The sequence below is a fragment of the Phocoena phocoena genome, chromosome 1, assembly GCF_963924675.1.
Source record: "Phocoena phocoena chromosome 1, mPhoPho1.1, whole genome shotgun sequence".
Classification (NCBI taxonomy): Eukaryota; Metazoa; Chordata; class Mammalia; order Artiodactyla; family Phocoenidae; genus Phocoena; species Phocoena phocoena.
Genome location: NC_089219.1, coordinates 154,667,109 through 154,739,197, shown reverse-complemented (window position 1 = coordinate 154,739,197; position 72,089 = coordinate 154,667,109). Strand labels below are relative to the sequence as shown.

General features: G+C 35.6%; 2 pseudogenes; both read right to left on the bottom strand.

The window, feature by feature from the left end:
- Window positions 1-755: 755 nt before the first annotated feature.
- On the bottom strand, window positions 756-8,627 carry LOC136118216 (casein kinase II subunit beta pseudogene; annotated as a pseudogene).
- A 3,249-nt stretch (window positions 8,628-11,876) lies between these two features.
- LOC136118210 (T-box transcription factor T pseudogene) lies at window positions 11,877-43,408 on the bottom strand (annotated as a pseudogene).
- Window positions 43,409-72,089: the final 28,681 nt, after the last annotated feature.

The window sequence follows — 72,089 nt, the reverse complement described above, 5'->3', positions numbered from 1 at the left end:
AGGTTTTATAGTACATTATAGTAGTTGCTAGATCAAATACCTAAATTTTAGCTTTTCACATTTATAATCACAAATCTATTAAATTAATTTCAAGAACATTTTGATATATAGGTGGATTGAGATACACATTCTTGTAATGTTTAGATATGTCTGTTGGTACTTATGCTTTCTTTGAATTTTATTAAACATTGAATTGATTTTATCAAGTATAAAATGTATTCTCTCAAGATTTAATTGCTATTTACTAGTGATATTTGAGATTTGCTTTTTTTAAAATAATGCGAGTCAGTCTGTGGTTTGACACAGCAAAGTCCATTTCAACTTATAGCCCAGAACTCTTTAAATAATATGAGAGTTGATTTTAGGTATATGAAATTTTCCTTTCTAAAGACCTGTGATTCTTGTACCTTTCAACATGGTAGTTTTTGTAGATCTCTTAAAAAATTTCTTCATTATTATGGTACTATTCAGTATTCTCATACATTAATCAATGATGCTAATGTATCTTAATATAAATAATCAATTTTATTTAGTAATTAAATAAATTACCATAGAATTATTTTAAAAATACCTTATGATTTTACAACATTTATATTAGGAGCCATCAAGCCCTAAAATATTTTTCCTGAAGAGATCTGGCAAGATTTTATATAAATTTTGAGTAAATTCTTATTTTTGCCTTTTTTCTACTTTATTTCATATTCACACCACAATAATGACTCTTCTAATTTAAAATATAAACCATAGAGGTTTCCTTAAAGGTGGCAGGGGAGGACTGGAACTGTCAAAGACAGAGTGACAGGTGGGGTTGGGAATAAGTGAACGGTCTTGACAGACTCAAAGTTGCTGGTGGCTTGGAACTGCACCTGGTAGGACAGTGGATGGATCTTGCAACTGTACACTTTGAACATAAACTGGTTAGTGGGCTGCTTGGGCCGGCATTCAGCGTGCACCATGAAGAGCAATGTGAGGGAAACTGGTGCCCAAGTAGGGGCCGTCCTTGTGGTGCTGCCTCGATGGTGTCTTAGGTGTGGAATTGTCCATGCACTTGGGGCAGTAGAGCTTCACCAGGGCCTCACCTGGGGTGTCAGAAAGGCTATTGGAAAGCATTGGCTTGTTCTCAGAGTGCACATGGGGCAGTAGAGCTTCACCAGGGCCTCACCTGGGGTGTCAGAAAGGCTATTGGAAAGCATTGGCTTGTTCTCACAGTGCACATGGGGCAGTAGCCGAACTCTCCCTGCTGGTACTTTTCCAACATCTGGGTGGTACCATGGTTTGTGAGGATATAGGTGGTCTGGGTGAACCCATACAGCATCTTGGCTGACTGCTTAATCAGGGTTCTCTGTTTGGGGTTGTCTTCCAGCTCTTTATCAGGCTCCAGGTCCAAGATCATGTCTAGAGTTTGTCTACAGTGAGGCACCTGATCATTGAGTTGACTGAGATTAAATTTGTCCTGGATGGAGTCTTCATCCACTTCACAAAGAATTCATAGTCATGGAGCCCACAGAACCAGTATAAATAACACTTCCTGATGTTTAAATCATTTTTTTTAATTTGTCATTTATTTTTCCTTACTGATTTCCTGATGCTTCTTTGTCTCTGTAATTTTGCTTTCTTGAGTGATCATAAAAGTCTTTGAAAGTTAGGGGTCTTTTTTTTCTTTTGTTTTGCAAAGCATGTCATGATTAAAGTGTGTTTCTACTTATTTTAATGAATTAATAAAAATATCATGGGAATGATATTTTTAATTTCTATGTACTTTTAAGTGTTTATTGAACATAAGTATCAGTAAAGACTAGTAACCACATCAAAAGAGTTCAGCTCAATGGATTGATTTCACATGTCAGAAGATACCTGCTTAGTCAGACTCAGATCAAAAACAGAATACCAATAACCTAGCACATTCTCATCTCAGTAAAAACTGTTCCAGTTAACTGCTCCCATGACTTCTAAAACCAGAGATTCGTCCTGTCTTTTTTTGTACTTAGTATTGATAAATTATGCATTATGCACATTATAGACGATCAATTCCCATTGTGTGAGTATTCCACAATTTTTATGGCTTCTCCTATGAGTGGATATTTATGTGGGTAGCATCCAGTTTGGGCTTACGAATAATGCTATAATGAATATTCTAGTGCATGCCTTTCAGTGAACTTATGAATGCACTCCTGTTGGGTTTAGGTATATATATAGGAGTGGAGCTGATTATCTTTGGAACTGTGTATCTTCAGCTTTTGTAAATACTGCAGTTTTTCGAACTGTCCTTATGCTTGAGGTTTTTTTTTTCTATTGATACCATTTTTTTTTAGTACATCTTTATTGGGGTATAATTGCTTCACAATACCATGTTAGTTTCTGTTGCACAACAAAGCAAATCAGCCGTATGCATACACATATCCCCATATCCCCTCCCTCTTAAGCCTCCCTCCCATCCTCCCTATCCCACCCCTCTAGGTCACCTCAAAGCACCGAGCTGATCTCCCTGTGCTATGCTGCTTCTTCCCACCAGCCAACTATTTTACATTCGGGAGTGTATATACATCAATGCTACTCTCACTTTGCCCCAGCTTCCCCCTCCCACCCCATGTTATCAAGTCCATTTTCTATGTCTACCTCTTTATTCCTGCCCTGCAACTAGGTTCATCAGTACCATTTTTTTTTTAGATTCCATATATATGCATTAACATATGGTGACACACTTCACTCTGTATGACAGACTCTAGATCCACCCACCTCACTACAAATAACTCAATTTAGTTTCTTTTTATGGCTGAGTAATATTCCATTGTATATATGTGCCACATCTTCTTTATCCATTCCTCTGTCGATGGACACTTGGGTTGGTTCCGTGTCCTGGCTATTGTAAATAGTGCTGCAATGAACATTGGGGTGCATGTCTCTTTCTGAATTATGGTTCTCTCAGGGTATATGCCCAGTAGTGGGATTGCTAGGTCATATGGTAGTTCTTTTTTTAGTTCTTTAAGGAACCTCCATACTGTTTTCCATAGTGGTTGGATCAATTTACATTCCCACCAACAGTGCAGGAGGGCTCCCTTTTCACCACACCCTTTCCAGCATTTATTGTTTCTAGATTTTTTGATAATGGCCATTCTGACTGGCATGAGGTGATACCTCATTGTAGTTTTGATTTGCATTTCTCTAATAATTAGTGATGTTGAGCATCTTTTCATGTGCCTTTTGGCCAACTGTATGTCTTCCTTGGTGAAATGTCTATTTAGGTCTTCTGCCCACTTTTTAACTGGATTGTTTGTTTGATATTGAGCTGCGTGAGCTATTTGTATATTTTGGAGATTAATCCTTTGTCTCTTGTTTTATTTGCAAATATTTTCTCCCATTCGGAGGGTTGTCTTTTTGTCTTGTTTATGGTTTCCTTTGCTGTGCAAAAGCTTTTAAGTTTAATTAAGTCCCATTTGTTTATTTTTGTTTTTATTTCTGTTACTCTAGGAGGTGGGTCAAAAAAGTTCTTCCTGTGGTTTATGTCAGAGTGTTTTTCCTATGTTTTCCTCCAAAAGTTTTATAGTGTCTGGTCTTACATTTAAGTCATTAATCCATTTGGAGTTTATTTTTGTGTATGGTGTTAGGTAGTGTTCTAATTTCATTCTTTTACATGTAGTTCTCCAGTTTTCCCAGCACCACTTATTGAAGAGGCTGTCTTTTCTCCATTGTATGTTCTTGCCTCCTTTGTCATAAAACAGGTGTCTATAATGTGCATGGATTTATCTCTGGTCATTCTGTCTTGTACCATTGAGCTATATTTGTTTTTGTGCCAGTACCTTACTGTCTTATTACTGTAGCTTTGTGGTATAGTTTGAAGTCGGGGAGCCTAATTCCTCCAACTCCATTTTTTTTTTTTCCTCAAGATTGCTTTGGCTATTTGGGGTCTTTTGTGTTTCCATATGAATTGTAAGATTTTTTGTTCCAATTCTGTGAAGAATGCCATTGGTAGTTTGATAGGGATTACACTGAATCTGTAGATTGCTTTAGGCTATATAGTCATTTTCACAATGTTGATTCTTCCAATCCAAGAACATGGTATATTTCTCCATCTGTTTTTTTGTCACCTTTGGTTTCTTTCATCAGTGTTTTATAGTTTCCTGAGTACAAGTCTTTTGCCTCCTTATGCAGGTTTATTCCTAGGTATTTTATTCTTTTTGCTGCAATGGTAAATGGGAGTGTTTCCTTAATTTCTTTTTCTGATGTTTTGTTGGTGGTGTGTAGGAATGCCAGAGATTTCTGTGCATTAATTTTGTATCCTGCAAACTTTATCAAACTCATTGATTAGTTCTAGTAGTTTTCTGGTGGTATCTTTAGGATTTTCTATGTATAGCATCATGTCATCAGCAAATAGTGACGGTTTTAATCCTTATTTTTCCAATTTGTATTCCTTTTATTTCTTTTTTTCCTCTGATTGCCATGGCTAGGACTTCCAAAACTATGTTGAATAAGAGTGGCGAGAGTGGACATCCTTCTCTTGTTCTTGATCCTAGTGGAAATGCTTTCAGTTTTTCACCATTGAGTATGATGCTTGCTGTGGGTTTGTCATATATGGACTTTATTATGTTGAGGTAGATTCCCTCTATGCCCACTTTCTGGAGGGTTTTTATAATAAATTGGTGTTGAATTTTGTCAGAAGCTTTTTCTGCATCTAGTGAGATGATCATATTGTTTTTATTCCTTAAATTGTTAATGTGGTGTATCACATTGACTGATTTGCATATATTGAAGAATCCTTGCATCCCTGGGATAAATCCCACTTGATCATGGTGTATGATCCTTTTAATGTGCTGTTGGATTCTGTTTGCTAGTGTTTTGTTCAGGATTTTTACATCTCTGTTCATCAGTGATATTGGCCTGTAGTTTTCATTTTTTGTGATACCTTTTGCTGGTTTTGGTATCAGGGTGCTGGTGGCTTCGTATAATGAATTTAGGAGTGTTCCTCCCTCGGCAATTTTTTGGAAGAGTTTGAGAAGGATTGGTGTTTGCTCTTCTCTAAATGTGCTCTTCTCCAAATGTTTGATAGAATTTGCCTGAGAAGCCATCTGGTCCTGGACATTTTTTTGTTGGAAGATTTTTAATTATGGTTTCAATTTCATTACTTGTGATAGGTCTGTTCATATTTTCTAATTCTTCCTGGTTCAGTCTTGGAAAATTGTACCTTTCAAAGAATTTGTCCATTTCTTCATGGTTGTCCATTTTATTGGCATATGGTTGTTTGTAGTAGTCTCTTATAATCCTTTGTATTTCTGCAGTGTCAGTTGTGATTTCTCCTTTTTCATTTCTAATTTTGTTGATTTGTGTCCTCTCCCTCTTTTTCTTGATGATTCTGGCTAAGGGTTTATCAATTTTGTTTATCTTCTCAAAGAACCAGATTTTAGTTTTATTGATCTTTGCTATTGTTTTCTTCATTTCTATTTGATTTATTTCTGCTCTGATCTTTATGATTTCTTTCCTTCCTCTGACTTTGGGTTTTCTTTGCTCTTCTTTCTTTAGTTGTCTTAAAAGTAACATTAGATTGTTTATGTGAGATTTTTCTTGTTTCTTGAGGTGAGATTGAATTGCTGTAAACTTCCCTCTTAGGACTGCTTTTGCTGTGATGCATAGGTTTTGGGTCATTGTGTTTTCATTGTCATTTGTTTCTATGTATTTTTTATTTCTTCTTTGATTTCTTCAGTGATCTCTTGGTTATTTAGGAGCGCACTGTTTAACTTCCATGTTTTTTTGTGTTTTTTACAGGTTTTTTCCTGTAATTGATTTCCAATCTCATAGTGTTGTGGTCAGAAAAAATGCTTAATAGGTTTCAATTTTCTTAAGTTTACCGAGGCTTGATTTGTGACCCAAGATGTGATCTATCCTGGAGAATGTTCCATGAGCACTTGAGAATAAAGTGTATTCCATCACTTTTGGGTGGAATGTTCTATAAATATCAATTAGATCTATGTGGTCTATTATGTCATTTAAAGTTTGTGTTTCCTTATTAATTTTCTGTCTGGATAATCTGTCCACTGGTGTAAGTGAGGTGTTAAAGTCCCCTACTATTATTTTGTTACTGTCAATTTTTCCTTTCATGGTTGTTAGCATTTGCCTTATGTATTGAAGTGCTCCTATGTTGGGTGCATAAACATTTATAATTGTTATATCTTCTTTTTGGACTGATCCTTTGATTATTATGTAATGTCCCTCCTTCTCTCTTGTAACAGTCTTTATTTTAAAGTCTATTTTATCTGATACAAGTATTGCTACTCCAGCTTTCTTTTGATTTCCATTTGCATGGATTATCTATTTCCATCCCTTCACTTTCAGTCTGTATGTGTCCCTAGGACTGAATTGGATCTCTTGTAGACAGCATATATATGGGTCTTTTTTTGTATCCATTCAGCCAGTCTGTGTCCTTTGGTTGTGGCATTTAGTTTATTTCCTTTCAAGGTTATTATCGATATGTATGTTCCTATTACCATTTTCTTAATTGTTTTCGGTTTGTTTTTGTGGGTCTTTTTCTTCTCTTTGTGTTTCCTGCTTAGGGAAGTTTCTTTAGCATTTGTTGTAAACTATTTTCATGGTGCTGAATTCTCTTAGCTTTGGTTTGTCTGAAAAGCTTTTGACTTCTCCATCAAACCTGAATTAAATCCTTGCTGGGTACAGTAATCTTGGTTGTAGGTTTTTTTCTTTCATCACTTTAAGTATATCCTGCCACTCCCTTCTGGCTTGCAGGGTTTCCACTGAAAAATCAGCTGATAACCTTATGGGGATTCCTTTGTATATTATTTTTTTGTTTTTCTCTTGCTATTTTTAATATTTTTCTTTGCATTTAATTTTTGTTAATTTGATGAATATGTGTACTGGTATATTTTTCCAAGGTTTTATCCTGTATTGGGACTCTCTGTGCTTCCCGGATTTGGGTGACTCTTTCCTTTCCCATGTTAAGGAAGTTTTCCACTATAATCTCTTCAAATATTTTCTCAGACCATTTGTTTTTCTCTTATTCTTCTGGGATGCCTATAATTTGAATGTTGGTGCATTTAGTATTGTCCCAGTGGTCTCTGAGATTGTCTTCAATTCTTTTCATTCTTTTTTTCTTTATTTTTCTCCTCAGCAGTTATTTCCACCATTTTGCCTTCCAGCTCAATTATTCATTCTTCTGCTTCCGCTATTCTTTTACTGATTCCTTCTAGTGTATTTTTCATTTCAGTTATTGTGTTGTTCATCTCTGTTTGTTTGTTCTTTAGTTCTTCTAGGTCTTTGTTAAACACTTCTTGTATTTTCTCAATCCGTGCTTCCATTCTGTTTCTGAGATTCTGAATCATCTTTGCTATCATTACTCTGAATTCTTTTTCAGGTAGATTGCCTATTTCCTTTTCATTTACTTGGTCTTATAGGTTTTTACCTTGCTCCTTCAACTGTGACATGTTCTTTGCTGTCTCATTTTTTTTTTTTAATGAGTAGGTTGTGTTCCTCTTTTACTGGTTGTTTGGCCTGAGGCGTCCAACACTAGAGTTTGTAGGCTATTGAGTAGAGATGGTCTTTGTGCTGAGATGAGGACCTCTGGGAGACCTCACTCTGAAGAATATTCCCTGGAGTCTGAGGTTCTCTGTTAGTCCAGTGGTTCAGACTCGGAGCTCCCATTGCAAGAGCTTCCGCCCGACCCCGAGGTCATGAATCAAGATCCCACAAGCCATGTGGGGCAGCAAAAAGAAGAAGAAAAAAAAAAGAACAGTAACAAAGTAAAAATAAAATCAGACTAGGAAACTAACAGATTTATTAGAAAGAATGTAAAAATAAAAATATATATGAATCAACAACTGGAATGTACATCAGTACCCTATAGTAAAAAAAGAGGAGGAGGGAAAAGGAAAAAAAAAGCTGGGGGAGGGAAGGCCTTGGCTGTGGAGAGCAAGGCCTAAGCAAGGGTGAGGTTTGGGTGGTGTATGGGGCCAATGCTCAGGACCCACGAGGCTGGAAAAGGTCCTGAGGGCTGTGGGGGGTGGGGCTTATACTCAAGGAACAGTAGACTCCCAGGCGTGCCACCCACCCCTGGTCTCAGAGGGTAGGGGACCTCACCTGGGAGCCCAGCAGGGGCAGAGCAAGTGCCCTCCTCTCCTCTCCTGCTCCTCTGGTCTGGGGTCTGGGAGGGCCCCTCCTGCCTGCCTCTCTGATCTCCCAGGCCTCTCTCCTATGTCCCCAGGACCAATACGGTAGGGGGAAAAGGGGGCCTTGGAGGGCAGGGGACCAGCCTGGGAGCTCAGCAGGCTCCCTGTGCCTGAGTGAGTAGAGTAATCACCCTCTGCTCCTCTCCTGATCCTCCTAGATGGCCCCTCCTATCTGCCACTTCTGATCTCCCCAACCTCCCTCCTATGTCCCCAGGACCCATGCGGCCTGGATGGGGCTTTGGGGGGAGGGGGAAATTGGCTTGGGAACTCAGCAAGCTCCCTGGCCCAAGGGATGCCAGTCCTGTCTGGGCTCCACTTCTCCCCCATCGGTCTGCCTACATCCTACTGGTTCACTCTGGGGTTGCTCCTGTCTCCTTGGGGGTCAGAGTACCCTACCAGTGGCTGGCAGGCACCCTAGTTGTGGGGAGAAGCTAACTCTGCGTGTTCCCACACCGCCATCTTGACTCCTCCCCTGTGCTTGAGTTTTGAGGTACATAATTTACTTTGATATTTATAAGAAATCTAAAAACTCAGCTTTTATTTTCCTATTTACACAAACTTTCAGAAATGTGTATTTTAACTTCAGAATATTTTATCACATTTTGTTATAATTACTAGTTTTATAACATTGTGGTAAGAAAATGTGATGTAAACCCTTATAATTTATCTGTTTTCAAGTGTGTTGCAATTTATTTTAAAATGTCCAAAGTATGTTGGAAAAATAGGAGACAGAAAGTGGATAGAGTGAGAACATAGTTACATAGAAAGAACAGCCTACAGTTTAGTAGTTAAATGACCTCAACTTCCTTTTTCTATTATCTTCTTTTTATGTTGAAATTTTTTCCTTTTTCATACTATCATTGATTTCTTATTAACTTCTCTTTTACCTTCTTATCATTTTTTTCTGACACTCAATGGTTTCAGACTAATCATATCCCTGATTTAGACTGGCATATTTGTAAATATCAATTGACATTTCTTTCATTCTTCATCACTTTTTAAATATTTTTTGTATATAATTATTTTTTTTAACATTTTTGTCAAATATTTGGGTAATTTGTTTCTCTCTGTGTACATGTAGTTATCTCATCTTTAAAACTCAGACTTTATACTTTGCTTTTGATTCAGGAATTTAACCAAAAATAGGATTATTGCTGTGACATTTATAATCATATTACTGTTTCTTGTTGTCTTAGGGCCTCTAGTGTGGCTATAATTTTTAGATTTTGTTTTTTACTTTCTTAGCAGTATTTTTTGACTCATTATTCCTTTTTCATTCCAGCCTGTTCTTCCCATCTAATTAGTTATTGCTGTTTTATAGACATTATGTATTTTTATGTGATTATGACAACAAAAGTTTTCCTGAAATTCCTCCTAGGTCATTGAGTGTTTTTTTGACACATATGTACTGGGCTCCTATTTTCCAAAAATGATTCTAGGTCTTGGGGACTGATCAACTAGCAAGAAAAACTTGAGTTCTTGCACTTGAGGAACTTGAATTCTGGCAGGGGCAAGGGAGGCAATCAATAAAAAATTTGGAAAATAAAAGAATAAACATAGTAGATAAAAATTCATGTTATGAAAAAAATCTAACAGACCAAGAGTTTTCATAGTACATTGGGGCAGTTGATGTGGAGTGGTCAGGTGTGGCCTCTGTGAGGAATGAAATTGAAGGAGTAAGCCAGACAATTATGTGGGGAAAGCCATTTCCAGACAAAGAAATATCCTGTGCAAAAGCCTTAAGTCAGGTCTAGTATAAAATACATCTTCTCACCATTGGAAAAATATTACTTTCATGTACATTTGCATCTTTACACTGTCAAAGTATCATTATTTAGTTTAATACAGTCTTTGCTCCAATTATCACAAACAAATGTAGAAATGCATTATCTCTTCTTTGGATGAACTTAATCTGGATACTTTATCAGAATATTTTAAGGTATCTCATGAACTACAATTTGTTAATATAAAACTTAAAGAGCCAGTTAAAAAATATGAAGTTGATTTTTTTATCATTAATTTAGAACAATTTTACATGCTTCCAATTAATTTAGAGATTACCAAAAAAGGGGCATTTAAAAAGCATTTGATCTTCAGAAAACCTTTACTAAGTAATTATAAGTTCTTAAAATCACTTTCCTTTAGGGCTTCCCTGGTGGCACAGTGGTTGAGAGTCCGCCTGCCGGTGTAGGGTACCCGGGTTCGTGCCACAGTCTGGGAAGATCCCACATGCCTCAGAGTGGTTAGGCCCGTGAGCCATGGCCGCTGAGCCTGCATGTCCGGAGCCTGTGCTACACAACGGGAGAAGCCGCAACAGTGAGAGTACTGCCAAAAAAGAAAAAAAAATCACTCTCATTTGAAAAGAAAAGCATGTGTTCTTTTGTGTAATCCATCTTAAACTTTAAAGTTTTTCATTCTGGGCAAAAGAAGTTTGCTCAGTATTTTCCAAAATAAATATTTCTAGATACACAGTAAGTTAGCAAAAGACGAGAATTTGAGCTATGTAAATTTTGAAAATTTTAGTGGATTATGTTTGTCACTAATTTCTAGTACTGAATCCTCTCACTAGATCTTTTTAGAACTGTATTCAGTTTTTTGCTGTTGTTTCTTTCTTTTTTTTTTTTTTGCATTTTGCCTTTATTTTGCAGAAAATGTTTTGCTGATTGTCTTTGGCTATTTTTTTCAGAAGAAAAATATTGCCATTGACAATACAAGAGACAATTACATATGCTGAAAATTAACACATTCTATTGGGCAGAACAGTGAAATTTCCATTTCAGCTAAAGTCTGTTGTCCTCAACTATGAATTTATTATTTTGTCCCTAACAGCTTAACTATAAGTATGATAGCTGTCACAAAAGGGATCTGAAAACTACTCTGAAGCAACAAGGAATGCAATTGAAAGTATGCTTTTTATTTCACTAAATAAGACGAGTTGAGTTTATTAATTCTAGTGTGTCAAATCTTCTATATTCTGTAAGAGACACAAAAAAGTTTCTGGATCTTAGCAAACAAAATTTTATTATGATCAAGTAATGGTGATTTAATAGTCCAACTGAGTTTTGTTTCCATACTTACATTCATCTGTAGCATATAAACACAACATAGGACTACACTTGTGTTGCAGATGATGGGTGGGGTTATTTTTTTGATGAACAACAGAACATATATTCCTTTTCATATTTTAAAGTGAAGTTAATAAGATTTTTTTTCTTTCTTGACCTATGAGACTGTCATTTTGTACCTAGATCAAATCCTGAGTAAAACTGGTAGACATAAAAAATATATAGTGTATATTTTAAGGAAGGGCTTTGGTTTACATGGAAGGTGGTGACAGGGATATCCATGAGGTTATGAGGCCAAGGTGTGATATTGGCTGTCAGGAATATCTGTGGCCATGACATGGTTCTTATAGAGTGAGAATCCTGAGGAGAAGGGACCTGAGATTATTTGGGTAAGATAGTGTTCACTGGGAAGGACTGGACTCCCAGCCCATTAGGTAGCTATGCTGTCTGAGACCCTGGTGTGAAGTTGCTCTGCTAGCTGACCACAGGTTGGGGTACTGACGCAGTCCTGTTGTGCTCAGGAGTAACATGATAGTATGTACACACACGCTGAGGCTGGGCTAAGTTCATGGGACCAGATCATGGACAACTTGCAAATGAATTGTCAGAATAGGTTGGAGAATTTTTCCAATGAGTGTATGGGCTAAGTATGAGCTTGTCCAAGTGGCGGGGTGGTCCTAGGCACAGCTTTGAGGACAGGGACAGGGATGGGTGAACTGTGGTTCCTCAGCATAGAGCATTTTTCACAGCCATGGGTGGAGAAAAGTGAGACAGGACCTCCAAACTGAGGATGGGGGTTGACAGCAGATAGAAGGAACTGAGTCCAGGGTTAAGCTACTTCCATTAGTAATACCCAGGTTGCTGTTTGTCTCTGGGTTCTTCCATCTTATCTTTGTGATCCCTGCTTCTTTTTGCATCACAGCAAGCCCTTGCAAATCAGTTGTATTTAGTTTTAAGAGCTGTAATCTCTTTCCGGTAAGCCTTGATAGATATGCATTGAGAATGCCGTGGCTGGTAGTCATCCCCTGTAGACCCTCAACTCATACTATATGAATTTAGAGTTTTTATTTATGTAAGGAGTTCAATATGCACATATGGCTTGGACTGACCCCCCAGGCACCCACTCTCCGTTCACACACTTCCAGAAGTGGTTGCTCTCCATCACAAAATCCAAGATGAAACAACACATGGTGTTCGGGTCCAGGCCAGACATACTCAACTTCAGCACTGGGAACATCCTCCTGCTGTTATTGGTGACCATCACCTGGTTGGTGAGCTCTCTGAAGTGCAGCCATATCTAACTTTTCTTGGTTGACACTGGGGTCACCCTTCTCCCTGCCAGCCTGTAGCTCTCACTTCAAAGAGCTCAGCTGGTGGTCCACTCTATTGCAGGCTATTCTACAAGTTCTGGACACCAAGGGAGATTGTCCTCTTGCTGACCCTTCTTCATGGCCCTCCAACCCAGACTTACTTTACCCAAGAGCCATATTTAACTCCTTTCAACAGCCACTCTTCCAAGAAAAGGAGCAGCAAAGGTCCGCAGTTCCCAGGCAGAGACCTGTGAGAAGACCTGAAGGTAGGGGAAGGGCAGAGGGGTGAAGATAGAGGATAGTCCCCTTGAACTCCTTCCTGCAAGGCATGACTAAAGTAGCTCTTTGTGGCATTGGATTTGCTTTAAACAATTAAAAATCAGACTATTGACTAGCACACAAATATTTATAAAATATACAAATAAAACTATTGATATCTTTGAAGCCCATTTTTAAACAAAAGGAACATTTTTAAATGTGTCAGGATATAAATTGTGGGAACCTCAGGATTATTGTAACTTTTCTATAACATTTTATTTGATCTTTATGGTGTTTTTAAAAATGTTGGCCACTGATATTTGAAATTTGATAAGTATAAAGTTTCCTCAAAGGATTCTTATGACAGCCAAAATTTTTGACTATTTAGACAGATACTTTTGGCTGGCTACTCAGTAAAGTACCACATGCTGTGATTATTACTTTTTGTGCTTTCCAAGTCAACACCCAGATGCCTGTGAACCTGACCTGCACAGAGTAGTTATTTTGGTTCTTTAAACTCCCTGCCAAACTGTTACAGTAGTTTTTTTATATGGGCAGATGGCCACTTCAGAGCAAATCAAAATATAATATTTGGTCTCTGAACTTACTTTTGAATTCAAATCTTTGAATATGAATGCTAACTCAGATTGAATTTTGAGTTTGACTAATTGTTTTGATGTTCTTAGGCAGTTTTCATGAAACATATTTGATCAAATAACTTAACATGACTTCACTTCTTATTAGTTGTATAATGTCCCTTCTGGTGTGTTAAATGCAATAAAATTTTGAGGATATATACTAATATGTAGCTCCTACCCAGCATTTGATGAACAAAATATGTATTAACAAGAGACATCAATCCATTTCTGAGGTTATGCACGTAGTTTACTGCTGAAATGCGGTAAAACTTTAAAATTTGTAATTTCTGGTCAGAGTTTATGAGAAACATGACTATGAGCAAAATAGGTAAATTTAGTGTTTTCCTTAACAAGGTAGGTATGGCACAGACTTCAAACTATAACACAGATTTCAAGCAAACAAGGGTAATTACATTGATTTAAGCAGTTCTTTCCCATTTATTCATATATTTTTTTGCCTTAATTCAAACCTAGCTATTAAATTCACCCCTCTCTCCCTCCCTCCTTTCCTCCCTCTCTCCCTTCCTTCCTTCCTTCCGTCTTTCCTTCCCTTTCTTCTGTTCTGCCTTTCTTTCCCCTATCTCTTTAATCTGCAGTCCTGAGTAAAACGGATGGTTTCAGATTAACCTAATTAATTACAACTAAATAGCCACTTATGTCATTAACCCAGGATACTTCCCTGGGCTACTCCGATCCGAATGTAGATTTCATATTTTCAATGGAACGTTTGTTAGAAAATATATTTCATATTGTATTATAATCTTTATAATGAGAAAAATGCTAATTAAAACCAAAACCATTAGTCGCCTGTAAGATTTGAAATATATGAAAAGTTTGATAACACTCTGTTGGTGAGGCTAAGGAGGAAAAAGCAGTCTAATATTTTGTTTTTCAAAATGTAAAATGGGACAACATCCATGGAGAAGATTTTATCAATATCTAACAAAATCATAGCTGTATTTGGCCTTTGACCTATCAATCCCTCTTCCAGGAATCTGTTCCAAAGATCCAAAAGTACACTGACATTAGTTTGAAATGACATGTATCAAATGTTCTTCAATGTAACATTATTGGTACTAGTAACAAAATTGAAATCACCCCCAAAAATCCAAAATTCTAACACCAAAATCCAACAGTTATATAAACTGCAATATATCTACACAGTGGATTACTATGTACTTGCGCAAAGCAGTTGGGAAGATCTCTACAAAATGGATTAAATGGATTATACATTGTATATTTTGGAGTACAAATTGTTAAGTGATAAAAGGAAGTTGCAGAAAACTGTATAGTATGTCACCTTTTGTGTAAGAAACCCTCCCTTCCTTCCTTCCTTCTTTCCATCCTTCCTTCCACCCCTTTCTCTCTCTTTCATCTCTGTTTCTTTTCTTTCTTTATTATTTCAGTTTGTGCTTTTTAAAAATATATTTGCAAAAATAAATAAGGGAAGGAGAGAAGAAAAACTCATAAAAATTGTTCCCTATAAGGTAACTGTCTCTCCATTCTTAAAAGTGGGACGTTGAAATCGTCTACTATTATTGCACTTCTGTCTATTTTTCTAGTCAATTCTGTCAGTGTTTGTTTTATATATTTAGGTGCTCTGATGTTGCATGAATATATATTTGTAATTGTTGTATCTTCCTGGTGATTTGACCTTTTATCATTATATAATGTCCTACTTTGTTTTTGTGATAGCTTTTTGTTCAAATTGACAATAAATTTTAAGCATAATTAACTGTCATTAGCACAAATTCATGAACTGTATCTTCGCTTTTCTCATTTTTTGAAAGCTTGTATTTATAATCATAGTTATTCATATTTGATAAATAAAATTATTTATAAAGAATTCAAGTTACAAGTAAATGGAAATGTATCATTCAATTTTGGTTTTCTTGCTAGTGGAGGACATTAAGCAAAACTAAGATTTTAAATTCATAAATATGGTAATAAAATTGGACATGTATTTAAAGTATTGAAATAGTATAACTGAAGAATAAAAGAAACATTATAATAAATGCTTTATTATAATTAATGTTAAATTCTTTTGATTACTGATTTTAATTGAAGATTTAAAAAATACACTATAAAAGATAAAAGTACATTATAAATATATTTGCATTATAAATCTATATTTAAAACTTGTAAATGTTGATAGAATTGTCCCGTTGAATAATGGAACAGAGTTGCTCATCTAATTATTTAATTTTTATGATCCTTGTGAAATAAGTTAACTATTTGAAACGTGCTGTTCATTTTTGTATGTGTTTTACAGAAAGAAATTGTATTCTGTCATAGCTTACATTTCTAAATTCAAAAAGGCAAATATTTCAAGACCTTTATTATCTTGATCATTTTGACACATTTAAAGATCATCCAATTTTAACAAAGATGTCCTTACCAGGAAACGGTAAGTTCTACTGACAAGTTAAAACAAATGATCAATTATTATTTTTAATTATAGTTGTTGCTGGGAAAAAGAAATTGTAGAAATCTAGTCAGAGAAGAAGGATTATATCCTTTAATTTGTAATAAATTTATTTGTAAAGATGGGTGATGTGATGCCTAGCTGTGAAAATAAGTAACATGACAAGTAAATACTAACACCATGGAAGTGATCTAAAAATAACTGGATAATTATTGCAGATTATATAATTGTGGGTTTCTGGGGTAGGATTGGAAGTACCAGCCATTTTCCACTGGAAACAAAGCTTCAGTGACTTATATTCTATTGCCAGAAGAACTGGGGAATTTAAACATAGAAATAGAGTAATTGGATGGTTTATTTCATAAGCATACATTTTTAAACGTTGCTGATGACTTTTCTTGAAAGTAGAGCCAGAAGGATTTTAAGATTCTTAACTGTAAATATTAGAAATGATTATCATAACACTTTCCATGATAAAATTATTTGAAACTTACTCTTGTATATTCCCAATGAAAGGTGATTCTTATTTTTTATTGTGGCTAATTTAATGAAATAAGATTTTATACAAAACACAATTTTCCTAACTTGGAAATTATAATTAATTACATTAAGAACACATTTGAGTTTTGAGTGTTGTCATTTAGACTGTGGGCATTATCAGGGCACAATAATCCACTTGGTGAAAATTTGGTCTAGTTGAAGGCCAATTATTTTACTTCCTTGTAATTCACATGATATGTCCTTGCAAATAGAAGCAGCCTCTAGCCAAGTAACTAGGGAGAAACAAAGAGCCTTGGGTGGGTGATATTTCAAATTCAACAGTATAAAGCAAAGAAGAATAACATTTTAACACATAAAAAATGCTAGAAAAAATGTTTACATGCATGATTCTAGTTTGGTAATTGCTTCTATTCTAAATTTTTTCATATCAATTCAACAATAAGCACCTTCCTATCATATAAATCACTATCACTTATAAGTAAGTAGGGTTGTAGTTTTAAAATATTTCATTTTATCAAGTAATATATGCTCATTAAAAAAGTCACATGTTAAAGAATGTTTTATATTAAATATCAACAGAGTCAGATCACTTCTTCACTTCTAAGTCTACTCTCCAGACAAGTTCTTCACAATTGTTTATATTTTGGTTATTTCCCTTCTCAAACAATATATATTTTCTGAATTTATTAATATCAGATAATATTTATTATTCCCCCAATATAAAATATAAATATTTAACTCACTCAGGTCCTCTTCTCCAAATGTTTTAGTCAATTATGTTATTGTTTTGGTTTTTCTGTCAATTATCTTTAGTATAAACAATGTAATTAAACTCAATCATTTTTCTATAGTCCTTTAATTCAGTTTTCATACTTTATATGACAATTTTAATGCCCTTGCTTCTCTACCCAATTTTCTTCACAATCTGCTTTGTGTAAGTTACATTTTTATCATAGCTCTTAGATTTTCATTCCATCCTTAAACATAGCATCTTCTTTCCGTGGCCTGAAGATTGACTCAAAATTGAAAGTAAATAAACAATATTTTCATCATTATGGTTGCAAACATATTGAGCAATAAAATACCAATTATCTTCCCATCTTTAGGAGTTCAAATCCAAATGCCCCCTGAGGGAGAATGTTAGGCTGAAAGAATTTCCTCAGTTGGTAAAAAATCATTTAAAATTATATTTGGAAAATAATTTCCATCCTCAGTTTCTGTCATTTTTGGAGGTTATATTGGCCATTTAAAATTGCATGTACTGCTTTTATTCTCAACATTTTTCTGTTCTAAATCATGCTTATCATTATGTTCTACTACCTTTATTTCTTAAAAGTACCTATACTGATCTCCACTGGAATTTTATTACCTTCTCTGTTGGAGTTTCTCTTTGTTTTTCTTTTATTATAACTTTCTTTTGCTTAATTTACATATTAGTTTCTTTTCTTCCCTTAAGCTCATAATGAAAGTTCTTCATAAACTATGAAGTTAGCAGATAACATTTCTGAGTCCTAAGCACTATAGTGTTGATTTTATAGCTTAGGAATTTCTTTAATCTCCTAAAAATGAAATATATACATATATATAGACAGTATGTGTTCCCCCAGCTGATTGGTAAATAGGACTGTCTTCTATTTAGGTCTGTACTCAAGTGGGGTATTATAGGATGAGCGGCTACACACAGTAATCTCGTTTTTTCACCTGATCATAGCAGTCTGCCTTGCTGTTGATAGCACGAGCACCAAACTGACAAAGGCTTTACTATGAATCAACATTCAGACTATTGATCTTATTTAGGATTTAAATGTTGTATTTAAATTTTTTTAAAAGTTTCACTTTGAAGTAATTGTAGGTTCATTAGCAGTAATAAGCAGTAATAAGCAGTAATAAGAAATAATGCAGAGGTGTCTCATGTACTCATTTCCCAGTTTCTCTCAATGGAGACATCTTAGATTATAGTACAATATCACAACCAGAATATTAATTTTTATGTAAGATAAAACTTGAGTCAAGGCTCAATTTTTTTTAACCTATCAGATTGCTCTAGTACCATTGGTTTAAAAGGCTATCTTTTCTCCATTGAATTGTTCCTTTCACTTTTGTCAAAAATCATTTGGGCATATTTGTGAGTTTATTTCTGAATTTTCTGTTCTCTTCTATTGGCCTATGTGTCTATTCCTCCACTCACACCACACAGTCTTGATTACTAAAGATAGTATAAGGATGAATTGGGAGATTGGGATTGACATATATATATACTATTGATACTATGTATAAAATAGATAACTGATGAGAACCTACTGTATAGCACAGGGAACTCTACTCAGTGCTCTGTGGTGACCTAAATGGGAAGGAAATCCAAAAAAGAGAGGATATATGTATACGTATAGCTGATTCACTTTACTGTACAGTAGAAACTAACAAAATATTGTAAAGTGACTATACTCCAAAATAAATTAATAAAGCAGTAATAAAAAAAAAGATTAAAAAAAAGGCTTAAAATTGGGTAGACTGGCTTCTTCTACTATATTCTTCATTTTCCAAATTCTTTTTGTTCTTCTAGTTCCTTTGTTCTTTTCCATATATATCTTTAAATAATCTGGTCTATACAAAAATTCTTGCTGATGTCATGATGAGAATTGTTTTAAAATTATATATCAATTTTGGCATAATTGAAATCCTTACTGTTATGAGCAAATTGACTCTGCCCAAAATTTATGTGTAGAAGTCTTAACCCCCCAGACTTAACAATATGAGAATGTGACTATATTTGGGATATTCTTTAAAGAGGTATTTAAATTAGAATGAGGTAATTAGGATGGGCTCTAATCCAACCTGATTTGTAATTAAGACACAGACACACATAGAGGAAGACTCTGAAGGTACAGAGAAGAGATGGCCATTTACGAGCAAAGAAGAGAAGGCTTAGGCAAAATAAAACCCTGCTGACATCTTGATCATGGACTTTAATAAGCCTCCAGGATTGTGAGAAAATATATTTATTTATGCTACCCAGTCTTTGATATTTTGTTATGATGGCCCTTGCAAAACTAACAGTTACCAAGCTGAAGCTTCCAATCTATAAACACTGAATGTCTTCCATTTATTTAGAACCTCTTTGATTTTTTTCATGAGCATTTTATAGTTTTTTGATGACAAGTCTTGTAAATATTTGATTATTTGGATATATTTCTGTATTTCATTTTTGAGTGATTATAAAAATCTCACTGCCCATAGTTAATTCCTAGCAAATAGGTTTACAATTAATATTTTATGTTTGTTTTATATCCTGTATCCTTGCTTAACTTATTAATTCTAAAAGAGTATTTTTTTGAGTATATGTGTATTCCTAGACTTCAGTTTGTATATAATCATATCATCTGCAAATAGAGACAATTTTATTTCTTTCTTACCTACATATCTGTCTTTTAATTATTTTTCTTGCCTTACTGAACTTGCTAGAACACCTCATACTATGTTAAATGAGTGTGGTGAGAGTGAATATCCTTGCCTTGTTCCTGATCTTGAGGAGGGAAATAATTCAGTCTTTCATCATTAAGTATAATGTTAACTTTGGGATTTTTGGTTTTGGTTTTCTTTTTGTTTTCCATAGATGCTGTTTATCAAGTGGAAGAAGTTATTCTCTATTCCTATTTTTCTGAAAGCTTTTTGTTTGTTTGTTGTTTTTACAACATGAATGGTTGTGAAATTTGTCAAACCCTTTTTCTGCATTGAATTATATGACCATGCAATTTTTTTTTTCTTTAGGATTGGGTAAATTACATTGATAATTCTTGAATATTGAACTGGCTTTACATGCTCAGAATGAATATCAATTGGTAATGGTGTATAATTATTTTTATATATTGCTAATTCTATTTATTAATATTCTGCTAAGGATTTCTACATTTATTTTATGATGGAAATTGGTGTGTAGTTTTCTTTTTGTGTATTGTCTTTTTCTTGTTTGGGTATTACTATAATAATACCGTCATAGCAATAGAAATAAAAATCCAGTATTTTACTTCAAAAACTGTGATCCTCATGAACAAGATCTGTGATTTCTGTCATTAAAGATGTGGGGATAGGGAACTAACAAGTCATTATTTTTAAGTTTAACACTTGTAATTTATTCTCTGGAATCATATGATCATTTATCATATGTGATTGCCAATAGGTGAATTTTACAACTACAGTAAGGGGTGGTGGGGAAGTACAAAGAGATTCTTCTAATACCAGACACAAAACTGAATTTCTGTGTAATTTAGAACAAATTGATTTAACCTAATGGAATTGAAATTTTTGTGCTGTAAAATGGGAATTATGATGCCAACTATTAACAGTATTGGGAAAATCAAATGAAATAATATAAGTAACATCTTGTAAGAACATAGATTTTTTAATAAGCTCAGTGAGAAATTAGCTATATCTATATTCTCTATCATCTATAGAAATAGAAAAAAATAGAAAGATGGATGTGGACTGGGGATAAACAGGATTTCCATTTCCAACATCCATCATGTCCTTAAAAGAGAATGTAGACTAGGCTTTGGTGGGTTTGACAGGAAAGTCAGAATCCAAGTTGCTCATAAATATTTCACAGGAAGGACATAGATGCTGCTTAAAGTTCTTTCTGAATGGTGTTAGGTGACTTGATTCTGAAAAAGCTTTGAGCTTAGAAAAAATGAGCTTTGCATATTGACAAGAGTCCTCACGTGGGAACAGAGTCAAAATTAACAGACTCTGCAACCCAAAGGAGGCTGGCTGAATATTCCTGCTACCTTTGCTCTGATCATGTGAACATCTCACGCTTCTGTCACTTTCATTAAATAAAAATTAATCTTAGCATATTTGGGCAGGAGTGAGGGTGGGTTGGCATGGGTGTCTACTCTGTCAATTTAAAAAATATCCTTTAGTTCTCATCACCTAATCAGTTGATTTCAGCTCCATTTTCTCCCTTTTCTTTCTTTATCACTGCCTAACCTTGTCCCCTAGGAGTTTCAGACCTTGTTATTCATAAACGGCATAACTTCGTGTACCCTTTTCCTTTTTACTCAAAAGTTTTCTTTAAAATCAAAGGATTACTTAGCTGATTATAAAATTCTTGTATCACATATTCTTCCTCTTAGTATATTTTAGATACTGATCAAACTGTCTCCTTGCATGAATATTACTGTGAAGATGTCGAATCCATCTTGATATTTCACACTAGTAGGGGGCATGATTTTTTCCCCTCCTACTCCTAGGATTCTTTCTTTGTACCTGAATTTTAACATCCTTACCAGAATATGCTTTGATTTGTAATGGTAGGTATGAATGTTAGGTTTCATTATTTCTTGGAAATCTATGAGCCCCTTCAGTCTACACATTCAACTTGTCTTTATTTCAGAAAAATGTTGAAAAAATTATACTTTAGACTCTTTCTATATTTTCATTTGCTTAGTTCTTCTTAAAAATATCAATAATGCATGTTAGATATACCTTTTTAAAGTCTAGCGTTCCTTCTGTGATCATGTTTACATTCCCCTTTCTCTCTCCCTGCTCCACCTCCCTCCCTCTCTCTCTTTCTTTCTCTCTGAGTCACCCTCATAACTACTTATAAACATCTAACTTTTTCCACCTATAACGGGCATTATTCTCTACACTGGCTTTTCATTTTTTGTCATATTGTGACATTTTGCAACTCAATTCTATATTCTTTGGACATCCTATAAAGTCTTTTTGGAATACTTTTTTCTCATTGTTCAAATTTCACTTATTACTTATAAAGATGATATTATCTATAAATTCTGTGAGAATAATGAGAAGCATTTCTTTCATTTCTTTGTTTTACTGTAACCATCTTTTTATTGGAAATGACTGTTTACTGATTTAAAGAAAAATGTTTTGCGCATAGAGCACATATCATTTTCTTTTTAAGTATGATCCATCTTTGAATTATTTTTGTTGCTTGCCGGAGATGTTGACAACTATGGTAACTGGCACTATCTGGGACGTGGATTCAGAGGTGTTGACTCCAAACTTTTCCTCAACAAATTGCTTGGGTGACAGAAAAATCTTCTTTGGTATTCAGCGTACATTTGGCAGATGTGAAAACCATTCAGTATTTAAGGATGGGGAAATTTATAGCTGATCACGGGTGACTAGAGTGATGGAATGGCTAAAGGCGTTAAGGGAAGAGGAGGGTTGTTCTTCATAAATCAAGAAACTGTCACTGCCTTAGACTACAGCTCATGTGACCATTTTTGCCCCAGAGCTGCTGACAGTATGAGGGGTAAGCTCTCTGTCTGTGTCTGCTACTGTTAGAAATGTATTTTGCTATTAAGCAAAAACTGGGAGCCCACTCTACCATTGCTGCTAAATTACTCTCAAAGTTGCTGACATTCACTGCTGCCTAAAATCACCTTTAAAAAAACAGCTTTATAAAATATAGGTTAAATATTATAAAATTCACCCATTTTGCGAGCATTTAATTCAATAAATTTTTGTATATTGTAGAGCTGGTCTGCCTTTCTTTGCCTCCACCCCTGCATGCTCTTCTTCTAGAATGGAGGTTCCATGCCAAGAAGACCATGAGCAAGATGCCTTCTTTTGTCGTTATGGTCCTGCTACTGTCACAGCCCCTAGGTGCTGAAAGAAACTGAAAATAGCAAATAATATTCTGTTTCTTCTTTCTTCCTTCTAAATTCCATCTAGTGCCTCCAATTGCCAGAAACCAAGAGAAATTCAGAAAGCTAGGTTGTCTGAAATATGTGGCTTGCAGGTTTATCCCTCAAAAGTACAGAAGAAAGTGCAGAAAGGAAAGTGTAATATTGAGAGCCCATCGTATTGAAAGCTAGAGTATCCAGAGCACCCCTCAACTTATAAAATCATGTCTTAGCCCATTCAGGCTGCTATAACAAATTACCATAGACTGGGTGACTTATAAACAACAGAAACATTTCTTACACTTCTGGAGGCTGGGAAATTCAAGATCAGGTGCCAGCAGGTTTGGTGTCATTCATTCATGAGGGATCTGCCCTTATGACCTGATCACCAACCAAAGGCCCCACCTCCAAATGACATCCCACTGTAAATTAAGTTTTAACATATGAATGGGTGCACTAACATTTAGTCTATGGCAATGCTTTTCCTTCTCTATTCAACTCTCAGTGAAGCAACTTTCAGGCTAGGAAAGAAAGTGTACAGATGGTTTTATTTATTTTTATTATTTATTTGTTTTTTATTTGCCAGGTATCTGCTTTTCTGTCGCAAATATCGGTCCCAACAGGATATATTCCACAGTACCCAGAGCCTTCCTATAGCTCTTGATGTCTTAACTGTCATTTTGTAGAGATTATGTAGAATAAGATACTTAAGTTTTTGGAAATGTACAAATATCTTGGAGACTGAGGAAGTTTGTGAAAATAAATATCATGCACTCTTGTTTAGGTTAATATTTCACATTTTTTGGCTAGTGTAATTCTATTTGTATATTGAAGTTTTATTTTTCTATTATATTAAATCTTGAATTTTCTACTACTCTTTTGTTCCTTTAGGCATTTGCCAGGGGTTGAAAAGATGAGATTGAAATAAAATGCTTTTATTCCACTGATTTTTAACAGAAAATTTGCATTCTCTACTTCCAGCCTGTCTGAAACCAGTTTCTAATTGTCTCTCAGGAGAAACAATACTGTTCCTTCAACCCAGTACTTTTTGTTTGTTGTTGTTGTTCCAAAGTTCATATCATGGGTGTGTCACAGAAGCAAAATTATAAATTGCAAGTCATTAAGGTATGGTGAATGCCCATCTGTGTAAGAATATGTCAAAGAAATGTTTACCCAGTTGGAATATCACTGGCCAATCTACTATTTACTACTGTATACAGTATGTGTATTAATATCCTAGTGCTGCTATAGCAAAATACTACAAGTATATGACTTAAAGCAACAGAAATTTATTTTCTCACAGTTCTGGTGGCTAGAAGTCTGGAATTGATGTGTCAGCAGTGCCAGGCTCCCTCTGGAGACTCTTGGGAAGAATCCTTCATTGCCCTTCCCTAACTTCTGATGATCATTGGCAAACACTTGGCGTGCCTTGACTTGAAGTTTCATCCCTCCAACCTCTGTCTCCACCATCATATGGCCCTTTACCCTGCGTGTCTACCTCTCTATGTCTCTTTCTCCTTATAAGGACACTAGTCATTGGACTTAGGGCCCACCTCAATCCAATATGACCTTACCTTAAGTTGGTTAAATCGCAGAGACCCCATTTCCAAATAAGGTCACATTCACAGGTGCCTGGGTTCAGGACTTCAATATATCTTTGGGGGGGACATAATTCAGCTCACAACAGTACTAGATATTATTAGTAGCATGGAGCTGGAAGATCTGGTAGATTTTTAGACCAATGGCAGCCAACATATAGTATATTGATATTTATATCAAACTGACTAAAATTACCTAAAAATTTCCAAAAATGAATAAATCTTCAACTTTGAAACTACTCACCTGCGTATTCCATTTTCTATTCAAAGTGTGTGTGCACGTGCTGTATGTATCTACATGAATTTATGTGTAGGACTTTTCAAAATCCTCGTTTCTAATTTACAACTGTAAAACTGAATTCTGAAGCTTAGACTAGAAAGAAATCAGGGCTTCACGTTGAGGTGGTAAAGTTACACATACATCAATTCTGATAACTAAATTATTCAACCAATTACTTTTTTTTCTTTTTTAATTGAGATACTATTGACATATAACACTGTGTAATTTTAAGGTGTACAATGTGTTGATTTGATGCATTTATATATTGCAATATGATTACCACCATAGTGTTACCTAATACCTTTAATGTGTCATATAATTATCACTTCTTTTTTTGTGATGAGAACAATTAAGATCTAGTCTCTTGGTAAATTTGAAGTTCATAATACAGTATTGGTGACTATAATTACTATGCTCTACATTAGAACTTCAGGATTTATTTATCTACTAGTTGTAAGTTTGTATCCTTAAATAACATCTCCCCAACCCCCCAACCTTCAGCCCCTGGTAATCACTATTCTACTCTCTGTTTTTACAAGTTTATCTTTGTTAGAATCCACAAATAAGTAATATCATACAGTATTTAATCTTCCTCTGTCTGACTTAGCTCATTTAGCATAATAAATCAGGGTCCATCCATGTTGTTGTAAATGGCAGAATTTTTTTTTTTCATGGCTGAATTATATATATATTATAATATTAATTATAATATAATATATATATGCATACATGTATATTTTACATCTTATTTATTCATCCATTGGTGGACACTTCAGTTTTTTCATACCTTGGTTATTCTGAATAAAGTTGCAATAATGACAGAAGTGCTGATACCTCTTTGATACCTTATTTTGCTGGGAAAAGAATACTGTCTTCGACAAATGGTGTCTGGAAAACTGGATAACCACATGAAGAAAAATGAAATTGTACCTCTCTCTTATACTCCTCATAAAAATTAACTCAAAATGGATTAAACACTTCAACATATGGCCTGATACTATAAAACGTCTGGAAGAAAACATGCAGGGAAAGCTCCTTAACATTGATCTTGGCAATGATTTTTTGGATTTGACACCAAAAACACAAGCAAGAAAAGCAGAAATCAACAAGTGGGACTATATCAAACTAAAAAGCTTCTTCACAGCTAAAGAAACAATCAACAAAATAAAAAGGCTAACTACAGAATGGGAGAAAATTTTTGCAAACCATATACGGAGTAAAGGGTTAATGTCCAAAATATATAAGGAACTCATACAACTCAATACAAAATAATCCAACTAAAAAATGGGTAGAAGAACTAAGTAGACATTTTCCTAAGAAGACACCCAAGTGGCCAACGGGTACATGAAAAAATGCTCAACATTCAATATGGAACAATTCTTGAGTGTACAAATCCTTCACCTCCTTGATCAAACTTATTACCAAGTATTTTATTCTTTTTAATGCAATTGTAAATGAGATTGTTTTCTTAATTTCTCTTTCTGATAGGTATTATTAGTGTATAGAAACACAACTGACCTTTGTATATTGATTTTGTATCTTGCAACTTTACTGAAACTGTTTATTAGTTATAACAGTCTTTTGGTGAAGTCTATTATAAATATTATATCATATCATCTGCAAGCAGAGACAATTTAAATTATTATTTTCTGATTTGAATGCTTTTTATTTCTTTTCCTTGACTAATTGCTCTGACTAGGACTGCCAGTACTGTGTTAAATAATAGTGAGAACAGGCATTCTTGTCATGTTCCTGATCTTAGAGCAATAGCTTTCAGCTTTTCATCACTGATTATGATGTTAGCTGTGGGCTTGTTATATAGGGCCTTTATTATGTTGAGATAAATTTCTTCTATATCCACTTTGTTAAGAGTTTTTTATTAGGAAAAGATGTTGAATTTGTCAAATGCTTTTTCTGCATCTATTAAGATAATCACAGGATTTTATCCTTTATTTTGTAATGTGGTGAATCACATTGATTAATTTGCAAGTGTTGACCCATCCTTGCATCCCAGAAGCAAAGCCCACTTGATCATGGTGTATGATCCTTTTAATGTACTGTTGAATTTGATTTACTAATACTTTATTGGGTAATTTTGCATTTATGTTCATCACGTATATTAACCTGTAATTTAATTTTTTTGTATATCCTTGTCTGGCTTTGGAATCAGGTAATGATGGCCTTGTAAGATGAATTTCAACGTGTTCTTTCCTCATCTATGTTTTGGAGAAGTTTGAGAGGGAATGGTATGACTTCTTATAATATTTGGTAGAATTCACCAGTGAAACCATCTGGTCCTATAACCAAAGATAGGAAATCTGAGAGGAATGAAATATTATGATGAAACATCATAGCCTAATTGCAGTTGGGGGACAAAATCTTGGTTGCTGTGACAGTAAATTACTCTTAGTTTGAGTAAGAGCTTCTCACATACCACTATCTTCTATTTAAACATGACTAGGATTTCAGGTGATCCTATGACCAGAGCTACTCATCATCAACTGGGCATAATCATATCATTAAGCCATAAAGTCAAGTGGGCACAGCAGAAGTTGACTATATAATGAAAATGATACATTCAGGATTAGGCCAAACAGTTTGAATTTGACTTCCTATCTTCTAACTGTATTTTTTTTTCTTTTCTGTCATTCTCCAAGATAATCTTCTTTCTCATGAGTAGTCCTAAATGGTTTCTTTACAAATCTATCATGGTAGTTTTGATATTAATTTGGGGGATGGAAATAACAATAATAATAAATGTATGTAGGGCATTCCAGTGACTTCTGGAGAGACATGTTCTCCTGATCTGAAAGGCAACAGGAAAAGGAGAGAGAGGGCACAGCCTCTGAATGTTTTTATGTTTTTGCAGAAATGCAGTTACCATAGAAATTCAATGCAGAGTCACGTTAAGGGGTTAAAATATACAAGCAGCCCATCTTAAACATACTACATAAGGAAAAATCTGAATTTTGTTATATCTAGTGTAACACATTTAAATTAACATTACTATCAAACACTCAGCAATTTGGCATTGTAAATCTCTTAAAAACAGAATTATCATAAACTTCAAACAAATGAGACTTTCACAGCTTAAAAACACAAACAAAAAAAATGGGGCCTCAGGTTAGGATTCAATGTGACTTTTTTCAATTTTGAAAAACTTAGGAGTTTAATAGGAGTTAAGAAGAGGAAGGACAGGGGAGAGATTGCTAAAGGATTTCTTCCTGGGGTGATGCAAATATTCTAAAATGAGATAGTGGTGATGCTTGCAGAACTCTGTGAATACACCAAACAATGAACACTTAACCACTAATGCTAAACATTGCACACTTTAAAGTGGTAAAATGTATGGTAAGTAAACTATAGTTCCATAAAGCTGTTATTTTGAGAAAAACAACTTATGATAGGCAGTCTCTTCCTGGGTGCTGGCGTTGTATATAAAGATCATATATTACCTAGTTCCTGAAATGTGACCACTTTTCTCTCTAATCAAACTCAGGAGTATATTTTTTCTCTTTGAGTAAAATTAAAACAAAATTTTTAAAAGTAAATGATTCAAAACACAATTTAATTTATACCAGAACATGAATTTTATTAATTTGTAATTAATTTTAAAAACTGATTAAGACTGTAACTCTTAAATTTTTACCTAGATTTACTTATTTTGTTTCCTTATCCATAAAATGGGGGTATTTATCATATAATAAAAAAACATGTAAAGCAATTAGAACTTTTCCTAGTGCCTAGAAGGTGCTTTGTAAATATTTATTATTATTAATAAGTAATGCACAGGCCATATTCACTTCTCCAATAGAATATTTTTATACTTTACCAAATAACTTTCTTATTTTCCAGTAAGTATTATTTTTTTCCTCAATTTTTTCACAAGCTGTCCACTCGAGAACACAAGAATTTTAAACACCAATCTTCAGCTCACTTAGTTTATAAAGTAGGTGTGAAGTCACAAAACTTTAAGATATTGTTTATTTTTTTCAGAAGTCACAGGTCTTTTCAGGAATTAGGAGGTTCCCATCACATATGAAAACAAAGTAACATTGTTAAAAGAATACCATTCAACTGACATAAACATTGAAACATTCTTCACTTTTATAATTTAGTGAATTCTAAGCTCCTATTTACCATTTCCACACCTAAAATCTTGATGTTAATCCAATTCCTCATGCTCAGTTCAGTAATGATTATGCATTCTCATTATGAAATTTGGAACTTACCCAGTTGTACCTGTGAGTGGATGGATGCAGCAACCCCAGCCAGACAGAGGGGGTGATTACCAAGGTCTCAGTCCCTTTAGAAATTTAAGTTTGGGCCACAACAGGGCCAGATTCATGGGCATTTGACCTGGGCAGTCCCACAGGTCAAATGAAGGGCCCCATACTTAAAAGAACCTCATGCTTGGTCTATTGCTCTGCTGTCACTGTTTTGAAATTCTTAGTAATTTTTGAACAAGGAGTCCTACATTTCATTTTGCACTGAACACAGAAAATTATATAGCTAATCCTGGGTCATAAAGCCAGGTAAGCTACCAAATCCTGTGGTAATAATTAAGGGTAGGAGGAAATTAGTATAAGTGTTTGAGGAGGGAGAGGATGAGTATTAATGGTACCCTGAACCTACCTGCAGCAATGGTGTCTGTACCTCTTCCCACTAACCTCTCATAAGTTTCTCCTCAGAAACACGGACAAGAACTATGGAGGAGGGACTTCCCTGGTGGCACAGTGGTTAAGAATCCGTGGTTCTTAATCAGTGGTTAAGAATGCTTAGGGAGTCTGATTACCTAGTCAGTTAGCTAGCATCCTCTCTCTCTCTCTCTTTCAAATAATATAATATATTATATATATATATATTTTATATATATATATATAATAATATAATAATCGCTATTGGGATCATGGGTAAATTTTTGTTTCTTTCACCCTGCTTTGCTTATGTGTATATTATTTTTTTTTTCTGCAAATACGTGTGCTACTTCAAGGACTTAAAATATTGTTGGAAATCATCAAGAACAACACATTTTGTGATCTGTTTGGAAGGAATAAATGATTTCACCCACCTACATTTACTGACTACTCATGAAATGCAAAGCTTCACCTTACTTTACCCTATCATCAGAAAAATGATTCCAGTTTTGGTACAAAAGGATACTTCCAAGTATCCTTTCTGCAAGATTGTAGAAAAGCAGTCTCATGTGTATTACATGATAGCTTTTACATGAATTACTGCTGCTGCAAATCAGTGGGCAATGTATGTGGACAAATACTCAATGTTTTAATGTTTTTTAAAGTATAGGTTGCACTTTTGCATTTCATGGTGCCTTTTAGAATTAACTATATCTTCTTTATTTTTTCTTTAATGTCACGAACTATGTTTTGAAATATTCAAACACATTAGAAAAAGGCTTATTGAAGTAAATATTCTGCAATTAGTATTTCTCATGCCACTTATACCATGATTACATGAAATGTAAAATCACTGCTTTTGAGTATTAGGAAAAAAATAGAAGGAATCATAATTATAGGCAACTTTTATTAGGAAATGTTTAGGTTAACTCTGAAATTCAAGTATAAATAAGATTTTTTAAAATCTCAGTTTATAGTTATCACAAGTATGTGTGATAAGTTAAGTTTTGCTAACCAGTAAATTGGAGTGGTCCTTGAATCTTCCTTTGGCAGTTCCTCCCCTTCATTTCAAATCAATCAGAAAGTCTTACAGACTCTATGTCCTAAACCTTTCTTGAAGCCCTCTCCTCCACCCTATTTCTTCTGGCATTGGGCTCATGCTCATTTTTTCTTCATTTGAGTGCTCACATTCTGGCCTCCCTTCTGACTCTCCACATTGTTGCCAGTGTGATGGTTCTGAAATGGAAATATGGTCATTCCTCTGCAATTCACATCTGTCATTGAGTTCCCAGAGCCTAGCTTGAAGTAAAATACTTGTTGGCAATATATTTGAGAACATTTTTGATCTTACTCCTGCTTGCTTCTCAGACTCATCCCTGTCTGCCTACGAAACCTCTCTGCTCTGATTCTGAACTCCCTGTCATCATTCAAAAGTTCCATGAGTTTTCACAGCCCTGCAACTTGCATCTTCCATTGCCACTGCCTGGAATATATTCCCCTCAGCTCAATCCTGAAAAATATAACTCATTTCTCTTTTTTCACCTATATTTTTTCTTAAGTTCATGATTAACATTGCTATTTTAAAAAACCTCAATGCAAAAAATTTAATTTGCACACCATAAAATAATTTAATATTTCTGTATAAAATGTTCTTTTATTTCCCATTTCAGTATAACTAAACCATAATATCACATGACAGTTTTTCTCAGCTGATTTCACTGATTTTCCCCCATCAGATAAACAACTTACCTTGAGTTAAACACTTCCTCCTCTGCCCTTTGCTTCATGCCGAATAAAGCTCTAATAAACATCTTCAGGTATTGCATGTGGCAAACATTCTAACATGTCCAGGAAATTCTTAAAGCCAGAGACTCTCTTTGTTCGTTTCCATTCCCTAAATGTCTTGGATACTTGCTACATGGCAAGTACTCATGTAATATTTGTTTAGAGAATGAAAGATAGCAAATAATTAAGAATAAAGCTTGATTTTTTTAGTGTTATTTTGAAATTTTTTATCAAAATGACAGAACGTAACTATTCAGTTATACATTTATCCTTGGTCATGTTCTTGCTTAAATTGTGTAACTATTAACATACAGTTCACGCCAACAGCATTTTTATGTTCCTACATATTAGGTATTTTGTTGTTTGCTTGGGAAACTCAGATAAATACAACACTGACTCTTTATTCAATGTTTTCTTATTATAAGTGAGTGATGAAATAATAGTTTGTACTATTCACTGTACTCTGTGCCACCTACTATTTAATCACCTAATAAGATACTTCGAGGTGAAATTTAATCATCAGCAGTCTTATTTTGTGTATGTGTGTAAAATAATTTAAATGGATTCAAAATATGCATTGTGTTGTGGCAATATAGGTAAATTTATGTATAAAAATCATTGGATGTAATGGTTATTCAACTAATATTTTAGATTGATTGAATATATCACTAATATGAATGAGTAATTCATACTACTATAATCCTTTCGTTTCAGTTGAGCTCTCTCTATATTTTTCTGTTTTGAAGAGAATGGCACTTCAGTATAATCACAAAAAGAGTGAATAGATGGGATTGCATAGTCTCAATCAACCTACTTTTTACATGCAAAAAATTTAAAAACATAATTGTAAATTTCCTATATTTCACAGTAAACCATATCATTATTGTTCAAATCTTAGAGTTACAACAATATAAAATGTTGGTAAAATCAGTGTTTTGTTGAAATTATAGTAATTCATGTGAGATTTTTTAGAAACTGACACTAGTGAAAACTCTGAAGTAGTGTAGTTTTTTGGCATTTATTTTTCAAACTTCCAACTGGAAACTCAGTCACAAAGGACCATCCACAGAGCCACACACTATATCTACCCTGATTGCGTCTCATGATCCTTACTTCCCTGCCTCCACTGAAACACTGAGTTCTTAGTAGTAATTTTTCAGGGTTTTGATCTCTGATCTGTGCCTTATAATTTGATGAAAGTAATTTTGAAAGGCTAATATGTCAGGACATTTGCAAAATGTATTACTATGATTATTAGTTTCATAATGTTGCCATAACAAATTGCCACAAATTCAGAGACTTAACACAGGCATTATCTCACAGTGTCTTCACAGTCTGAAGTCTAGCTTCTTTGGGTCTCAGAAGGCTAAAATCAAGGTGTCTACATGGCTGTGTTCCTTTCTTGATGCTTTAAGGCAGAATCCACATCCTGGCTTGTGTGAGTGATTGGTAGGATTCACTTCCTTGTGGTTGTAGGGCTAAGGTCCGTGTTTTCTTGCTGGTATTGCCGGTTGGCTAGACATCAGGGATCTTTCTCAGCTTCTAGAGGCTGCTAGCCTTCCTTGGCTCCTGGCCCCATTCCTCCATCTTCAAACCAACAAGAGTGGGTCAAGTCCCTTTCATGCCTCAAGTCACTCAAGCTTCATCTCTTTGACTGATGATTCTGTCTTCCTCTTTAGCTTTTAAGGGCTCATATGATTACATTAGGTCCACTCAGGTAATCCAGGATAACCTTCCTAATATAAAGCAATTGATTAGTAACCTTAATTCCATGTGAAAGACTCTTCTCAGCAGTACCTGTATCAGTGCTTTACTGAACAGTGAGGAAACAAAAAATCTTGGGGAGATATTTTTACAATTCTGTCAACCACTTCATGTAATGATTTTTTTTTTCTTCTGGAAAGCATATTGAATAAGTTAACTAACTAAATATTGAGGATTTTTTTTTAGCACTTTATCCTATGATGGTTTTCTTTTTCAAAGAAAGAGTACAAACAAGGGAGAAAAACATAAAAGAACATTCTTCATTCTAAGTCTCTCTCTCTCTCTCATTCTCTCTCATCCTCTCTCATCCTCCTCTTCTCTCTTAGTTGTTTTGTTGCTGTTATAAGTTTTTCTTAAACATGCAGCTTCTGACCAATGCCATTGAAGGCCCAGGTACATTCTGTCTTCCTGCTTCGCCATTTTTAGTATGTGGATTCCATTCTCCCATTCATAGTATGGTTGATAATCTTCTAACAACCTGCCATTATTCCAAGCATAAAGAAGAAGAAAGGGTGGAAAAAACATAAAGTGCCTAAGGACAAAAGCATAACTGCCTGCCTATGGAGCCGCACCATTCTTCAAAACATTCCCAAAAGCTCAACTCAGTGACTTGTTTCCGTCTAATTGTTGGAACCATGCTACATTGCTTCCCTTAGATAAAAGACTAGGAAAACAGTGAGGTTGAATAGATTGGGTTGATGAACACCATTGTATCTGACACACTATCATCAGACAGAAGATAGTATGGTTTATATTTGAATATTTCTTGTCTAACATTGAACAGAGAAAATAAGGAAATTTGTGCTCATCTGACTGAACTGTGCCTTGGTGTCCTGAAATTAATTTTATGTGGATTGAAGAAATCAATAATCACTAAATTTCAGAATGGAATTTCAATTTTCATTTAGTAAATCCTAAACCATATGTAATATTTGTTTAAATTGTTTTTCTCAAAAAACATTGGAGTTTTTAATGTTAACTTTATGGGATTAAGCCAAAGATATCAAGAGTGTTAGAAATTCCATGCCCTATATATTGTGAAGTGTGGAATGGTATGAATATATGATCTTTTGTCTTATCACAAATTATAATAAGCTTTTAACTTGACTATCTGTTAAGTTCTGTAGCTTTTCTAAAATTAGGATTAAGTTAAATTTGAGATAATATATTCTAATCCATGTAAAATTTACATATCTGATTTTGTGACTTTTTGTGACTATCCTTCAAATCAGCATTTCTATAGCAGAGCCTATCTACCAGCAACAACAAAATTTAAGGCATGTTATTTTGTACTTTCAGTGATCTTAGTCCTTGCACTTAAAAAAACTCCATATGAATATACGTTAATGGGAAGACTTTGTAATGTAACAAAAAAATCAACAATGTTTTTTTACTTCACTGTTCTCTTGTCTGGGTGGCATAGTGTAGATGATGGGTAATAAAAAAAAAAATGAGATTCAAAGCAATTATTTTCCAAACTGCTGGCATTGAAAAAATTGTAGTCATTTGGAAACATTTAGGGCTCTGAACCAAATGAACTTACTATTATATAAAATGCAAGAATCAAAATACATAACAGTAATCCCTGAATTTCAAGGGCAAATCACTTAGCTATAATAATTTTAAGTCCTTGAGCATTTATTATAAAACATACTGACAATGTGAATATACACCTGGCTATATATCTCCCAATAACACATTGATTTTCAGCTATTTCAATAATGGAATAGATCTCAGCATAGGACTGTTCTACGATAGGAGCAATCATTCTAAGTAAGGTATGTATTTAAGGTTATGTCAAGTTGTGAGAAACTTACTAAGTACTTCTGTTTAAAAAGTTCCCTGTTTAATATGTTAAAACTTTGTTTACAATATTCCAAGGGTATTTTATTCCAGAGGCCTTTCATCATAAAATATTTTCAGTGTAACATTTACTATTATGTGACAATTCAAGCAGGTAATACATACTTAAGAATTTACAGTTTGTCAGAGTCAGATGTGAAGTTGTCTTTCTTAGAAAGTGACATCTAAGAGAAGACTAATGTTCCAAATAATACAATAGTACTGCTATATACAGAAAAAAACACGTTCTTAAAACAACACAAAACAAAACAAAATTGGTAAGATGCTAGAAGAGCAGATACTTGAAGAAGGATGATTGCAGGCTGGCAACACTTCAGTGCAACACTGCACTGAAGAAACTGGAGGTGTCTGCATGCCCTGAAGGACTCTTTCTTCATGAACCCCATTGGCCTCTCACAGCAAAGGGTCTGAAAAATCAACTAAGTGCCTATGGTGATACAGACTGGAGAGGGGAACACAGTCATGTGGGTGGGACAAGTACATGCATCCTGATGCTTCCTCTTTATTTCCACCACAAGACAAAAGCTTTAATCAGAAAGAACAGTGACACTACTGGCCTTAGGGTATATTAAGGCCAGTTTTAACGAGCTTATATGATAGGTGAAACAATCATTTGAGGGTAGAACCTGATAAATTAGAGGTATATTCATTAAAAATATAACAATGTATATTTTAAATTAGCAGGAAATTACTACAAACTTTATAAGAGATGTATAAGTAATAAGTCAATAGTGGAGGTAAAATGATATACTATATAATGTTTATTTAATGCAAAAGAAGGCAGAGCAAGAGTATATAATAAATTAAATGAATACAAAACAGCTAGCAATTTAGTAAAGTTTTTATCCAACGACATCCATAATCACGTTACTTATGAATGGCTTAAATATAACTTTCTTAAGACTGCAATTGTCAGATTGGATCAGACAGCAAGATCCAATTCTACTGTGTCTATTAGAAATGCAGTTAATATATACTGATAAAGATAAGTTAAAAGTAAAAAGATGGAGAAAGATATGCCATGAAAATATCCCCCAAAACCTTGAATAGCTATGTTAATATCAGAAAAAGCCAGCTTCGGAACAAGGAATACTATCCAGAATAAAATGGGACAGTATATCATCATTAAGGGTCAATTCTCCAATAAGACATAATGACCATAAATATATATATATATTACTGATAACAGAGTATCAAAATAAATGAGACAAAAATGGGCATTAGTAAAACAAGTTGGCAGTTCTAAAATTATAATTGAGACATCAAAAATCCTTTCCCAGTAATTGATAGAACAAATAGGCAGAAAGATAGTAAGAGTGTAGAAGATTTGAACACTATCAACCAAATAGTCCTAATTGACATTTATAGAACAATTCACCCAACAGTAGAATACACATTATTTTCAAAGACATATGAATATTCAACAAGATAGGCCATATCATAAGCCAATAAAAATATCTCAAACAATTTAAAAGAGTAGAAATCATAGCTACATTTTAATAGCATAATAGAATTTAGCTATAAGTCAAACAGGAATAAATCTAAAAAATTCTCAAATATTTAGATATTAAACATCCCATTTCTAAATAACCCAAGGTTAAAGGGGAAGTCTAAAACCAATGAAAAAATAGTCTGTATGAAATACAGATAAAAATAGAACACATCAAAATATGAGGGATACAGCTATAGCAGTGCTTTCAGGGTCATTTATAGTATTGAATACTTATATTAGGAAAGAAGAAATGACTCAGATCAATAATTTAATTTTTCATCTTAAGAAATTTTTTGTGTGTGTGTGTGGTACGCGGGCCTCTCACTGTTGTGGCCTCTCCCGTTGCGGAGCACAGGCTCCGGACGCGCAGGCTCAGTGGCCATGGCTCACGGGCCCAGCCACTCCGTGGCATGTGGGATCTTCCCGGACCGGGCCACGAACCCGCGTCCCCTGCATCGGCAGGCAGACTCTCAACCACTGTGCCACCAGGGAAGCCCCATCTTAAGAAATTTTTAAAGAAAAATAGAGCAAACTAAACCCAAAGCAAGTAGAAAGAAATAATAAAGAATGGAGAAGAAATTAATGAAATTGAAAAATAAAAAAATCAATGCAAATAAAAGCATATTCTTTGAAAAGTTCAATAAAATTGACAAACTTCTAGTGACATTGAGCAAGAAAAAAGGGAGAAGAGCTTCGTATAAGAATGAAAAATTTCAATATCAAGAAAGGAAAATAAAGGGACATTGTTACTGGCAACATCGGCTCTAAGAGGAGTCCCGTAGATAACCTGTGACCTCAGTGTTATCACAGAGTTGGATTTCAGAGTGGTGGATTTGGAGCCCTTAGTCAAGTTCATTCCTGGTATTTGGAAGTAAGTGAAGAAAATTCTCACAGTCACAACTGTGAAAACGTCGTTATAAAAATAAAAGGAATATGGGTTGTTCTAGATGACCAGAAAATTCAATATGTGATCTTTTATTAGATCTTGGATCAGAACTAAGAAGTAAAAACAACTAGAAAAATATTCAGTGGCATATTTGGGGAAAATTATTATATTGAACACATGACATAAATATTAAAGAACATTTTGTATATGAGGCTTAAATTTTCTGGATGTGATAACTACATTACAATTAGATAAAATATATTTTTTAAAAAATGAAATACAAGCTAAAATATTTGTGTGAAGTATCAGAAACTTAGTTTTAAATAATTGATAAATATGTAATCAAAATGTGTATTGTTGTGAGTGTATGTTTAGGTAGACCGAGGGTGAGAGATAAAGGATACATAGCAAATAATGAAACCTGGAAACTCTAGGTAAGGGATATAGGAATGCAAACTTCTAATTTTTGAAGGTCACATATTTTTATACTAGAATTTGGTTAAAAATAACAATGGTTTACAGTACATTCTTATGGTTAGCAGTTTATAAAAAGCCAACCCACTTCACAGTTCTTATAATTTTTTGCTGTCATACTGTTCAAGTGCCTTAGCCATTATAGATCTGAACTCTTCACCTTCCACCTATACCTCATCCAAATGACACATAAAATCTTTAGTGATTGTACTGTTACATGGTGTTCTTATTGCTTTCAGTTGAGGGTAAAATTCAGTTCTGAAATTCCACCTTGAAGATTAGCATTCTAAGTACAAACTGGTAGCTTAGTCTTTCCAGAAAGCTGAGCCTGAGGCAGAGGAGTTATGTTCATTTCTAGGGAGCAGAAGTGAAAGACAAAGTGGCAAGGAGGAAGGGAGAGATGATACAAGTATAGATTATTGAACTGCCTACCACTAAGTAAGACAAATTGCAGAATACCATGATTACTCTCAAAAATCCATACTAGCTTCATTTGGGGTCCTTCTATTGGAAGGGATAAATAGGACTGAATTTACCAACAAATTACTGAATCCTACTGTTCAAAGTTTATCCCTTGGGACATTAACTCCCACATACTTTCAGGTTGTGCAAAGGAACGTGCCAAAAGAGGTCCCGTAACGGTTCAAACAAAGAAGTCATCAGGCAGGGAGTAAGAGGGGCACAGTATGGGCGTTTTGCAAAGTACTGTCAGCTTGTGCGTACGTGAAGATTTTTATGGTTCAGCCACAGCTTACGGTCACCCTGGGAACAGAAACAATAGACAGTGAGATGTAGAAGATCGGAAGGATGGAGTGTGCATGTGTGTGTGTGGTGGTGTGGGTCACAGAGGGAGGGGCTGTGGGTGGTGGAGGCTGGACTTATGGAGTCCTTTGTAACATAAAATAGCAGAAGGGGTGACTTGTCATTTCCAAGATTAGGCTGTAAAAAGACTGGTTTCCATCTTGGCTGCTTTCTCTCATGCTTTCTTGGATTTAATCACCATGTTATGCCACCTTGTCGAGTAGCCCTGTAGGAGGCTCATGTGTCGAGGGACAGAGACTTGACAACAACCGCATGAATGGACTTGTAACTGGATTTATCCCTCCTCATTTTGAGTCTATAGGTATGACCAGAGCCCCAGGTGGCCTACAGACTATAATTTCAGTATTGATGTTAGGCAGAGGCACTTAACTAAGTCACACTCTGATCCCTGACCCCCAAAAACTGTTAGAAAATACATTTTTATTGTTAGAAACCATTAAATTAGGGGGTAATTTCTTACACAGCAGTAGATAATACACTCTTCTATCTCATTCCCCTTTGTGGTCTCTGCCTCAGTCACCAGGCCCTAGGCTCTCCACTGTGCCCTGTTTTCCCTCATGCCTGGAGCTTTCAAATAGTGCCACCCATGTAAAATAATATTCCGTAACACTTCTAGTTAACTGCAGCATTTCTCTAAAATCTGAACTGCTAATCACATGCCCCGTGGCATACATTAAAAGCTTTCTGTATTTTCTTGGGCTTCCCTGGTGGCGCAGTGGTTAAGAGTCTGCCTGCCAATACAGGGGACACAGGTTTGAGCCCTGGTTCGGGAAGATCCCACATGCGGAGCAAATAAACCTGTGGACCACAACTACTGAGCCTGCGTTCTAGAGCCCGCAAGCCACAACTACTGAAGCCCGCATTCCTAGAGCCTGTGCTCCACAACAAGAGAAGCCACTGCAATGAGAAGCCCTCGCACCGCAACAAAGAGTAGTCCCCGCTCGCCACAACTACAGAAAGCCTGCGTGCAACTAGAGAAAGCCTGTGTGCAGCAACGAAGACCCAACACAGCCAAAAATAAATAAATATATTGGAAAAAAAAACTTTCTGTATTTTCTTAATGGAACCTATCCAATTTGGAATTATATTTCTGTATGGTTATTTGGCAAATGCCTGAGATTACCAGTAAATTGTAAGTTTAATGAGGCAAGGTTTTGCTTTTTGTTTTTTTCACTCCGACACTCAATGCAGTGCTTGACACAGTTCTTAATTAATATGCATTTTTTCAATTATCATATGATTATATGAGAGGCATAAGTGGTATAAAATTTTAACAATTTACAGATACATTACCTAGAAAATTTTAGTAATGTAACAAAAAATTAAAATAAACAATGTGTTAAATTGGTGATCTAATCATATACCAAAATTACTTCTCCTAATAAAAATTGATAAGAAACATCATAGAAAGAAAAAAAAAAAAACTCTGTTGCAATAGAACAAAAATTTACATATTTAGAAATAACTCATTCAATACATTTCAGAAATTCAATAGATAAAATAGTGAAGCATTATGGAGAGTCTTCAAAAAAGATATGACTAATGGAAGTAAATACCTTGTTCTTGTATGGGAAGAATCAACATCAGAAAGGTGTCTTTCTATTAGTCATGTGATACATTAACATGGTACATAGTAATTATATAAATATATGTTGTTTTCAACTTGCACTATTAAAATTATGATTTTAAATAGAAGTGTCTAGCAGGGAGGATTATGGGAGAAGTCTCTGCTGTCAGAGAGTGCTGATGCTTGCTACTTACAGGACATAGACAAATAGCTTCTCTTTTCTTAGACTAAATTCTTTATCAGAAGTATGAACTTAATTTGTAGGAACTCAGATTTTTATAAGGATTATTAGAAACCATTAAAAGAAAGTTCATAGCAGACTGACAACTATAAAGCTATTAATTTGTTTGCTCTTGTAATTGTTATTATTACTATTATTCTCATAGTTAGCATTGCTGCAGCATTATCAAATCCGATTAACTATTTCTGTTGAGCTCTTTTATTGAGTGGTAAAATGAGTACATACTCTCTTGGAACAGTGTCTCTCATTAGAATTACCTGGGGATTCTTGTTAGGAATTTAGTTTCTTGTGAATCTCATTAGGATATTTGGAAATGAGGACCAGGAATGCACACTTTAAAAAGAAACCGAGGGCTTCCCTGGTGGCGCAGTGGTTGAGAGCCCGCCTGCCGATGCAGGGGACACGGATTTGTGCCCCGGTCCGGGAAGATCCCACATGCCGCGGAGCGGCTGGGCCCGTGAGCCATGGCTGCTGAGCCTGCACATCCAGAGGCTGTGCTCCGCAACGGGAGAGGCCACAACAGTGAGAAGCCCGCGTACTGCAAAAAAAGAACAAAAACAAAAACAAAAAAAGAAACTGAAGTGATTTTCCACCCACACTCAAGTTATGATTTGTAGAACTCACTGTATTACCTTTTGAATTAAAGTTACATTCTCTGTGGGATTTCTATTCTACACCCAATTTAAATCTAAGATATGTCTATTTCTAATTATTTCAAACCAATTAACTTTCCTTATTTACTAATAAAATTCACATTTACTTTATTAGTGTATTTTTTTCTTGCTTAATTTTTAAAAACACTTTTAATGTGGATGTATTAATCATACCTTTCATTTTAATTAATGATAAACTGGATTCCAGAAAACTGTATATAATTTTATTAAAATTAATCATAATGAAGTTAAAATAATCACATTTAAGAATGTGCATTTCCTTCTAATAGGGATTAGATTTCAACTGCTGTTTATATGTCCATGTATAACTCATAGAACCATAGTCTGTATTAAACTCTGATTGTTATTAACTGTTTTTTCTGTTCCCTCACTGTGATAATATTACCTAAAAAAAAAAGAGAGACTTGGGGTTTCAAAATGGCTGACTAAGGGCATGTTTTAATCTCTTCTTCCTTCAAAAATCCCATTGAGATTATAGAAATCACAAAATATAGTAAATAAACAGTTAAAGACTTGGAGGTCCTGAAAAACCAAGAGAAGTCCTTAGTAAGAATCAATTATTCAGTTATTTCTGAAGGATACAGAGCCAATAAGATCAGATTGCCTTGAGAGGATAAACCTAATCTGAAACTTCCACAACCCACTATAAGCAAAATTAAGACACGTCAAAATAATGTGATTTCAAACGTCCTTAAATGCATCAGGTCAAGAAATATCTGGGAAACTAGAGAAGACTGTCTTGTAGCCAAGTATGAAAGCTGTTAATTCTGTGCCAGTTACCTCTTAACATTTTCTGTATCTAGAGGATTTGTCCCAGAATACCTCTCCAAAGAGATCAAGTATGGCAGGTTCCCAGAGTGTTGGGAAGCTGGAAGGAGAAGCTGAGAGGTGTGCTGAGGAAAACTTCTGGTCATCACCATAGAAAAGGCTATTTCTTCCTGTTCAACAGAAAAACCAGACCAGACTCAAGTTCATAATTACAACCACAGCTAGAAATCACATAAAGTAAAAGTGCATCTGCAGTTTGGAAAAGAAAAATATTTAGTGTTGTGCTGAGTGAATAAAAGGAAGCCACTTAAACAACTACTATTGATCAATGCTAACTACTGTTATAAATTTACACAGGAAAATCCGTAATGACCAAATATCTGAGGGGAACATAGAAGAGGAACACTGGCTGGAGCTAATGAAAGAACTATCTATTAAGGAAAGAAATTAATGGAAAAATAAACACAGATAACTTAATAAATATGCTTAGTAATGTTTGAGAAGATAGCATTCCTGCAAAATATGAATATGAAACTTTTCCTTAAGGGAGCTTAGGAATTAAAATAAATGCATATGCAACCTCAGTAACATATATCCTACTAAGGGATAGAGAGAATATAAGAGCAAAAGGTATTTAGATAAATAAATAGTACAGCGTATCACTGAATTAAAAACAACCCCAAAAACCCTGTTAAGATTGATGGTGCTTTCATCTGAAACATTCAGACAAAATTAATGAACAAACAAAATAATAAATTGCTACAAACTCCTAGAGAAAAGGAATATTTACACTTTAAAACAGTCACATTTTCTTTATTATCTGATGAGGTAATAAAACGTATTGAGAGATGACCCCATTCTCCAAAACAATACAGCGACGTGTGCAAGTGTGGTCAAAAAAAAGATATTGCAAAAACAACTCTGTAACTGATTATGCAAGTATAAAAAAACAAATATATTGAAGAATATAAAAATTAAAAAATAAAGTACATACATATTTTTTTCAGAAAAAGAAAATCACATAGATAAGGTCAGTAAAACTGATAATAAATTTATATATAAAAAACTATATTGTATGTACATATATATGTAAATAGCAAAACACAGCTTATGCTAAATTGTGATAGATAATTTTATGTGTCAACTTGCTTGACTGGGCTGAGGGATGCCCAGATACCTTGTAAAACATTATTTCTGGGTATGTCTGTGAGGGTGTTTCTGGAAGAGATTAGCATCTGAATCAGTAGACTGAGTCAAGAAGATGGCCCTCACCAATGGAGAGGGGCATCACGCAATCCACTGAGGGCCTGAATAGAACAAGAAGGCAGAGGAAGGGTGAATTTACTCTCTGTTGGAGCCAGGAGGTCCCTCTTCCGCCCTTAGGTATCAATGATTTCGGTTCTCAGGCCTTCAGACTCAGACTGGGACCTACGCCATTGGCTCCCCTCCACTTAGCCTTTGGGTTTGAAGAGGAACTACATCCGTCACCAGTGTTCTGGGCCTCCAGCAAGCCAACTGCAGATCGCGGAACTTCTCAGCCTCCATAATCACGTCACCTTCATAAAAAAATTCTCTCTGCATATCTTTATATCTGCTGCAGGCTCTGTTTTTCTGGAGAAAACTGACTAAAACATAAATACTTTTTGACAACACTGCTTTGGAATGTAATGCAATTTAAGTACTAAATATTTGTATTGCAAAATAATACAAGTTCAATGCAATCACAGAAATAAAACGCTTTCTAGCTCCTTCAAGCAATGAGTTTTTATATATATATATAACTTATTACATCTTTCCTCATGAATTTTAAAAGATACTGAAACCCAGCAGGACCCTATGGGGCTCCTGGGCACAAAAGCCTTTCTGTATCCCCTTCTCTGAGTTCCAAAGGCCAGGTTCAAACAGTTGCTAGTCAGGAGGGGGGGGATGCAGAGACAAGGGAGGAGCAGTCTAGAAACAATAGTACAGCCTTGAGGGCAGGGTCCTGGTCCCCCCCCCCACGCAAAGTATATTCACAACAATATCTTTGAGCTCTTCTGCAGAACTAAAATCCTTACCAAGTGGAAGATGTTAACTACTTGATGAAGCACTCTTCATTCCAGAGAAGGTAACAGTTTGCCCATCACCACCTGATGCCAGATGATATTTGGATTGAAGGAATGCACAGCCCGATCCTTATCAGCAACCCTGCCCCCTTGACAATAAGACTCTTCACAACCCCCTCTCCCTTTTTGGACACAGTTTTGAGGACATTATACTGCTGTGTCCCCCTTTGCCTGGCAAAGTAATAAAGCTATTCTTTTCTACTTCACCCAAAACTCTGTCTCTGAGATTCAATTCGGTGTCAGGGTACAGAGGCTGGATTTGGCTTCAATACCACGCACCCATACAAAAACATACATACACACAAACACATATGTAGATGTGTTTGCTGTTTACTTCTATAAAGAATGGAAGCAAACTATGCACAGTACTCTGAAACCCGCATTTCCCACTTAAGCAACAATCAGGATATCATGTGAGGACGGACATACAAGTCACATATAAAAACGGTAATATTTCTGTATTTATATGTACTATCATTTATTCAGCATTTTTACCATTTAAGAACGTTCATGTTGTTTGCTGTTTTTGTTTGTATATATAAAAACTTATAAACAAGAAGAGATATTTTAGATGGTAGGACCAACCCTTGGGTTTAGAGGTAGGGAGGGGAGAAGGATCAAGAAATTCCATGCAAAATGTATTGCTATGTTATAGGAGAAGTTATGCATATTGATATTTTTGTTATTTGTTTGTTTTACCAGGGATATATACATAGATGTTTATGCTGCAGTTAAAGTTGTTTTACATTTAGATACGGTCATTTCAGTTACCTGTGATGTCGAAAGCTCAGCTTCTCTGTACACCAGAGCCGAATCGAACCTCGGAGACAGAGCTTTGGATGAGATAGAAGAGGATAGCTTTGTAACTTTGCCAGGCAAAGGGGGACACAGGGGGCTTCTGCCTCAAAAAACTGTGTCCCCACCCAGGAGGATTTGATAAGGAGTTTTATAACAATGCTTCCCAAGGGTGGGGTTGCTGACAAGATTAGGGTGTGGGCAGGGTCTCAGTGGCAGGTCTCCTAATCTAGATGAGCTTCTCTGCTCCCTTTAATCTTGCCTCAAGTGGTTTTCTTGGCTCCTCCTCCCTTGATTAGCAACTGTTTGAATCTGCCCTTTGGAACTCAGGGAAGGTCATGGAGGCTGGAGTCTCGCCGACAAGAAATAGGGGACATAAAAGAGACCTCCGTGCAGGGGAGCCTCAAAAGGGCCCTGCTCAGTTTCACACGTACCATTTGTAAAGAGAGGATAGACATTTTTAAGTATTAGAGAAAAATAAGAACCATAAATATAAAATACAAAGTATTTCTAGAAAAGTTTTTAAATTGGAATACAAGAAAATGCAGAAATAAGGGAAAAAGCAAAAGAATTTCAGTGAAAACCAGATATAAGATGAAGTATATTATGGATCATAATAATTGTGAATTGATATAAAGCATTAAAAGACAAATTTTCCTAGACTGACTACTTAAAATTCTATCACTATATTATTTATAGTAGACAAATCAAACCCAAAATTTAAGACATTTAAAAGTATCTCCATTTATAGACCTGGAAATTTTAAGCAAGATTAAAACAAGATTTTCAATGTAAATCTCAGTCAAAATAGAATTTATGGTAAAAATGCTTTAAAAATCAAGGGGTTTGCTTTATATCAGTAAAAATTATGATAAACAAGAACAGAGGAACATCACAAGTGTGTAAAACTTGCACAATATAACACACATGTGAATGAGGGAAATACTCTAAAAAGTGGAATAAGAATTAGAAAAGTCTAGCAGTTAAGACATACTTAAGAATTTACAATTTGTCAGAGTCAGATGTGACGCTGTCTTTCTTAGAAAATGACTTCTAAGAGGTAACTAATGTTCCAAATAATGCAATAGTGTTACCGAGTCCAAGCTCGCTCTGCTCGCCGCACGACAGGCCAATAAATCGAGACAGGAAGTGGTGAGGCAAGGAAGAGCGATTTCATTCAGAAAGCCGGCAGACCGAGAAGATGTCGGACTAGGGTCTCCAAAAAACCATCTTATCGGGGTCTGGATGCCAGTTTCTTTTATAGAACAGAGAGGGAGAGGAGGTGAAGAAGTAAAGTAAAAAGGCCATTTATCTTGCAAAATAGGAGGAGATGTGTTAATTTCTTCTTATCTGCAGCCATTCAGCTCCCTGTGAGCTGAACAAAGGCAGTTTAGTTTAACATTCAGGCAGAGGGGCAGTGTTCCTTGAGGCAGGCCATTATGTATGACACAATAATAAAAGCAATGAAAAGCAAAGGTTTAAATTCAAAGAAACAGATCTAACCTGGAGTCCAATTTAGCTCTTCACCGTTACAACAGTACTGTTACATACAGATAAAACAAGTTCTTAAAACAACACAAAAGTAAACAAAATTAGTAGACACAGCAGGACGCTGGTAAGAAGAATTTAGTTAGAAGGACAGACACTTGAGGAAGGTTAATTGCAGGCTGTGAAACAACCCTGCACTGAAGAAACTGGGGGAGTCTGCATGCCCTGGAGGACTCTTTCTTCATTAAATCCATTGGTCTCTCACAGTAAAGGTCTGAAAGATCAACTAGAAATGCTTATTAGTGATGCAGACTGGAGAGGGGTGGGACAAGTATATGCATCCTGATGCTTCCCCTTTATTTCCACCACAAGACAAAAGTCTTAAGCTAAAAAAACAGTGACAATGTTGGCCTTAGGGCATTTTAAGGCCAGTTTTAAAGACCTTATATGACAGGTGAAACAACATATCACCTATAGGTAGAAACTGGTTAAGTAAAGGTCTATTAATTAAAGATATAACAATGTATATTTTAAATTCACAGGGAATCATTACAAACTGTATGACATGTAAGTAATAAGTCAATAGAAAACAGTTTTGTTCAAATATAGCAAAGCAAGCAAAAAACTAAGAGGAAAAAATAAAGGAATTATATCATAATAAAACTTGGTTTTACTTGATATTAAAAGGTATCTATCCATACCCCTCTATATATTAACCTATAATATATGTGTCTACGATATGAATAACATTCGATCTATTCAAACATCTATGTTTTACACACATAGAATATGGGCACTAAGAAAAATCTCACTAAATTTGCTTAAATGGCAACCATATGGATTATGAGCTGATGAATATATAATATGATAAAAATAGTTCTCAGAAAGACATTGATGTTTCAAGAATTAACTAAAAACCAAGAAATAAATTAGCTAAGCCCTCCATCAAGAAGATAACATAAGAATAATTTTTCCAAGGCATAAAAAGTTTCTGTAACAATTCAGCAGATACTTGGCTTAAAACAAGCAAAATGTGTTCCACTTATTCTCTCACAGTTCCGTCAGTATTACTTAATCTGAGTCATAGTGGCGGCAGGGCCATGGCCCCCCCAGAGGCTCTATAGGAGAAGTTTTTCCTTGACTTTTCCAGTTTCTGGTGGCTGCAGGCATCCCGTCAGATATGGCCCCATCATTCCAGTGTCTTTAAGTATCTCTCTGCTCCATCTTCACGTTGCCTTCTCCCCCATCTGTGTAAAATCGGAGTCCCTTTTATAGGGATACATGTGATGGCATTTAGGATAATCCAACATAATTTTCTATCTTAAGATCTAATTTAATCACATCTGCAAATACCCCTGTTTTTTTGCAATATAAGGTAACATTCACAGGTTCCAGGGATTAGGATGTGAATATTTTGGGGGGAGACATTTTTCAGCTTACTACGATGCAATTACAATATTAATAGATACACAGAGATATAATACTTTAATTTTAACTGGTATTGAAAATATTTTTAATGACCATAGGAAAGGATTAGAAAAATGTTTCCTTCAACTGAGAATGTGTATAGAAACCATCACCATCATTCTTCACTCAGGCACTGTGATAAGACAGATAATGCAAACGAATGAACTCTAAATCTCTGAACAAATAATAAATGTTGCTAAAAATCTACTGATTCTACTAGAGAGTCAAGGATGTCAAAATATCATCAGGATAGTATTGGTCATATTTTAAAGTCTACACGTTACCCTGAATCAGGCCTGAGGAACTAAGAATTCACTGGTTATGGAGCAGAATTCCATGAGTAGTGGTCATAAATAAGTAAATAAATAAGTTTTTCAAATATCAAACTAAGCTTTCATACTGTTCATTGATCTCACGGAACTAGCACCTGATCCTCTGAGATATGGTCTCAATCTCATTAAGTTGAGGCAGCTGCCATTCCAAAGAAAATAAACAGAGAGGAAGAATATATTCTATCTATAGGAGTATTTTAAAAGAATGCCCATCAGAAGCTCTGTGGTTTGAACAAGTACAAAAATACGGCTATTACATTTAACTGGAATAAGGCAGAGTGAATCAGTTTCCCAGTTCTGAAATGTTAAAGGGCAGACATTTCATTTTATTTCTTCCTGGCTTCTCTACATTAAAAAAATGATTCCATTCTTGACAGACGGCAGCAGTAGAAGGCCTTGTTACAATGCACAGTCATTCTGGTGAATGACTTTGATTACCCCGGGTCCTGGTGCTGTGAAAATCTGGTAAAAAATATAAGAATAGTTTCTTTTTAGTAAAAAAAGGAAAATGCCAGGAAATTTCTCTTAAAAGAAGAAAACTCCCTTCCTATGGAAGTGAGAGAAAAAGCTGAAGCATCCTCATTTTACACAAGGTAAATGCTTTAATGAGAAATGGATAATTTTGTTTTTGAAATTTGAAAGATATACTTTCTCTCTCTTGTTTTTTTTCTTAACTTAAATCAACCTGAAATTTTATATGAGTATATAATTTATCTTTAATTCTTTAAGTTGAGTCTGTTTTAGAAACAACAAAAGTTCTTTACACAAGACTTTTTAATATAATTAAGATTTATAGGACTGAGCTCTATGAGTTTAGGACTGATGTCTTTTGAAAACTTACAGAAATTCCATAGCTTGGAGAAGGACCTGCCCCTAAATCAGTGCTCCGTATATATTGTTGAATGAATTAGTGATAATTTATATTTAGTTTGGACTAAATGACCCTTGAGTAAATGAAAATTAATAAAATAGGTTGTTTTATTGCTAGCTCAAGTCTGTTTCACAGTGAGCCCAGTGAATATTAGATAATATATATTCTGCAACTATTGTGATGCATTTCTAAGTGGTATCCTATTTCTCAATAAAGGATGTCCTTGTGGTTAAGTGGCTTTCATTGCTTTAAACAACAAAATCCAGTACGTGAAAATGATCGGTGTTGAATTAGTTCATGGTACACCATTATTAGAAACATTTGGGCTTCCCTGGTGGCACAGTGGTTAAGAATCTTCCTGCCAATGCAGGGGACACGGGTTCAAGCCCTGGTCCGGGAAGATCCCACATGCCGTGGAGCAACTAAGCCCGTGCACCACAACTACTGAGCCTGCGCTCTAGAGACTGCAAGCCACAACTACTGAAGCTCACGTGCCTAGAGCCCGTGCTCCGCAACAAGAGAAGCCACCGCAATGAGAAGCCCGCGCACGACAAGGAAGAGTAGTCCCCGCTCCTCACAACTGGAGAAAGCCCGCGCACAGTAACGAAGACCCAATGCAGCCAAAAATAAATAAATTAAATAAGTAAAATTAAAAAAAAAAGAAAGAAGCAATCGAAAATATGCTGAAGTTCATAGGCTAAAAACCTAACTTGGAAAATAAAAAGTTAGATTGTTTCAGGAAATATACCGGGACTAACATTTATTTGGTGAAGGGAAATTCTTCTTTCAAAACTGCAATAGTGGCAGTACTTTGAGCTATCGGCTATTCACTTAAAAGTGAATGCATGTTATATTTTGTTTATTAACAAAATGCACATAAAATATTTCCTCCCACACCTAATCACTTATTAATAAGATTTTTTTATTATCATATCTAAAATATTAATTTTATTGATTGTAGTTTTTGAATATGTCTGTTACCCAGTGGAATAATTTTCAAGTCACTGCTAATGTGAAAATGGGCCCAGTCTCACAGTTATCCAAAAATAAGCCCCCAAACCCTTAAAGTATAACACCAGTGACCTTAATTCTTGCATTCAGACTGAAGTATACAAAAGTCTGAAAAACGAGACCCATATTAGAGAGACACATCACACCATTTTAATTTTTTCCAAATAAAAATCTAAAACTTTTTCAAATACACACACATATACAGGTGGGGGCGGGGATAAGGTGGTACCAGAGAACCTCTTTAAAGGGATAGATCATGAGATTGAAAACATTTCATTGAAAATTTTCTATAAATAAAGAAGACTCACATTGAACTCACTGCTGCTTTTACATTTTTACTATATATAATATTGCCAACTTTTTCCATAAAATGAGGCATATGATTATATGTATGTTGAAAATTGTATATAGTAAATATATAAGATTTTTCGATAGTTGCTGATTTTAAGAATTTCTTTTTCTCTTTCATTTCATGTATACCTATTTCTTACATCTTATAGTTGCAGTTATTTTGACTTTCTCTTGAGATTAACTTAGAAATAAATAACTATACTTCAAATTTTAAAAAATCCTATAAGATTTTTTAAGATAAAAATCATTAAAAAACATTTGTGTATGAGAGTCTCCTCCACTGAATATCAGAATGTATGAAAAACCCACTCTGGTACAATTATTTGGAAAAACAGAAAGTAACTTCTTAAAAATAAAATAAAGAAAAAAGGCATAAAAGGCAAAAGTTTTCAGCCCCAAAGTAACATATTTGTTAACAAAATTATTGCACAAAACAAAAAAGTATAAGGAGAAATAATCACATGTAATAGCACTAGAAATAGTCAGTGTTAAGCTTTTGTTTGCTGTCAAATAGATGCATTAGTAAAGTTCTTAAATTGTGTGATAAATAGTAGGAACTATAGGAATGTTTGTCCTTGCTGTTGTTTTTGTTATTACGTATTTTATCTAAATTATAAGGTTTTTTAGATTTATCTTGTGTTTAAGGCCCAAAGGTTTAGAATATATCATATAGTTATATAATTAGAGAGGTCTTACTAATTTGTATGACATTTTTATTATTCACTATTATCCATTTTCAGAAGGTTTGTAAATTATTCAAATAGAAAACTAATTGGACAGTATACTTCTTGAAATATATTCTTGTTAACAAACTAAGTTACAGCAACTTAGTCATATTAATGCAATACCCAATGTTTGTAATATTATGGATGAGCACTATGTGAGAAAAATACATTTTAAAATATTGTAAAACCACTAGTAAATACAGAGGAAAAGTACTACCTTTTCTTAAAGTTAAAATTAGAAAACAGAGCAAGGGCAAATGTTTATATAGATACCCACAAATAAAAGTATTTGGAAAATAATTGAATCTGAATTCTAACTATACATTACATAAGGTATTACCTATACATATAAAGTATTAAGTTACATTGAATATTCTAAAGTCATTAGTTTGATAACTTAAAAATTACCTATGAAACAACAAAGAAAAAGCTCAAGTTATACATGTGATGGAGAATGATTCAACTCAAAGCTCATAGATAAGTTATTTAAGATCTGGATGAGGATGAAAAAAAGTCAAAGCAGAATGCAATCTTTGCTACAACCGAGGTGATAATTATTATGGGACTTAAGATGGAGAGATGATCATTTATATCAGGGGATTTAGTTGGGCTTTAGGATGAAGGAGGGAATGTCTGAAATGAAATTTGAGAGGACAATATCATCAGGGAGAAATTTCGGTAAAGTAGGTTAAACAACTATAGAATGTAGATCAATCAAGAGGGAAACACATACATACGGAAAGCATGTTGCGGAAGTGAAAATAATTGTGTTGAGAACTTTTTTGTTTTTATTGTGGTTTCTAGTTGTTATAAAATGTCCCTAGGAAATTAAATGTGAAATGAAAATTTTTATCACTGGATAGGAAAATAGACTAAATATAATCACTAACACACAGTACTTTAATATAGATAAGGCTGCATTTGAAGTGTTTCTCATGTATTTATTTATTCTTGACAACAGATATGAATGTATTATCTCCATTTTACAGATGAGGAACAAAGACCCAGAGACATTAAATAGCTTGCTCAAGTAAACACAGCCAATAAAAGGCAGATGTATTTATTTTACCCAAATAGTCTGACCTCAAATCTGTGCTCTTAACAATTACACTAAATACTGTTTCTCAAATTTTTAAGAGCAATGTCCTTGAACAAATATAACAACACTTCAAATTCTCATTGTTCTTCCACTTATGAATTCAAGCTATGCCATTTGGTATAAAAATTTATTTTTCCAAGAGTATCAAACTTACTAGAAATCTTATAAATATTCTTAAATATTTATTCTCAGTACCCTCTCTGTTGTGTTCTTAAACCTGAATACGTGACGTGAGTGGAAAAATGACAAACTCCTTTCTTTGAAGAGTAAGGAACATGCAGATAAATAAGATTATATTTAGAAATTCATCATTCCTTCTCCTATTAAATGGAAAATAATTATTGATAAAGAGCAGAGTGGTTGTTGCAAGAATTCAGTGAAATAAAATAAAACAAAATATATGAATAAGAATAAACAATCTGAACTATATATACTATACATGCCAGGTACTAAAGAATATATGGATTTGATTCAAATCATGCTTTATTCTTTCTATTTTATCTTGGACTATTTTTGTTCATTTACGTTGAAAATAATTTTCCAATTATTTATTGAAAAAGTACTTGAGTATACTCGGCAGACAAATTCAGAAAACTTGACAAAATCTGTAAACATTGATTTAAATAAAAATATCACCCAAGAGTTCTTTGAAGAGAGTCATAACAAATGTTTGGGTTCTGAGTCAGCCTTTGGTATTTGTTTTCTTTGACCACCCTGAGATCACTGATTTTAACTATCTTCTGAGGTCTGGAGAGTGAATATCTCTCAGCTGCCCAATTTGTTCTGAAAATGTTAGCTCTCAGAGAAAGCTTCATCTTTCAGACCCCTTTTTCACATTACCCTCTAGCTGCCAATGCCACGGTATATATACTCCTAAGAGATGACCCAAAGTTTCTAAGATGTCTTCTAAGTAGCTAGAAGTGAATATCAGAGATAGTCTCTCTCTCTCTCAATCACACACACACACACACACACACACACACACACGCTTCCACAAACACTGAGCTTGTAGTCAGTAAATTGTAGATTGGTGTAGTATTTGCAACACTACTTATCTGATTTCTTCCTAAAGATTTTAACCTTTACAGAGTATCAATCCTACGTAAAGTTGTGAAAGAATCAAACCATGCCTTTAGTGCCTTTGGTCTGACAGAGTATTGTTCCTTTTTGAAAGGCAGCTTATTCTAACTCTTCTGTTACTCCATGTCCTTCATGTGCTTCTCCTCCTACGAATCCCTCCAGCCTGCCGCATTGACACCTACATAAAGATCTGAAAAGCTCACTCCCAAAAATGTATGTTAATATCTTACCAGCTTCAAAGTAGTTCCTATTTTATGTGTGTTTTGCATTTTCCTATCTTCCATCATCACATGTGCTAGAGCATCATCCTTTGCTCCCTGAACAATCTCAGCATTTTTGACCATATATGTATGAGTTTATATCTAGACTCCCTATTCTGTTTGTTTATCCTTATGCTAATACTACACTATTTTAATTATAGTAGCTTTATAATAAATCTTGATATTATGTAGGGTGTGTTCTCTTCCAAAATGGTTTTAGCTATCTTAGATCTTTTGTATTTATATATAAATTTTAGAATCAGTTTGATTATTTCTTTGTAAAAAGACTACATTAAGTCTATAGAACAACTTGGAGATAACTTCATAATATTGTTTCTCCATTTATTTTAGTTTTCTCTAGTTTATCTCAGCAATGTTTTATAATTTCTAGTCCTCAGCACTTACATATATTTTATCAAATGTATCACAAAGTATTCATTTTGTTGATGCTACTCTAAATGGTATTTTTAAAATGTTCAATTTCCAATTTTTCCTTGCTAGTATATAGAAAAACAATTGACTTTTGTATATTAATATTGTACTCTGTTTCCTTGCTAAACAAATTTGCAAGCTCTAGTAGCTTTCTAAATAGATTCCTTAAGATATTCAATGTACACAAACAGGTCAGCTGTGAATGAAGAGAGTTGTATTTCTTTCTATCCAATCTACACAGTCTTTATTTCTTTCCCTTGCCTAATTCCACCAACTAGTATTTCTAGTTTATTTTTGAATAGAATTAGTGAGAGTGGAAAAACCTTCTTGTGCCCAAACATAAGAGTAAATTTTATAATTTCACCATTACATAAAATATTAGCAGTAGCTTATCCAGTTTAGAACGTTACTTGTTATTCCTAGTGTTTACTATTTAGGTCTATGATCCATTCTGAACTAATTTTCTGTTTGATTAAGGTAAAAGTTGAGGTTATTTACCTATTGTTTCATATGGATATCTACTTGTTCCAAAAGGATTTGTTCTGAAAGCATCCCTTTCTCCACTGGCATTTTTGTTGAAAATTAATTAACCATGTATAAGTGTATCTATTTCTTGATATTCTGTTACATTAATCTATATTTCTGTACTTACACCAATACCATATCAATGTGATAAAGTATGTTTAGAGTAAATCTCGGAATCAGGTAGTACATGTGTTCCAACTTTTTTTTTCTCTTTGAAAGTCATTTGGGCTTTTCCAGGTCCTCTGCATTTTCACAAAATATTTTAAATCACTTGTCAATTGCTACAAAAATAATAAATATTTTTCTGCAGTATTAATTTAGATTGTGTTAAATCTATAGATTGATTTATTAATGATGACATTTGGAAAAGTCCATTTAATAAAAAAATTCTCATGCCTTCTTGTAATCATTATCATACTTCACATAATGTATATAACAAATAAAACATATACAACAAAACAACCTATAGTCATTGGTATAAAATATTATGATCCATCAAATGACAATGAGGTGTTTCTAGAATTTGGGTCAGATGATGACTCAAGGGTTTGTTTGCTGGCCTTAGAAATTATGTGGATAATTGAGGACATACACACAAACACACACACACACACACACACACACACACACAATTTGGAAATGTAACATAAAATATCGTCTTTCAGAGCAATCTAATAAGGAAACATACATTCATATCAAATTAAACAAACTAAAAGATTAGGCCAGCAAAAGAAGTCATCACTTTCTTAGGGAAAAAAAAGCATGTATAGATGAAAAGGGATAAGTAAGAGGAATATTGCAGTTGTAGATCTCATTATAATGTGGGAGCTGTAGGCAAGAAATATTTCACAGAAGCAATGAGCTTCCTGGATTACATACTATGAGTTAACTTTGTCATAGCACAATAGTTTAAAAATCCTAATTCAAACTCATAGTCTTTTGATAGTGTTGAAAATTCATTTGGTGGGAGTATGGATAAATTGACTTTCAATTAAGGAAATTACTACAACAATTCCTTTATAAATACTTAAGAGATTTAAGTGTATCCTAGCATTTTTGCTTATTTGGTACTGCTTATAATTTTGCATTTATCCATTATTAATACATGGAACGCATGAGACAGAAAACACCCATACTCATTAAAGTTAGAGGTAATGTACATAGGCAGGGTTCCAATTTTTATTCTACGGATAAGTTTGAAACTTTGCTTTTGCCATTTTTCTTTTATTTTGTAATTGTAATTGGACTTACCTCAATAGGAAAATGTTTTAAACTTGACTGCAGTTTCCATATTCTCTTAATTTTTCTTTGCATTTTATTTGATATATTTTTCTCAAAAAACATAGTAATGGTTTAAATGTAAATAATTAAATATACCATTCATTCTTTTTTTTTTTTTTTTTTTTTTAACATCTTTATTGGGGTATAATTGCTTTACAATGGTGTGTTAGTTTCTGATTTATAACAAAGTGAATCAGCTATACATATACATGTGCTCCCATGTGTCTTCCCTCCTGCATCTCCCTCCCTCCCACTCTCCCCCTCCCACCCCTCCAGGCTGTCCCAAAGCCCCGAGCTAATATCCCTGTGCCTTGCGGCTGCTTCCCCCCAGCTATCCACCCCACCACGTTTGTTAGTGTGTATATGTCCATGACTCTCTCTCGCCCTGTCAAAACTCACCCTTCCCCCTCCCCATATCCCCAAGTCCGCTCTCCAGTAGGTCTGCGCCTCCATTCCTGTCTTATCCCTAGGTTCTTCATGACATTTTTTCCCCTCAAATTCCATATATATGTGTTAGCATACGGTATCTGTCTTTGTCTTTCTGACTTACTTCACTCTGTATGACAGACTCTAGGTCTATCCATCTCATTACAAATATCTCAATTTCATTTCTTTTTAAGGCTGAGTAATATTCCATTGTGTATATGTGCCACATCTTCTTTATCCATTCGTCCGATGATGGGCGCTTAGGTTCTTTCCATCTCCGGGCTATTGTAAATAGAGCTGCAATGAACATTTTGGTACATGACTCCTTTTGAATTTTGGTTTTCTCAGGGTATATGCCCAGTAGTGGGATTGCTGGGTCATATGGTAATTCTATTTGTAGTTTTTTAAGGAACCTCCATACTGTTCTCCATAGTGGCTGAACCAATTCACATTCCCACCAGCAGTGCAAGAGTGTCCCCTTTTCTCCACACCCTCTCCAGCATTTATTGTTTCTAGATTTTTTGATGATGGCCATTCTGACTGGTGTGAGATGATATCTCATTGTAGTTTTGATTTGCATTTCTCTAATGATTAATGAGGTTGAGCATTCTTTCATGTGTTTGTTGGCATTCTGTATATCTTCTTTGGAGAAATGTCTGTTTAGGTCTTCTGCCCATTTTTGGATGGGGTTGTTTGTTTTTTTGTTATTGAGCTGCATGAGCTGCTTGTAAATTTTGGAGATTAATCCTTTGTCAGTTGCTTCATTTGCAAATGTTTTCTCCCATTCTGAGGGTTGTCTTTTGGTCTTGATTATGGTTTCCTTTGCTGTGCAAAAGCTTTGAAGTTTCATTAGGTCCCATTTGTTTATTTTTGTTTTTATTTCCATTACTCTAGGAGGTGGGTCAGAAAGGATCTTGCTGTGATTTATGTCATAGAGTGTTCTTCCTATGTTTTCCTCTAAGAGTTTGATAGTTTCTGGCCTTACATTTAGGTCTTTAATCCATTTTGAGCTTATTTTTGTGTATGGTGTTAGGGAGTGATCTAATCTCATACTTTTACATGTACCTGTCCAGTTTTCCCAGCACCATTTATTGAAGAGGCTGTCCTTTCTCCACTGTACATTCCTGCCTCCTTTATCAAAGATAAGGTGTCCATATGTGCATGGGTTTATCTCTGGGCTTTCTATCCTGTTCCACTGATCTATCTTTCTGTTTTTGTGCCAGTACCATACTGTCTTGATTACTGTTGCTTTGTAGTATAGTCTGAAGTCAGGGAGCCTGATTCCTCCAGCTCCTTTTTTCGTTCTCAAAATTGCTTTGGCTATTCGGGGTCTTTTGTGTTTCCATACAAATTGCGAAATTTTTTGTTCTAGTTCTGTGAAAAATGCCAGTGGTAGTTTAATAGGGATTGCATTGAATCTGTAGATTGCTTTGGGTAGTAGAGTCATTTTCACAATGTTGATTCTTCCCATCCAAGAACATGGTATATCTCTCCATCTATTTGTATCATCTTTAATTTCTTTCATCAGTGTCTTATAATTTTCTGCATACAGGTCTTTCGTATCCTTAGGTAGGTTTATTCCTAGATATTTTATTCGTTTTGTTGCAATGGTAAATGGGAGTGTTTTCTTGATTTCACTTTCAGATTTTTCATCATTAGTATATAGGAATGCCAGAGATTTCTGTGCATTAATTTTGTATCCTGCTACTTTACCAAATTCATTGATTAGCTCTAGTAGTTTTCTGGTAGCATCTTTAGGATTCTCTATGTATAGTATCATGTCATCTGCAAACAGTGACAGCTTTACTTCTTCTTTTCCGATGTGGATTCCTTTTATTTCCTTTTCTTCTCTGATTGCTGTGGCTAAAACTTCCAAAACTATGTTGAATAAGAGTGGTGAGAGTGGGCAACCTTGTCTTGTTCCTGATCTTAGTGGAAATGCTTTCAGTTTTTCACCATTGAGGATGATGTTTGCTGTGGGCTTGTCATATATGGCCTTTATTATGTTGAGGAAAGTTCCCTCTATGCCCACTTTCTGGAGGGTTTTTATCATAAATGGGTGTTGAATTTTGTCAAAAGCTTTCTCTGCATCTATTGAGATGATCATATGGTTTTTCTCCTTCAATTTGTTAATATGGTTTATCACATTGATAGATTTGCGTATATTGAAGAATCCTTGCATTCCTGGAATAAACCCCACTTGATCATGGTGTATGATCCTTTTAATGTGCTGTTGGATTCTGTTTGCTAGTATTTTGTTGAGGATTTTTGCATCTATGTTCATCAGTGATATTGGCCTGTAGTTTTCTTTCTTTGTGACATCCTTGTCTGGTTTTGGTATCAAGGTGATGGTGGCCTCGTAGAAGGAATTTGGGAGTGTTCCTCCCTCTGCTATATTTTGGAAGAGTTCGAGAAGGATAGGTGTTAGCTCTTCTCTAAACGTTTGATAGAATTCACCTGTGAAGCCATCTGGTCCTGGGCTTTTGTTTGTTGGAAGATTTTTAATCACACTTTCAATTTCAGTGCTTGTGATTGGTCTGTTCATATTTTCTATTTCTTCCTGATTCAGTCTTGGCAGGTTGTGCATTTCTAAGAATTTGTCCATTTCTTCCAGATTGTCCATTTTATTGGCATAGAGTTGCTTGTAGTAATCTCTCATGATTTTTTTTATTTCTGCAGTGTCATTTGTTATTTCTCCTTTCTCATTTCTAATTCTATTGATTTGAGTCTTCTCCCTTTTTTTCTTGATGAGTCTAGCTAGTGGTTTATCTATTTTGTTTATCTTCTCAAAGAACCAGCTTTTAGTTTTATTGATCTTTGCTATCGTTTCCTTCATTTCTTTTTCATTTATTTCTGATCTGATTTTTATGATTTCTTTCCTTCTGCTAGCTTTGGGGCTTTTTTGTTCTTCTTTCTCTAATTGCTTGAGGTGCAAGGTTAGGTTGTTTATTCGAGATGTTTCCTGCTTCTTAAGGTGGGCTTGTATTGCTATAAACTTCCCCCTTAGAACTGCTTTTGCTGCATCCCATAGGTTTTGGGTCGTTGTGTCTCCATTGTCATTTGTTTCTAGGTATTTTTTTATTTCCTCTTTAATTTCTTCAGTGATCACTTCATTATTAAGTAGTGTATTGTTTAGCCTCCATGTGCTTGTATATTTTACAGATCTTTTCCTGTAATTGATATCTAGTCTCATGGCGTTGTGGTCAGAAAAGATACTTGATACAATTTCAATTTTCTTAAATTTACCAAGGCTTGATTTGTGACCCAAGATATGATCTATCCTGGAGAATGTTCCATGAGCACTTGAGAAAAATGTGTAATCTGTTGTTTTTGGATGGAGTGTCCTATAAATATCAATTAAGTCCATCTTGTTTAATGTATCATTTAAAGCTTGTGTTTCCTTATTTATTTTCATTTTGGATGATCTGTCCATGGGTGAAAGTGGGGTGTTAAAGTCCCCTACTATGAATGTGTTACTGTCTATTTCCCCTTTTATGGCTGTTAGTATTTGCCTTACGTATTGAGGTGCTCCTATGTTGGGTGCATAAATATTTACAATTGTTATATCTTCTTCTTGGATCAATCCCTTGATCATTATGTAGTGTCCTTCTTTATCCCTTTTAATAGTCCTTATTTTAAAGTCTATTTTGTCTGATATGAGAATTGCTACTCCAGCTTTCTTTTGGTTTCCATTTGCATGGAATATCTTTTTCCATCCCCTTACTTTCAGTCTGTATGTTTCTCTAGGTCTGAGGTGGGTCTCTTGTAGACAGCATATATAAGGGTCTTGTTTTTGTATCCATTCAGCCAATCTGTGTCTTTTGGTGGGAGCATTTAGTCCATTTACATTTAAGGTAATTATCGATATGTATGTTCCTATTCCCATTTTCTATATTGTTTTGGGTTCGTTATTATAGGTCGTTTCCTTCTTTTGCATTTCTTATCTAGAGAAGTTCCTTTAGCATTTGTTGTAAAGCTGGTTTTGTGGTGCTGAACTCTCTCAGCTTTTGCTTGTCTGTAAAGGTTTTAATTTCTCCATCAAATCTGAATGAGATCCTTGCTGGGTAGAGTAGTTTTGGTTGCAGGTTTTTCTCCTTCATCACTTTCAGTATGTCCTGCCACTCCCTTCTGGCTTGTAGGGTTTCTGCTGAGAGATCAGCTGTTAACCTTATGGGGATTCCCTTGTGTGTTATTTGTTGTTTTTCCCTTGCTGCTTTTAATATGCTTTCTTTGTATTTAATTTTTGATAGTTTGATTAATATGTGTCTTGGCGTATTTCTCCTTGTATTTATCCTGTATGGGACTCTCTGTGCTTCCTGGACTTGATTAACTATTTCCTTTCCCATATTAGGGAAGTTTTCAACTATAATCTCTTCAAATATTTTCTCAGTCCCTTTCTTTTTTTCTTCTTCTTCTGGAACCCCTATAATTCGAATGTTGGTGCGTTTAATGTTGTCCCAGAGCTCTCTGAGACTGTCCTCAGTTCTTTTCATTCTTTTTTCTTTATTCTGCTCTGCAGTAGTTATTTCCACTACTTTATCTTCCAGGTCACTTATCCGTTCTTCTGCCTCAGTTATTCTGCTATTTATCCTATCTAGAGTACTTTTAATTTCATTTATTGCGTTGTTCATCGTTGCTTGTTTCATCTTTATGTCTTCTAGGTCCTTGTTAACTGTTTCTTGCATTTTGTCTATTCTACTTCCAAGATTTCGGATCATCCTTACTATCATTATTCTGAATTCTTTTTCAGGTAGATTGCCTATTTCCTCTTCATTTGTTAGGTCTGGTGGGTTTTTATCTTGCTCCTTCATCTGCTGTGTGTTTTTCTGTCTTCTCATTTTGCTTATCTTACTGTGTTTGGGGTCTCCTTTTTGCAGGCTGCACGCTCGTAGTTCCCGTTGTTTTTGATATCTGTCTCCAGTGGCTAAGGTTGTTTCAGCGGGTTGTGTAGGCTTCCTGGTGGAGGGGACTAGTGCCTGTGTTGTGCTGGATGAGGCTCGGTCTTGTCTCTCTAGTGGGCAGATTCACGTCTGGTGGTGTGTTTTGGGGTGTCTGTGGCCTTGTTATGATTTTAGGCAGCCTCTCTGCTAATGGGTGGGGTTGTGTTCCTGTTTTGCTAGTTGTTTGGCATAGGTTGTCCAGCACGGTGGCTTGCTGGTCGTTGAGTGAAGCTGGGTGCTGGTGTTAAGATGGAGGTCTCTGGGAGATGTCCACCGTTTAATATTATGTGGAGCTGGGAGGTCTCTTGTTGATCAGTTTCCTGAAGTTGGCTCTCCTACCTCAGAGGCAGAGCCCTGCCTCCTGGGCTGGAGCACCAAGAGCCTTTCATCCACACGGCTCAGAATAAAAGGGAGGAAAAGTAGAGAGAATTATTAGAAGTATGAGGAAAGAAAGAAGGAAAGGAGGAAAGGAAGGAAGGAAGAAAGAAGCAAAGAAGGAAAGAAAGGAGGGAGGGAGGGAGGAAGGAAGGAAGGAAGGAGGGAAAGAAGGGGAAAATGTAGAGAGAATTATTAGAAGTTTGAGGAAAGAAAGAAGGAAAGGAGGAAAGGAGGAAAGGAAGGAAGGAAGAAAGAAGCAAAGAAGGAAAGAAAGGAGGGAGGGAGGGAGGAAGGAAGGAAGGAAGGAGGGAAAGAAGGGGAAAATGTAGAGAGAATTATTAGAAGTTTGAGGAAAGAAAGAGGGAAAGGAGGAAAGGAAGGAAGGAAGAAAGAAGCAAAGAAGGAAAGAAAGGAGGGAGGGAGGGAGGGAGGAAGGAAGGAAAGAAGGAGGGAAAGAAGGAGAAAATGTAGAGAGAATTAGTAGAAGTTTGAGGAAAGAGAGAAGGAAAGGAGGAAAGGAAGGAAGGAAGAAAGAAGCAAAGAAGGAAAGAAAGGAGGGAGGGAGGGAGGAAGGAAGGAAGGTAGGAGGGAAAGAAGGAGAAAATGTAGAGAGAATTAGTAGAAGTTTGAGGAAAGAAAGAAGGAAAGGAGGAAAGGAGGAAAGGAAGGAAGGAAGAAAGAAGCAAAGAAGGAAAGAAAGGAGGGAGGGAGGGAGGAAGGAAGGAAGGAAGGAAAGAAGGAAAAAAGAAAGAAAGAAGATACAGTAAAAATAAAATAAAGTATAATATAGTTATTGTACTAAAAAATATTTAGAACAAAAAAAAAAAGAAAAAGAAAAAAAAAAAAAAAAAAAAAAAAGAACAGATAGAACCCTAGGACAAATGCTGGAAACAAAGCTATACAGAGAAAATCTTACACAGAAGCATACACATACGTGTTCACAAAGAGAGGCAAAGTGGGAAAAATCATAAATCCTGCTCCCAGAGACCACCTCCTCAACCTGGGGTGATTCGCTGTCTAAAGGAGGGAAGGAAGGAAGGAAAGAAAGAAAGAACGAAGGTAAAGTACAATAAAGTTATTACAATTAAAATTAATTATTAAGAAAAAAAAAATTTTTTTTTTTTTAAAAAAAAACCATGGACGGATAGAGCCCTAGGACAAATGTTGGAAGCAAAGCTATACAGAGAAAATCTTACACAGAAGCATACACATACACGTTCACAAAGAGAGGCAAAGGGGGAAAAATCCTAAATCCTGCTCCCAGAGACCACCTCCTCAACCTGGGGTGATTTGCTGTCTAAAGGAGGGAAGGAAGGAAGGAAAGAAAGAAAGAAAGAACGAAGGTAAAGTACAATAAAGTTATTGCAATTAAAATTAATTATTAAGAAAGAAAAAAAAATTTTTTTTTTTTTAAAAAACCATGGAAGGATAGAGCCCTAGGACAACTATTGGGAGCAAAGCTATACAGAGAAAATCTTACACAGAAGCATACACCTACACGTTCACAAAGAGAGGCAAAGGGGGAAAAATCATAAATCCTGCTCCCAGAGACCACCTCCTCAATTTGGGGTGATTAGTTGTCTAAAGGAGGGAAGGAAGGAAGGAAAGAAAGAAAGAAAGAACGAAGGTAAAGTTCAATAAAGTTATTACAATTAAAATTAATTATTAAAAAAAAATTTTTTTTTTTTAAAAAAAAAAAACCCATGGACGGATAGAGCCCTAGGACAAATGGTGGAAACAAGAGTATACAGACAAGATCTCACACAGAAGCATACATGCCCACATTCACAAAAAGAGGAAAAGGGAAAAAAATCACCGATCTCGCTCCTAAATTCCCCCTCTTCAATTTGGGCTCACTCCCTGTCTATTCAGGTATTCCACAATGCAGGGCACATCAAGTTGATTGTGGAGCTTCAATCCGCCGCCTCCGCGGCTGCCGGGAGAGACCTCCCCCTCTCCTCCCTGCTCTCACAGCTCACAGGAGCTCAGCTTTGTACCCGGCCCTGCCCCTGCGCGCTGATCGCTGGAGGGCGTCTGTTTTTTTTGCTCAGACAGGACGGGGTTAAAGGAGCCGCTGATTCGGGAGCTCCGGCTCACTCAGGCCGGGGGTTGGGGGATGGGGGAAGGCGGGGCACTGCGTGCGGGGCGGGCCTGCGGCGGCAGAGGCGGCGTGACGCTGCGGCAGAGGCCGGCGTGACGCTGCACCAGCCTGAGACCCGCCGTGCGGGAAGCTGTCCCCAGATCCCGGGAACCCGGCAGTGGCGGCCTGCACAGGCTCCGCGGAAGAGGGGCGCGGAGAGTGACCTGTGCTCGCACACAGCCCCCCTGGTGGCGGCAGCAGCAGCCCCAGCGTCTCCCGCCCGTCTCTGGGCTCCGCAGTTTCAGCCGCGGCTCGCGCCCGTCTCTGGGGCTCGCGCTTCCCGCCGCGGCTCGCGCCCGTCTCGGGGGCTCGCGCTTCCCGCCGCGGCTCGCGCCCGTCTCGGGGGCTCGCGCCCTCAGCCGAGGCTCGCGCCCGTCTCTGGGGTTTGCGCTTTTTAGCCGCGGCTCGCGCCCTTCTCTGGAGTTCCTTTAAGCAGCGCTCTTAAACCCCTCTCCTCGCGCGCCAGGAAACAAAGAGGGAAGAAAAAGTCTCTTGCCTCTTCGGCCGGTGCAGGCTTTTCCCCGAACTCCCTCCCGGCTAGTCGTGGCGCACCAACCCCTCCAGGCTATGCTCAAGCCGCCAACCCCAGTTCTCTCCCCGCGCTCCGTCCAAAACCGAAACCCGAGCCTCAGCTCGCAGCCCCGCCCGCCCCGGCGGGTAAGCAGACAAGCCTCTCGGGTTGGTGAGTGCCGGTCGGCACCGATCGTCTGTGCAGGAATCCCCCCGCTTTGCCCTCCGCACCCGTCGCTGTGCTCCACTCCGCGGTCCCGAAGCTCCCCCCTCCGCCTCCCGCAGTCTCCGCCCGCGGAGGGGCTTCCTAGTGTGTGGAAACTTTTCCTCCTTTACAGCTCCCTCCCACTGGTGCAGGTGCCGTCCTTATTCTTTTGTCTCTGTTTTTTCTTTTTTCTTTTGCCCTACCCAGGTACGTGGGGAGTTTCTTGCCTTTTGGGAGCTCTGAGGTCTTCTGCCAGCCTTCAGTAGGTGTTCGGTAGGAGTTGTTCCACGTGTATATGTATTTCTGGTGTATCCGTGAGGAGGAAGGCGATCTCCACGTCTTACTCTTCCGCCATCTTCCCGCCCCCTCCCATTCATTCTTGTTAAACATGTTTGGGAATTAAAAATGACTGTGCCCATTGGCTCCTCTTTTCTGGCCAAGAGTTCAAACTGAGTTGCCCCTACCTACCTTTCCATCCAGAAAAGACTTAACACCACATATCTCATTGATTCCAGGTCTTTTACCCCAAAGTCTATAAGGCTATTTCTTAAAAATTCCCTGACTCACTGGTTAAAATATCTATGAATTGAGTCAACTCTGCTAGAGACAGGACTGTGGGTTGGAACAAGGTTTAATTCTGAAATTGGGGACTTCCCTGGTTGTCTAGTGGTTGAGACTCCACACTTCTACTACAGGGGGCATGAGTTTGATCCCTGGTTGGGGAAGATCCCATATGCTACGCGGTGTGGCAAAAAAAAAAAAAATTCTGAAGTTTAAGAGGTTGGGAGCAGAAAGGTATAAGCACCCTTTACATCGTTGCACAATTCCTTTACCTTCCAGAAGTAACTGGCTACTTGATCAAGAGCCTTGAACCTGGTGCGACATAAAGGAGATCTAGTAGCTCAAACAGGTGGCTTTGGAGCCTCTATCCTTGTCAGAAAACTTGAGGGAAACACGTCTGGAACTTTAGCATAGATACACAGGTATCCGGTTGCTGACTATGTGTAATGCAGGTATTCTCTTGAAAGAGAGATCATTTTGGTAACCCTCTGCTAAAGCATTAACAAGAAAGAGTCTCTGATATACATCTATTCTTTAGCATAAAAGAACCACTTTTATTGCCCCTTTTCATTAGTACTGGTACATAAACTTCAATGTAATATAAGGTTGCCTTTAAGTAGGCATGAATTTTCACTGTTTCATATATTTTTCATTATAACACTGTCTTCTTCACATTCATTCTAACAGTAGTACAGGCCTCTTGAACTTAAGTCTGCATGTTGCCGAACATTGTGTAAAAACCTAGTTTATATACAGACGAGAGCAGCAAGATTCTCACACACGTTTCTTTTCTGGATGTGAAAAATAATTAATTGTCCATTAAACACTCCCAGTGTCCATTACTCCTGGTATGTGATTGTACTGAACAACTCTGTATTTTTCTGCTTATTGTTTTATCAATTCTCACGGGTGGGTGGGGTTGAAATACAATTTATGCGCAGCTATACTTTATCACTTTTTCACCATTATGAGATTAAAAGGTCAATATTCTAAAGGTCATAACTGACAGGTTATTTGCAATATTTTTATAGATTTACAAGAAGAAAAATTAATTTGTTGCATCTGTTCACACTAGAAAAACTGTTTTTGGAAAACATAATTGTAAAAGTCTTTCCTGTAGTAAAGACTCATAGTTCTGCTATTTTAGGTATGGCCTATAGTCTCAATAATATTGTGGGGCTTGGAATGTAAGTGTAACTAAAGGCACAAATTCTGTGCCTCAGATAATCATAGGATTATAAAATCCTTAAATAGTTTCTACTTTGCCCTCAATTTTATCTTACCTACCTGTCTGATAAGCATCATGTTTTAGCCTTGGTTTCCTAGAAAGCAGAACATGAGGAAAATCTTACATATTCAATTATTGTTGGAGGAGTGGTAATCAACTGAAAGCAAAAGTGTAGAAAAGGAGGGATAGGAAATAAAATGTCATGTTTTATCAAACTGAACATAGTTTCAAAAAAACAAGTACGATTGCTCAGTTATGGAACATCTCTATGAGATTACACAGCACCACATAGAGCAGTTCCTTGAAGGAAGAAAGGAAAGACCTTTCTGTTTGTTAGTTGCTTTCCACCTTCTGTCTCTTGTAATCAAAATCTTTGTGAGGCGTTAATTCACCTAAACTGGGCCACTAGGAAGGCAGGAATTTTCAGTTGGACATGAGTCCAGCTCAGGTGGACTGGATGCTGGAGCTGCTGTAGCTCATGCCTTGGAGGGCACACAGGTGGTCATGTCTAATATCCATCCCTGGTCCTTTGGCACCCTGGGACAACTTACGGTGTTCAGAGATGAGAGGCAGTCACTGGAGCCAGGATTTTAAAATCATTGCCTTCACTCTGGAAGTGAGGGAAATGAATGAGACCCAAGTAACTATGAGTGGTGTATTGACTCGGTCTGTAACAGTTTACCCTTCATGCCAATTCAATAGCATACACTCTTATGATATACAAATCTGTTATTAGTAAAAGAGGCCCTGAATTCTATCTCAAGAAAGAAGGAGCAACTACAATCCCTCAAGAGTAGAGGTCAATGTCAATATCCTTCAATATATTCCTTGATGTTACAGGTGATCCTAGAATCAAAGTTGATATTTATCTTATATTTCCTTTACCATTCATTCTAGATTTCACTCACCTTTGGACAACATTTTTATTCTCACTCATTTGTCTGATGGAGTGATGAGAATTTCATCTCTTGAGGCATAAGACTGTTGATAAGAATTTTCCTACTTCTACCACTCAGTTTTCAAACCTTTAACTTTCACCAGACCCTGTTAAGTCTCTTGCTCTGCAGTTCACTAGGACCTAGACCATTTTGATGTTCCAGAAAACAACATGCTGATTCACTATATTAGTGATATACTCATTAGACCAGGGAAGCAGTAAGTAGCATGTAGTCTTATCTACTAAGACACAGGCAAACCAGAGGGTGAGAGATAAAGTTTCAAAGATTCATCCATCTGCAGTTATTTGTGACATTTATGTGAGTCTAGTGCTCTGTGACATTAGAGGAAATTCTCCTAATTTATAATACTTGTTATACTTTGAACTTCCAGCCTATAAAAAATGAGGTGTGGTTTTTAGTGGACCACTTGAATTTTAGAGGGCTTGTGGTTACTCTTCTGGTGTTTTTATGTGGTATTTTAGAAGATAACTTGATTTGAGTGAAGCATAGAGAGGGTGCTACATGATATTGCAGCCTACCACTTAGGTATATAATCCAGCAGATCTGATGGTAATAAATATATCTGAGGTAGGTAAGGATGCTAGGCAGAGTTTTAAGGGATTCTCTACAACCAGAAGTTGTATAGATAGAGGTGGAAAAGACAAAGGCCTGGTTGAAAGTTTGGCATGGTCTAGCGCCACTATGGAAAATTAACTACTATCTCATTGCAGTGCCCCCTCTCTTCCTGGGATGACCCGGGTTTTGGTGATGGGAAATACTCCTAATAGGCAAAGATACAAGCAATACACTTAGTTATCCAATATGTATGTCTGATGTGTGGAAATACTCTAAATTCTGTGCTGTGGTAGAGAACTCTGCCATGAAGTCAATGACCTGAAAAGAATAATGCAAGAAGCGTAGGGCTAAGGAGTTCTAGGGAAAATACATATGGATTATTTAGAACACTTTAGTAAGGGCTGGGTTGGAGACTACAGAAAGAGTAAATCATGATTATTCTCCCTACCATGGGAAAGAGGAAGCCATGGAGATGGATGGCTATTCTTACTGATTCAAGCAGCGAGCATTATAGTAGAGAAAGATAGAATCTTCCATTCTAAGCAATTCTGAATATTAAATTTGCTCTGGATATAGATTTGGGCTCTCCTGTTCTCAATTCACACTTTTTCCCAAGAACTAAGTAAACTATACCACCTATACACTGAAGACCCCCAAATTCAGTATTTGAGATCATTGGAAAGTGGCCGTATTTTCATAGAATATAGTGATGGAGCAGACAAGGATGTAGGAGGACTATGAAAAAAATGTACAAATTTGGAGGCCAGTCAAGAAATGTGAGTATTTTAAAAAGGAAAAAGAGTTCAACTGTATTGAATGTTGTTGCTAGATCAAATAAAATTAGATATCAGATCTTAGCAAAGCGAAATCATTTGAGTGTTAGGTGCAAAGCACACATAGAGGTTGGTTAAAAAGTGAGTAGGTATGTAGGTGAAGGCATCCTGAATCCACTAAGAATCTTTACAAACAATATTCCATTTTCTAGCAATATTTTTTTACACTTTACACATTGACATCAAGCATAATTTTGCCATATCTTAAATGATGACTGCTAATCTACTTCTTTTTTGTTTTACTAAAACCATTTACCCTTTTATCTCCTTCACTCCTTACTTCACTGACTTTTGATCTAAAAAAATAAAAGTGAATATATCATGAGGCTTGACCCATTGCCATTTTCCTACTCTATTAATCTCTCTACTTTCTTATCCTGTCACTATAGATCCATTGACTAACCAAAAAAAAAAAAAAAAAAAAATGCAAGTAACTAATTAAGATAGTGTGTCTATCATTTTACCTCTTATTATTTCTTTGTATCTTCATAGTAATCCTATAGGATTATCAATTTTTTTACTCTCATTTTACAGATGAATAACCTGACACTCAAAGTCACAAAATACGGAAGTGGTAGAAGTGGGTTTCAAACCCATTCATTCTGATTCGATACTTGTTTTTTGATCACAGCTCTCTATTAAACCCTCACTAATCATTTGAACTACCCTTCTGTTCAAATTCCTCATAACTTAAAGCTTCCCATGAATTAGCTATTGAAAGATGTCATTAATATCGAGTAACCTCTATGTCACTTCTATCCTCTTTCTCAGCTCTTGACCTTGCCTTGTACTTCACTAGAATTATTAGGGTCAGAAGACACAAGATAGGAATTTTCTTTGTCAATCACATAGTATTTTTTATTCAGAAACTCAGCTACATGCTTCCTTTTCCTCAGTTCCAAAGGCTGGGTGCTCATTTCTTTTGCAAGCTTATATCAACTGTCTCTGCATTGGATTCTATCTTCTTCCATCTGTTTCAGTACTGAAATATTGCCCTATATTTAGGACTTGCTCTCTTCTACATTTTTAGTTCTCTTATCAGTTGCTCTTTTCTCCGTATGTATAAAAATACTTAAGTATTTCCCATAGTGGTTAAAAAATAAATCAAAAACAACAACAAAAATATTCTCAAACCTGTGTACTCCTGTAACCATTTATTGAAATAAAGAAATATCTAAAGCTGCCTAGTAAATGTAGTCATAATAATCAATGCCAAGATATATCCAAAGTGAAATTATTAGACCTTTTGAATAAAGAAAGAGTCTTAGCATACTCAAGACAAAATAATAATAATTTATTGAACTACTATGTGTGTGTACCCAGTTTATTCCTTATCATTCCATTGTGTGACTGTAGCAAAATCTGTGTATTCATTCTATTACGGATGGACATTAAGGTTGTTTTCATTTTTTGGCTACATTACATGTAGTGTTGATACCAATAGTTTTGTTCAAAGTTTTAGGTAAATATGTATAGTAATTTCTATAAATAGGTTACTTATCTAACAGTGGAATTGTTGGGTAATATGGAATAATATTGTTCAGTTTTAGTACAATACTGACAGTTTTCCAAAATAGTTGGGTCAATGAACACTAGATGTTTAGTTGTTCCATAAAATTGCCAACACTTGATACTGTTTTTCTTTTCATTTTACCTATTCTGTTGAGTGTGAAAGATTTCTTAAATTCAGAAACCACTAAGCATAGAGGAAAAAAAAATACAAGTTTACCTACATAAAATAAAGACGTTCTACTTATCAAGAGACACCTTTAAGAGTCTAAAAAGGCAAGCTTCAGCATGGGAAAATATATTTTCAATTCATATATTTGTCAGATATACATAAATATTTACTAAGAAATTGAATAAATTTGAATTTATTCAAATAAATTTCTATGAATAAATCATAGAAAAAATGAACAAAACACTTGAACAGGCCTTTTACAAGCAAAGATATCCAAATAACCAATACATATATGAAAAGGTGCTTAACTTCCCTAGATGTTGGGGAAAAGGCAAAATAACACTTTATACCAATCAGAATGGCTAATCTGGAAAATATTTTCTTTTGTTTCTATTAAGTTTCTGGAGTGATACCAATTAGTCATATCTTTAACTTTTTGAGTTTGTATTTCCTTGACTCTATGAGTAACGTAAATTTAAAACCCAAATCCTACAAAATAGCAGAATTACCATGTATGATTTTTCACGAGAGCTTGCCTTGCATTCTCCATCTAGCATTCAGGCCATTTTGGAAGGTTTCTGTCATGTAAACAAATGCACTTTTTATTTCCTGCTGACTTTTCCATAAAGGTATAACCCTTTCAAAGTCCCAGTTTCATCCAAAATATCGATTCCAGCTGACCATCTTGTGTCAGTACAAAATATTGTCTCCTATTCCCTCTAAGGCTATTCAACCTTGGGATCTGGGATAAATATACCATCATAGGCCTTCAGGGAAGACTTGATTTCAGGGGCAGTTTACTTGTCTGACTTTCCACTTATTTTCACTGTCAGCCTCCTACCTCCTGGTTTGGAACTAAAAATGTTAGCAGTTGGATTTGAGTCTGAGCTGAACGTGTCTGCATATCATCCAGACTGAAAACGTGTCTGAAGATCAAATTGCTGCATGAGAATATGTAGAATGAGGAGAGACTATAAGCTAGAAAAAAAAAATCTACTGGAATGTTCACATTTAAGAGGCAAACGGAGAAAAATTAACAAAGGTGAAAAAGAAAGAATAGAAGAAATTAAAAGTAGGAAGTTTTCTCAAGATGTTTGTTAATGAAGAAAAGGAGAGAAATAGTATGATAATTCGTGTGAGGTTTGCTAATAAGCAGGATTTTGGTTAATTTGATGAGACAAACATGAAGAACTGCTGATGAGGAGGATTCTTTTTGAAGGAGAAATATGGAGGAATTTACGAAATATGGAGGAATAAATATTCCAAGATTGAGTCATTGTAAAATGTCTCTCTTTAAGGAATGATGTTGGATCTATATGATTGATATCTGACTGATATTTTACAACATTTCCATGTATGGAACAGTATGGATCATTGACCAAATAAGTTGTTCCAACTTTAAACAGAAATTTTTCTTAGTCCTACCAGTTCATAGAGATCATATTACTCATCTCTACTCCACTGAAGAAAGCCATTGCCAATATTTGCATATCTAAAGGATTATTTGACCATATGCCTCTCTTATAACTCTAAGCTTGCTCTCCTCCAAAAAAATGGCAAGATTATTTCTCCAGTTAATTAATTGATAAATTTGTCAGCTTCTCTCTTTTTCTTCTCCTTTTGTTCTCTTCAATTCCCAAAACTGTGCCATCTGCTATGCACAAAAAATTTTGCTAATATTAGCTATCTACTACTGGTGGCTACTTATGCATAGCTACTCTCCAAAAATTTCATGCCTAAGCCATGCTAATGATACATTTATATATATTTTTTATTTGCTTTGCAAGTGTATTCAATATGTCCTTATTGTTAAATAAAGTGGACATTTTTCAACCCTCATTTTCTTTGGACTCTGAAATTTTTTCATATCTATTGCATAACATTTTCATAGTTATATATGTACTTCCAGTGCTGCCCATATTACTCAGTTTTGTGTTCTGGATTCCCCTCCCCTAACTGTATTCCAATGCTGAGGTTGCTCATTTAAT